This window comes from Lethenteron reissneri, chromosome 26 (assembly GCF_015708825.2).
Source record: "Lethenteron reissneri isolate LAM-NWPU_2019-01 chromosome 26, ASM1570882v1, whole genome shotgun sequence".
Taxonomy (NCBI): Eukaryota; Metazoa; Chordata; class Hyperoartia; order Petromyzontiformes; family Petromyzontidae; genus Lethenteron; species Lethenteron reissneri.
The window spans coordinates 20,288,477-20,349,424 of NC_083804.1; the positions used below are offsets into that span (position 1 = coordinate 20,288,477).

Here is a 60,948-nt window from a genome sequence, read left to right on the forward strand (position 1 = left end):
AACACAACTCTGATCATGTATACACTGTCCTTGAAGTTGATTGGTCCACAGCCGAGACAGCTTTCCTTAGAGCCTAGTCTCACATTGTGTTGGACCAGATGACGCCAAAAGGCGCACAACTCAAAGACAATTTCACCATCAGAGTATGAGAGCTCAAAGTAAGCATTTACACCATTGGAACCTCATTTGCCAGTAAAAAATATTATAATTGGTTTTTTACCCTTCTATCTGGCAACAAAATTGACACTTTTTTTGCAAGGAATCATGTTTGCATTGACCACAATACCTGCAGTCGTAATGCAAACAAAAAACACAACTCTGATCATGTATACACTGTCCTTGAAGTTGATTGGTCCACAGCCGAGACAGCTTTCCTTAGAGCCTAGTCTCACATTGTGTTGGACCAGATGACGCCAAAAGGCGCACAACTCAAAGACAATGCACCATCAGAGTATGAGAGCTCAAAGTAAGCATTTACACCATTGGAACCTCATTTGCCAGTAAAAAATATTATAATTGGTTTTTTACCCTTCTATCTGGCAACAAAATTGACACTTTTTTTGCAAGGAATCATGTTTGCATTGACCACAATACCTGCAGTCGTAATGCAAACAAAAAACACAACTCTGATCATGTATACACTGTCCTTGAAGTTGATTGGTCCACAGCCGAGACAGCTTTCCTTAGAGCCTAGTCTCACATTGTGTTGGACCAGATGACGCCAAAAGGCGCACAACTCAAAGACAATGCACCATCAGAGTATGAGAGCTCAAAGTAAGCATTTACACCATTGGAACCTCATTTGCCAGTAAAAAATATTATAATTGGTTTTTTACCCTTCTATCTGGCAACAAAATTGACACTTTTTTTGCAAGGAATCATGTTTGCATTGACCACAATACCTGCAGTCGTAATGCAAACAAAAAACACAACTCTGATCATGTATACACTGTCCTTGAAGTTGATTGGTCCACAGCCGAGACAGCTTTCCTTAGAGCCTAGTCTCACATGGTGTTGGACCAGATGACGCCAAAAGGCGTATCGTTGGAGTTTGCGGTGTCTCTCTCTCTTTCCCCGTGGTGGTCGCGTGGATGTTTCTCCGGGTCCTCCGGTTTTTTTTCACCTCCACATTTAGAATCAACGTCAGGTTGGGTTTCAGGGCCTTTCGCTGCTGTACATTTCCACTTGGTGACGAGCCGCTTTCGTCGAGCTGTCATAGCTCAGTGGGCATTGCCTGGCAAAATAAAAGTTTAGTTTAGTTTCTAGTTTACATATCGGCTGACTCAGCCCATGACCATCATAATCATTATCACCATACGCGTCATCATCATTATCATGTCGTCATCATCATTAACGTCACCATGAACATAATGAGCATTATCGATTGTCACGGCCATCGTCATTAACGTCACCATAATTGTTATTATTATTAATTAAATCATCGATTTCATGGACATCATCATCCATCAGTGTCATCATTGTCAGTAATGCCATTAGAATCAATGTCATGGCCATTATCATCATCATCATCCGCTTCATCATCATCAATGCCATGAGCATCATGATGGTCTCAGATAATGATGAGACATAATCGACCATTAAACTAATGACGCTTATAACATCGATGGCTATGATAGCGTTGATGATGATCACCATCATCATCACATTGTGTGTCGTCAGACAGAATCGGGACCAGGAGACTTCCCCGGATTTTTTTTACTTCTCCGACTTAGAGCGACACAACGCAGAGATTGCAGCCTTCCACCTGGACAGGTGAGGGGGTGGGGGTGGGGTTATATGCACACACAAACAAATACAAACATCCCCCGTGCAGCCTTTAACAGACTGTTGGGGCAAGTGCTGTTACCGAGCACCTACGAAGCACGCAACGGCACACGAGAGGGTGGGTGGCCAACACCACGCCCGGCCGCCTTTGTCTCCCGAGTGGCGGTGATTACTACACACCGCACCAGGTACTAATTTGAGGCTGAGTCCACCTAGGGGAGGCCCGGGACCGATTCAGATAATCGTCACTTGGTGGTGGCCGTGAGCGGGAATCGAATTCGAGTCGCCAGGTTCATGGCGCAGCGCTAACCACTACACCACCGCTCTCCCGTGACACACACACACGCACATGCACACGTGTGTACACATATACAAAGACAAAGATCCCCCGTATAGCCTTAACAGACTGTAGGGGCAAGTGCTGTTCGCGAGCACCTATGAAGGCGGAGCAGTACACGAGGGGCGGATGGCCAGCACCACGCCCAACCGCCTTTGTCTCGCCAGTGGCGATGCTTACACACCCCACCAGGTACTCATTTGAGGCTAAGTCAACCTAGGGGAGGTCCAGGACCGGTTCAGATCATCGTCACTGATGTTGGCCGTGAGCGGGAAGCGAACCCGGATCGCCGGGTTCGTAGCGCAGCACGCTAACCGCGACACCACCGCCTCCCAGACACACACACACGCACACAGTTCACACGGCGAGCAGCACACGTGATGGATGATGAGGATGCAAGGTTCACGGACTGGCACAGGCTCTGCCAATTTCCTCTAATCTCCTGCCAAGACAACGGTCACATTCCACCCACACACGGAGCCCAATCACGGCCATTATTATTCCACCATCGAGAGAGAAGGGATAGAGGGCTTGGGGTGGTCTCAGACGAGGTGTGTGTGCGTGTTGCAACAATGTTAGATATCTGCTGCCGCTGCGATCCGAGTTCGATTCTCGCTCACGGCCACCAACACCGAGTGACGATTATCTGAACCAGATCCTGGGCCTTCCTTAGGTCGACTCGGCCTCAAAATGCGTACCTGGGCCGGCGAGCAGCACTTGCCCCAACAGTCTGTTAAGGCTACACGGGGGATCTTTGTCTTTGATGTCTGCTGCTGCTGCCTGAGCTGAGCTTAGACAATGAATACCAGCTTCGCTGAAGATGAGGCTGATTGGTCCTTTGAAGTTTACGGAGAAGACGGGAAGGACTGAATTATTTCGACCGGCTGGAGTTAGTCACAAAGCAGTAGACACGTGACTTTAATTTGTATAATAAAAAAAGAGAGTTCATTTTTACCGCTGTACAATGGCAATCAGCATGCACACAGACACATGTATACAACAAAGATCCCCCGTATAGCCTTTAAACAGACTGTTGGGGCAAGTGCTGTGAGCGAGTAGTACCTATGAAGGGCGGCATAGCACACCACGGGGTGTCGAGATCAAAACCACACCCGGCCGCCTTTGTCTCCCCAGTGGCGATGTTTACACACCGCACGGGTATTCATTTGAGGCTGAGTCGAGCTAGGGGAGGCCCGGGACCGGTTCAAATAATCGTCACTGGGTATTGGCCGTGAACGGGAATCGAACCCGGGGTGCCAGGTTCGTGGCGCAGCGCGCTAACCACTGCACCACCGCTCCCCACACACACGCGCGCAGACACACAGACACACACACACAGACACACACACACAGACACACACAAAGAAGACACACACAGACACACACAGACACACACACAGACACACACAGACACACACACACAGACACACACACAGACACACACACACAGACACACGCGCAGACACACACAGACACACACACACAGACACACGCACAGACACACGCACAGACACACAGACACATACAGACACACACACACACGCGCAGAGACACACAGACACACGCAGACACACACAGACACGCAGACACACACAGACACACACACAGACACACAGACACACACACGCGCACAGACACACACAGACACACACACGCGCAGACACACACAGACACACACGCGCGCAGACACACACAGACACACACGGACACGCAGACACACACAGACACACACACAGACCCACACACACAGACACACACACACGGACACACGCCCAGAGTAAAGAGACGCGGCTCTGTTTGACCACGTTGACAATGAATAACAATTTTAATCTCTCGCCCGTCGTCCCCAATGTTTCGCCACGGCATTTTGTCGAAGCGGCAAAACCCCCCGGGTGGTCCAGCGTGACCCCATCTCCAGCCTCTCCGTTCAAACACTGACGCCGCTGCTGCTGCTGAGAGAAACTGCTGGGGGGGGGGGGGTAACAGCAACAGTAAATTACAATCACAGAGTGAAAGACAAAGATCACAGCCCACACTCCCCTTCTCTCTCTACCCCCCCCTCACCTCATTACACATAAGGTCTCAAACCCACCCCCACCCCCCCTTTTTGACGCAATCCTCTTTCCGTCAGTGACGAGGAGTCGCCTCTCAGCTGCTTCGCACCGCACTGACGACAGCACAACAACAACAACAAAAACAACAACAAAAACAACAACAACAAAAAAACCAACAACAACAAAAACAACAACAACAATGCAACTGGCCGCGGGCGTCGTTGGAAACCAGAAAATCGCGGGCGACCGGAGGGATCTCCTCCTCGAATCCGACGGAGCTAAGAGGGCAACGTTCCAGTTTGCCGGCGTCACGGTCACCGAGCACAGAAGGGGGGGGGGGGGGGGAGGGGCACAATGGTTCACAGAATGCCGGGCGGTCAGCAACAAACGGCACTTTTCAAGCGGCGAGTGACGCGCTCGCCCCGTGTGCCTCCACCCACCCCCCCCCCCCCCCCCCCCCCAGGATCCTGGACTTCCGCCGCGTTCCGCCCGTCTCTGGGAGGCTCCTCAACCTCACAAGGGAAATCCGCGACATCAGCAAGGACAAGAAGCTCCTCAAGACATTCTTCATCTCGCCAGGTGCTCGGAGGTGACCCCCCCCCCCCCCGGCTTCCGATTCCCGCTCACGGCCACCACCGGAGATTTTTGTCTGAACCGGTTCTGGGCCGACTCCCCGAGGCTCGAATGTAGTAATCATCGCCACTGGGGAGACAAAGGCGGCCCTGGCGGGGTGCTGGCCACCCACTTCCCTCGTGTGCCGCACCGGCCTTCATAGGTGCTACTCGCGAACAGCACTTGCCCCGACAGTCGGTGAAAGGCTACACGGGAGATCTTTGTCTCTTGTCAGCGCTGGGTTGGTAGCGCAGCGCGCTGACTGCTGCACCACCGCTTCCCACGCGCGCACGCAAATACAAAGACCCCCCATATAGCCTTGACATACTTTCGGGGCAAGTGCTGTTGGTTGAGCACCTGTGAAGGCCAACACGGACACACGAGGGGGTAGGTGGCCAGCACCACGCCCGTCTGCCTTTGTCTCCCCACTGGCGATGATTACACACAGCACCAGACATTCATTTGAGGCTGAGTCGACCTAGGGGATGCCCAGGACTGGTTTAATCGTTACTGGTGGTGGCCGTGAGCGGGAATCGAACTCGGATCACCAGGGTTCGTAGTGCAGCGCAGCGCTAACCGTTACACGACCACTACATACTCTCACACACGCACACACGCACGTACGTCTAACCACGGTGTCGAACCCTCGGCCCGTGTCCTTCTCTCCACAGCCAACAACGTGTGCTTCTACGGCGAGTGCTCCTACTACTGCTCCACGGAGCACGCGCTGTGCGGGCGGCCTGACCAGCTGGAGGCCTCGCTGGCCGCCTTCCTGCCCGACACGGCCGAGGCGCCACGCAAGTCGTGGCGAAACCCGTGGCGCCGGTCGTACAACAAGCGGCGCAAGGCCGAGTGAGTGCGGTGAGAGAGAGAGAGGGGGCTGAGTGAGTGTGGTGAGAGAGAGAGAGGGGGCTGAGTGAGTGTGGTGAGAGAGAGGGGAGAGTGAGCGTGGTGCGAGAGAGAGAGGGGGGAGTGAGTGTGGTGAGAGAGAGGGGAGAGTGAGTGTGGTGAGAGGGGCTGAGTGAGTGGGGTGAGAGAGAGGCGAGTGAGTGCGGTGAGTGAGAGGCGAGTGAGTGTGGTGAGTGAGAGGGGGCTGAGTGAGTGTGGTGAGAGAGAGGGGGATGAGTGAGTGTGGTGAGTGAGAGGGGGCTGAGTGAGTGTGGTGAGAGAGAGGGGGCAGAGTGAGTGTGGTGAGAGAGAGGGGGCAGAGTGAGTGTGGTGAGAGAGGGGGGGCTGAGTGAGTGTGGTGAGTGACAGGGGGCAGAGTGAGTGTGGTGAGAGAGAGAGGGGCGAGTGAGTGTGGTGAGAGAGAGGGGGGTGAGTGAGTGTGGTGAGTGAGAGAGAGGGGCGAGTGAGTGTGGTGAGAGAGAGGGGGGAGTGAGTGTGGTGAGTGAGAGGGGGTGAGTGAGTGCGGTGAGAGAGAGGGGTCGAGTGAGTTGTCACTTTTCTCAATGAATGGGGCCGAATATTTTAAAGCTTTAAAAAAAATTAGTTATGTGAATATATATTTTTTTAACATATATCTGTTTTAAATATATACAAGGCCTTACAATTATACCCAGTTTTGGCTAGCTGGCTGGATTCCTGGCTGCGGATTATCTGAACCAGTCCTGCCCGCCGGTCGACTCAGCCTCAAACGAGTACCTGGTGCAATGTGTAAACATCGCCACTGGGGAGACAAAGGGGGCCGGGGCGTGTAGGGCTGGCCACCCACCCCCTCGTGCGCCGTGCCGGCCTTCATAGGCGCTACTCGCGAACAGCACTTGCCCCAACACTCTGTACAAGGCTCCGCGGGTGATCTTTGCCTTTGCGTGGTGTGGTCGTGTCCGGGCGGTGGCGGATCAGCTGGGAGGTTGACCCCGGCTACTGCGACGAGGTGAAGCGGACGCCGCCGTACAACTCCGGCAAGCGGCTCCTGGACGTCGTCGACATGAGCATCTTCGACTTCCTCACAGGCACGGCCTGCCTCGGCCTCCCCCAGTGACCGATTATCCCAATAGCAAAAGTAGCTACATAATGATACGGGGCCCCGCAACTTTCAAGGGCCCCCCGCGCTAAATGCTTTCAAGCTGTCAATTCCGGTTCAGTGATTCTGCACTTGCTCTATTACTATAGTACTACACCGCCTTCAACTTTTATGAACGACCGGGTGTTTAAGGTTAGCGATTTGTCGTATTATCTGGCTGCGAAGCGAATGAGAAAATACAATTACTTTATTATGCAAGTAAAAAAATTTGCGTATTAATATTTATTAGTTTTTCTTAAAATTAGGCCCCCCTTTATAACATTTGCTACAGGCCCCGCACTAGCTTAATCCGGCCCTGGGCCTCCCCTCTAAGCCCAGTGTGGTGGCCCCTGGTGGCCTTTAGTGCGGCCTTGACGCATCCCATCGTGCTGCTGTCAAACGCTGATGGTTTCAAATGCGTGATGGCCCTCACGCTGATATCTTATCGGCGAAGGTGCCCGCCCCCCCGCCCCCCCTCTGAAAATGAGTGAAGAACGCTGCTCTAGCCCTAGCACTGTCACTCGCCCCGACATCCACCCGAACACCATAGCGATAATAACCCGAGCCATGACCATAACCATAAGAGGCCTAACTCTAGACCGGTTGATAATGGGTTGTTTACCCTTTTATCTGGCAAAAAAAATGACATGTTTGCAATGACCACAATACCTGCAGTCGGAATGCAAACAAAACACATAACTCTGATAATGTATGCACTGTCCTTGAAATTGATTGGTCCACACCCGAGACCGCTTTCTTTAGAGCCTAGTCTCACATGATGTTGGACCAGATGCCAGATAAAAGAGTAAAAAACCAATTATCATATTTTGTTACTGGAAAATGAGGTTTCAATGGTCTAGACCGGTTGTTCTCAATCTTTTTGGATGGGGGGGAAACCCCCCCCCCCCCCCATTAAGACCACTTCTGCCCCCCCCCTCCTCCACCTCCTCCACCTCTTCCACCTCCCCTGTGCCATAAACACAACGATGGCTGCTCCGGCCACAGCACCAGGAATTGACCTGTCGATGTCTGCACGCAATGGGGTGTTTGGCCAGGCATTCGTTGCGTGTTGTCTATTCGTGTTTGTCACCGCAACGCGGCTGGCACCGATGGTTCCGTGCACATACACAATCGCAGTTTCTCCTGCACGGTGTCCATGCCCACAGCCTGCCCCCCCATTAAAGAGGCTTCGTCTCGCCCAAATGGGGATGCCTCCGCGGATAAGAGACCTGTGGCTCTCGACCGAGCGCTGGAGCACGAGGTTTCGTTCTTGAACTCTAGCCCGACCACGAGCCTTGAACCCCAACACGACATACCTCTAAACCCCCGCCATCACCCTGTGCGCGACCCTAACTGATGCAACCACGGGCCTACGCCTTCAGCTCGCCCGAATCGTCATCACAATGACACCCATAGCTCAAGCTCGAGCCGTACATAAACCCTAAATTCAATAAATCGAGGAGCGAACCTGGAAAAGCAGTTGCGAGTAGCAGCAACATGATCAATACCAGTTAACATCACACGCCTCGCCAAAGAGAAGCAGTTCCAGCCATCGCATTAGGGGTGAGTTAATTACATGTTTGACAAAATATAGCGGGCTCATTTTTAAGTTGATAATTTTGTATGGCCCGCGAATGATGTTACAAATATCCAAATGGCCCTTGGCAGAAAAAAAGGTTCCCCACCCCTGCAACCACCCGGCCTCTCCCGTGCACGGAGCTCATTCAGGCGAGGCGGTGTGGCCGACTCGTTCGGTGATCGGGGGCGTAAACTGCCGCCGGGCAACACTCGGCTCTGTCCGCGGCGTGCAGGGAACATGGACAGACACCACTACGAGACGTTCGAGAAGTTCGGCAACAACACCTTCCTCCTGCACCTGGACAACGGACGTGGGTAGGCGGGGGGTTAGAGGGACAGAGGATGAGCAGGTCGATAGACGGATGGACGGTAGGACAGAGAGACGGATGGACAGATGAATGGACGGACAGGTGAATGGATAGAGAGACGTGTCGACGGAAGATTGGATGGACGGACATACGGATGGAGAGGGGGGCAAACATATGGATAGAGAAATGGACAGGCTGTGTGGGTGGATGGGTGAGTAGTTGAGTTGGTGGGTGGGTGAGTTTATGGGTGGGTGAGTTTGCGCGACACTGCCTGCATGATACCCCGCCCGTGTGTGTCTGTGCCCCAGGTTCGGGAAGCACTCGCATGATGAAATATCCATCCTGGCACCACTCATCCAGTGCTGCGTGTAAGTGAACGTCATCTTCATCACCACCACTGTTATCATCATCATCATATGTGACGTCATCATCCTCGCCAGTGTTGTAATCATCATCAGTGTCATCGTTATGACCGCCTCTGCCACATTCAACATCACCACTCGTGACGATCATTGTCATCTCACCTGCGCTCGATGTGAGCACCTCCATCTCCATCACGTGGAATACATCGATACATCGAGCGAGCGGTGGGGCAGTGGTTAACGAAAGGCGCTGTGAACCCGGACGCGCGAGTTCGATTCCGGACTGTGGTTAACATCGATGGCGATTATTATCTGGGCCTTCCCCCACATTCACCAACCCACACTGACCATCGTGGTGAAGTATGGTCAAGAAACCCACATGACAGACACGACTTGAGGGTGGGGGGAGGGAGGCCTTCATCGAGCAGTGGGTCACCGTCAGTATCTTATCACATCAATTCATTTCTCAGTGAACGTATAATTCGCATGGGTTTGGCTCGCTCGTATAGAAGTGAAAAAGGTGCCACGTGACACGCATCACGCAATGCCAGAGGCGTCCCTAGGGTATGGCGAATCGGGGGGGGGGGTTGCGCCCGCCCCAGGCCGCGCACTTTGGGGGGCGTGGGGCACGCTTCGACATCACGGTGTCGGTTTTAATGCTCCCGGTTTATTCTGAAGGCGTCTGGGGGGGAGCAGACGGTGTGGGGTTCGCCCCGGGCCCCGCACCTCCCCCCCCCCCCCCCATGGACAGCCCTGACCACACCCACAACTCTAAAGCATTCCGCCGGCAGTGGCGTGAAGCGAGCAGTTGCAAGGCTGCGCCTTTACTTTTTTGTTATCATCACCATCTCACCGTCATCATCTTCTATGGTGGTTCTTTAGGTGAATTTTTTTTATTTTTTTATCGACAGAACCATAGAAAATGAATTCCTGCACAGTCACGAAAGTTTTCAGTCAAAATGTTACCTCCATCATCATCGTCATCGTCACCCCCCTCTCTTGGTGACTGGGTAGAGCGCCCCCAGGGGCTGCCAGTCACCATTGCTGCAGAGGCACGGACGCTGCAACAGTAGTTCCAGTAGAAACACGGATCACCGCAAACTTAATAACACATTAGGGGCCGTCCATAAATGACGTCACGCACCTAGGGGTGGGGGGGGGGGGTCAGACATTTGTGACGATGTGTGACGAGGGGGGGGTGAGGAATGTGACGTCACGTCAAAATGCGCAACTTTAAATAAATATAGACAACACGTTCTACTTAATTAAATAGACTTTTTAATAAATGTTTTCTCCTACAACATCAGAGTGCAGCGCCACATTAAATACGCACTACAATGACAATAGTTTACAGCGATTTGAAGCATGTTTTATTTTCAAAATGGAAATATGGTTTTGGGGGGGGGGGCAGAGGTTTGTGACGTCATATTTGAGGGGGGGGGTCTGACTTTTTGTGACTGCGTGTAACGAGGGGGGTGGTGGGGGGGGTAAAAAATCATCCAAAATCGCGTGACGTCATTTATGGACGGCGCCCCCTGAGTCAAAAACGCGAATACTAATAAAGTTTTTTTTTCGGAAGGTGGCAAGTGATAACTTGATGGCGGATAATGAAGGTGGTGTGGTTTTGAAATCAATCTCGGACTTGTAGCCAATCAGTGGCGTCGCTGTCGAGTGCCAAGGCGTTGCAACTTCACCAGATGCCCCGGATCGGAGGAGCTTCGAAGGCGCTTCGAAGGCCACTGGGATTGGAAAGAGAGGGCCCAGTGTCACCCCTTGCATCATGGCCCAGAAGCATCACGCTTCTACGCCACTTGCAAGTCAATGGAGGGAATTGAGTATTTTGGCTGAGATCCATATTTTACAAGCTACGACTTAAAGGTGTTTTTTTTTACCTCGTCCAGATTTAGGAGGGTTCTGCCACGTTGGTTAGGAGATGTTAACTATGTTCGCTTGGTTATATTATTATTTAATTAATTTTCTTTCTACATGGCTTTCCTGAAAGAACCAAAGAGTAATTCCTGCAGTCACGAAAGCTTCGAATCTAATAAGTATTACTAAATAATGATAAAACAAAGTTAAGTGTTACTAAATAATGTTAAAACAAAGTTAACACAAAGTTGTACCATTATTTAGGTATTAGATGTTAAATAGCTCGCCAGCTATACAGGAGGTCGTGGGTTCGCTCCCGACCCTGACGCCTGCTGTGTATTTGTAGTTTGCGCGTCTTTCTCCCCGTTGTCGCGTGTATTTATCTCCAATTCTTCCGGTTTTCCCCTCCACGTTTAGAAACGTGGCGTTGTATTTGGCTGCTATAAATTTCCACGCGATAAGCCAATTCGTTGAGCTATCATTTGTGGACAGGTTGTTTCTGAAAAAGAGCTACATCGCTCAGTGGCCCGTACCTGGTGCCTGTTTACTCGGAGTTTGCGTGTTTCTCTCCCCGCGGTCGAGTGGATTTTTCTCCAGCTCCGATGTTCCCCTCCACATTTATGAACGTCCATTTAGAGAGTATACGTTTTCATGTTTAGATGTTGATCAGCATATTGGTAATGAGCGATTATTACAAAGTGGGAGGGGAAAAAAGCGGACACAACTCGCACGTGCGAGGGAGCAACGCTCGATCTCCGTGCTGATAGAAGCAGATGGCGATTAGTCAGTCCGTCTTGTTGGGCCGCCTTTTCCTGGCAAGCCAGGGTATGGCACCATCTCGACGCCCGTGAGAAGGGAGTTTTCACAACATCCGTGTGTGGTCCACCAACCCCTGCTGCTGCCTCCACAGTGCTGGATAACAGGCGTTGAGTTGCTTCGTCCATTGTCCAGTACTTGTGCACTTCTGCCAAACGGAGCAGTATCATCAACAGATAATGTTTAGTCGTAATAATAGTAGCAGTCATTAATATAATCATCATCACTGCCACCCTCCCCCGCTCCCCCACCCTCTCTCCCCCGCTCCCCCACCCTCTCTCCCCCCCCCCCACTCCACCCCGCACTTCCACCCTCTGATCCACCATCTCACCTCACCCGCTCCACCCTCCCGGTCCCCCCTCCACCTTCCCGCGCCCGCTCCACTCACTCCTCCACCCTCCTGGCTCCATCCTCCCGCCAACTCCCCCCCCCCCCCCGCTCCACCCCTCTCCCCCACCGTCCCATTCCTCCTCCACCCACCCGTGCCCCCATACCCCCCCCCCCCCCCACGAACAGCGTGCGTCGCTCCACGCTGTCGCGCCTGTCGCTGTTGTCGCGCGCCCCGCTGCTGCTCAGCTCGCTGATGCGCGAGAGCGGCGCCGCGGACCCCGTGGCCCCGCTGCTGCCCGAGGGGCACCTCGCGGCCCTGGACCGCCGCGTCGCGCGCGTCCTCTCCGCCGCGAGCGACTGCCTCGAGAAGCACGGCCGAGCGAGCGTCTTCCGCTACGGCGCCGCCGCCGCCGCTACCTCTGCTGTGGCCGTCACGGAGGAGATGAAGAGGGGACGGCGGCACAAGCATCATCAGCAGAAGCAGCAGCAGCAGCGAATTCACGAGTGGGACAAGGCGCCCAGGAACGTCGCGCGAAGGTAGCGCTGGTGGCGGTGGAGCAGCGTCGACCAGGGGCAGCAGCAGCAGGAACAAACTGTTGCACCGGCAGCAGAAGTGGTAACAGCAGCAGCAACAATGGAGAGTAACTGCTGCATCCTGAAAAGCAGCACAACCAGCAGCAGCAGCGAGGGTAATAACAGCTGCGACTGCAGCAGAAGCAACAGCAGCAGCAACTGCTGCTTTTGCAACAGCAGCAGCAGGAACAGCAGCTATGGCCCGACAACTCTTTGACTAAATCGAATCTCGTCAGCTGCTCCGGCGACACGGTAGCAACAGTCACGCACGCGTGCAGCATCATCCACAGCATTGTCAACACAAGCAGCAGCAGCAGTAACGGCAGCAGCGACAGCCACATTGCTCAACAGTGACCACAGCCACAACATTCTCAAGCAGCAGGAGCAACAAAATCAGCAGCAGCAGCATCAGCCACATTCCTCACACTCACAGTAGCAACAGCAGCGCCAGCAAATCTAAGGGTGTCAAAAAGAAGTCACGATTGTGTCACTCGATTCTCGGTTTTGTTTTGATGGTTTTTTGTCCTCTCCTGCGACGTTGTTCCGATCGTGCCACCACCGGTGTCGCGTCACGAGCCTTAGAATCCAATCGCAGAGCGGCCCGTGGAAGCGGCTATCACGGAGTTACTTCTGAGACTCTGTCGCGGGAGTAACGCTCGCCACACGACGGCCAGACCGACAGTCTCACTCCAGTGACGTGCAACATCAAAAGGCATTGTGGGTGCGTGCGTGTGTTATGAGACCTAGATTTGAAGCTTTCGTGACTGCAAGGATTCATATTCTTAGGTTTTTTTGGGTAAAGTCACGTAGGTAAAAATGTTTAATTAATAAAAGTAAAATACAAATAAATAAATAAATCGCGACGTTTCGGAGGCGACGGAAGCTTGTGTTGCCTCCGAAACGTCGTGATTATTATATTATTTTTATTTTACTTTTATTAATTTCAATTTTTTACCTACGTGACTTTACTGAAAAAACCTAAGAATATGTTATGAGACCACCAATTCACTACACTTGAGAACTCGCCTTATTCACAGAAAGCGAACTCAGGTCTTTTAGCGTTGACGGTTTAGCGTCTCCGACCTCAGCGTCTCCCGGCCACGTGAGTTTCGTGTTTCAAATTACGTGGCCGTCTTTTTTACTCTATTTAATCTTAGGGCAGGTCTCGGGGGGTCGAGTGTCCACTGTGTCGCAGATTCATAATCTGGCAGAGGGTTGGAGGCGTTGGTGAGGTGCGGTGGTGATGACTTCTCGATGTTTAAAATAAAATCTCTGTAGAGCTGTCTGGGTCTATACTGTGTCTGCATTAGGGGGGTGTAACGATGCACTTTGCGTATCGTTTAATAGCTTGGGCTTGATTCATAATTTTAGTTTTGGGGATTCGGATCGCCGAGTGTACTAACAATGACAAATGTTGTGTCGTACACCCTCCTCCACCCGGCATAGCCAAATCAATAAAGTGGTCACGTGAACAAACGTAGCCACTTTTACAATTGCTTTCCGCTTGAGCACCTCGGCGTGGTGGAGAGCAACATCCACACGCGTGTGAACGCTTTGATTCGACGTATCGCTGGTAGAGTTCAATCTTGTCTGCTGGGTTTGCTCATGCCTCGTGACATCCACTGCACGTGACTCATGCAACCACGAGTGGCCGATACATTCGCCACGGTCTTTTGTTTCAAAACAATGTTTAATACATCGATTCTGGATTCGAATTTCGACAGTTCGCTGAGAGTGAATCGTTACACCCTGGTTTGTGAGGTTGCAACTCTTTCTATCATTAAAAACGAAAGTGGCAATCCCATCTCATCTTCACCAAGCCATTGCTTGTCAATGTGGCGTGTACTGCTGTACCTGGGACCTTGGCTTTAATCGCAGATGGAACAGTCCGGAACGTTGTTCCAGGAATGAACGAACTACACGAGCGACGTCTTTACTCGTAAACTAAATAACACATTCCTCCTGCGGAGGGAGCTGGTAGGAACGTTGGGTTGCTCGGTCAATGGCCAGGGTCAACGGCGGCGTGGTGTATTCCGCAAATATGGCCGACTATGAGGGCGGGCACAAGCCGACGTGAGTAAGTTAGGCACCACGGGGTGACCAGCCCCACCCCTCCCCTCCCCACCCAGCCCCACCCCTCCCCTCCCCACCCAGCCCCACCCCTCCCCTCCCCACCCAGCCCCACCCCACCCATTTTTGGATGCACGACGGACGGACAGAATAATTTCCTGGGGGCTGGTGTAACCAGGGGGTTCTTACCAGTATAAAATAATTTCTTACACGACCCATCAGCCGGACGGACATCTTTCTCGGGAGTGCACGATTTCAGCAGCATTGTTTCAAGACAAGCAAATTCTGAACCGGTTTTGACATGCAGTGTCTCATCAGCAGACTTGCTTGAATCAATGCTGGTGACCTGCCGATGTTAGACAGGGCGAGCATACGGAATTAGTTTGGCTTCATTGGTAACGTCTTGTTTATCCGCTCTTTAAGTTGCATTATTGTGCGTGGCGCGAGCCACGTTTGCTAAATCATACAAATGACAGGTGAGTTCCGTTGGGCAGGTAGGGATGGAGGGAGGGGTACGTGCAGAAGGGGGGGGCACGCGGGGGGTGGAGGAGTTCAATGCCGCCTTTGTCTCCCCAGTGGCGATGTTTACACACAGCACCAGGTACTCATTTGAGGCTGAGTCGACCTAGGGGAGGCCCTACACCCACACACACACGTCCATTACAAAAGTATCCGATTACTCACTCCCCTGTGTTACAGGTGGGTGGAGTGGGAGGGGAGGATTCCTTCTTGGAGAACACTTCGAGCCCGCCCCCCGCTCGCGGGAAGGAGCGAGTCACGGTTGATGAGGCATCGTGAATTAATTAGTCAATCAACCCCATTGCGACAAATTGTCCCCTGGGACCTGTGCGCGTGATCCACCGATTTGTGCTGTTAGCGAGCACCTATGAAAGCTGGAACGGCACACGAGGGGGTGGGTGACCAGCACCACGCCCGGCTGCCTTTGTCTCTCTAGTGGCAATGTTTTTACACATCGCACCAGATACTCATTTGAGCCTGAGTCGACCTAGGGGAGGCCCAGGACCGGTTCAGATAATCGTCACTGGTGTTGACTATGAACGGGAATTGAACTCGGGTCACGGGGTTTGTAGCGCAGCACACTAACCGCTACACTACCGCTACACTACCGCTCCCCATTACACAATAACAACCGCCATTCGCCACTATGTGGCGGTGGCGTGAGCACGACACTTGTGCCAGGCTATGTGCACCTTGAGACCACGTAAAGTGTCGAACGACCACTGACAGGAGGTCACGGGGCAGACCCAGATGCCACGGGTCGACTAACTGAGATGACTGGCTGATGCACCATCTGTGCCCCCTACAGTGCCAACTTGCTGTGCTTTAGCCACCCGGCGCTCTGCTCGTTGTTGTGAGCGTCGCTCCTCCCCCTCCGTTGTTGTTGGATGGAAACTGCCTCCAACTACCCCGTAGCGTCCTTCACAAGCCTCCTCCACAGAGGCTGATCTTGACACCGCTGGTACCAGTCATCGGCAAGTCCAATGCCACTCGACTGATTCGGAGTGAGACCTCTGCTGTCAAACCGGAGCCGGTCATGAGCACACTGCTCAGGTATGGGGAACTCTTCACTCCCTCCACAACTGCCCTATCACCAATTGGGAGTTATGGGGGTGGAGTGTCCGATGTAACAAAATACCCAGGCAGGTGCTTAGTTTTGGTGGAGCTGATGGTAAGTCTTGCTGGAATTCCCTACACCTCTGCTGTAGCAGACGGACAGAAAATATGGCATCTGTGCAAGACCGCCCTTTCCTGAAACCGCATTGGTGCTCCGCAAACGTGCCTGGCATGGCAATGTTGAATAATCCATTGCCAGGACCTTTCCTGAGGAGTGAGATGCCCCGGTAGTTGTTACATTCTGTGCGGTCCCCCTTCTTAAAGAGGTCGGACCACCAGGGCATCCTTCCAATCCTGCGGAACCCGTCCGTGGTCCAGAATGTTATTATGATGTCATGTAGGGCAGTCTGTGCACAAACGCCACCCTCCCTCAGTATTTCGCTTGGGAGATCATCTCTGTCCGGTGCCTTTCCTGGTCTCAGGCGCATCTTACAGATGACAAGTCGATGGACAGTGGGCAGATCAGCTCCACGGTAGCCCCTGGTGTCAAGGACATGGGCCCGAATCCGCTGTTCCGTCATTCTGTAGTCCAGCAGATGTTCTTGCTTGGACCTGGCATGCATCCATCATGTTGTGTGGATGTGCCGATGCCGGAACAGAGTGTTGGTAATTACAAGCCCATGGGCTGCACAAAATTATAGCAGCCTCCTACCGTTGTTATTGAGCTGATCTATGTCTTCCAATCACTCCAGACCAAGTGCTAGTATCATGACCAACTCGGGCATTAAAGTCACTCAACAAGATTACTCTATCCCGAGGGGGCACTTTAGCCAGCACCATTGACAGGAGGTCGTAGAAGACATCTGACTCATTGGCCTTGCCTGCATCCCTCCACGGATGTTCATCTTCGGTGGGGGCATAAGTAACCACGACCACCACTCCTCGCCTCTGGTTGATGGAAAGGCGAGCCCAAAGTAGATTGGGGCTTACAGCTTCACACACCTCACTGCCACTCTCCCATGCCCCCTTCATTCTTTTGGTCAGAAGAAGAGCCACTCCCTGTTGTTTGGCAGTCTCCTGCCTCGAGTAGAGGACTGTCCACCTCTCATGGTGGCAGGAGCCAGAGCCGGACCACCTGACCTCCTGAATACCACAGATATCCAGGCGGTATCGGTCCAGCTCCCGACAGAGGAGTGGCAGCCTATCCTCAGCAGTGAGCTTTCGAACATTCCACGTGCCCACACGTCGTGGCTTTTTGTTGTTTCTGGAAGAGCCCCGAAGGTAAAAATTTAGTCTCCTGGCTCCCCTAAATGGGGTTTGGCCAGGAGACGTCATAGACGCCTGTCCCCCCGCGGCCTCCGGCACAAGCTTAATACGTTTTTTGCATCGTAGTTTAGTGGTAGTGAATTGAAGGTGGAGGGGTTACCAGCCCCTTGCACCCTTCCAGAGCCGCCATTTGGCCGCTGTGGTGGTTACAAACGCCATGAAGGGAAAGGCCAATCTAAATTGGCCCTCCCACCCACGGCGCTGCCCACCACAACGTTGCCGTCCGGCACCACGAGGAGGTACGGGGTTGTTTTTGCCATTACACACACACACACGCGCGCACACACGCAGGCACCCACGTGCATTCTTGTGTAAATGCGCCCGCATGCACACGCCCGCATCCCATTACGGACCTGGTCTCTGCACGAACCCGCAAGCGGCCGTCAGTGAAACAGACTCTAAGTCCGTGAAATGCCACGGTTTGGTTCCCATCCAAATGCACGCGTCTTCCTATGACCTTAATGAAGATTAAGCGGATAGTTTCTCGGTTGGTTATTTTTTTATATTATTATTAAATACACGGCAATTCGATACCTCCACCGGCTCCAAATCCAAACTCGGGTCACGCAACATCCATGGTTGTACCGTACTTCTACGCTTTCACATATATGATGCCAGGCTTCTGCCTTCTACACTGACCGACGTGGTTAAATCGGTCAACCGCCAAGGACCTCATGGGTCGCGAGGCGGGTGTCTCATCCAGCAGTGGAATAACGAAAGGGCCGTACGGGTATCCCTCGATACACGGAACAAATACGTTCGTGAATCGTTGTTTTCCGTATAGCGAACCCTATTTTCCCATTGACTTCTGTTATATAATTGGAGATGCATTCCGACAGAAAATATTTTGGCATGGCATGCACTCTAGGACAACGGGCATACCGTGCATTGATTAATTTCCCCTCGCCCCACCCCCTCCCCTTAAAAATAGCATTCAGATAATTAAAATTCGTAAATGCGAACTTAATGCAACATATGTGGAATTCGTCCCATCATTCATAAGTCACGCTAAACGTATCGCGAGGGATGACTGTACACATAGGCACGCTTCGTGCTCTCTCTACCTCATCAGCAACAGATCGTGGCCAACGTTCCATCCGCCCCAAAATAAGTCACGCACGTGCCCGAATCCCACGTGGCGTAAGTAAATACATCGCAGAAGACACGTGTGCCCGTATCACAAATCTATAAACGTGCCCATTAAACCTGAAGCACGCGTGTTCCCCTGTGCAGGAATTGCATGCGCGAGGCGCGCACGGCTCGTGATAGATGAATTCTACAAATGTGCGTCGTGTGAGTCACTGGTGCGCGTTGCGGCCAATCAGCCACGGGCAATCCACTGATGGATGTGGGCCCTGCCCCAAAGACGCAGCCTGCCACCTCTCGCGATCCCGAGGTGTCAGAATCCACCGTCGCAAAGCGGCACACGAGGCGATTTCGTCACCCCCCCACCCCCCATGTCTCCTGGGGTCGACGCTCCGTCTCTCTCGGACAGCCACCACGTGCCCTTATCCACGCGCGCGTGTCTACGTGCGAATATGTGCGCTGAACTCCTCTTTGGCACCGTGCGTAGCCAAGCGTGCTCATCGGAGGTGTGGCGGAAGGACAACAAACTAAACACACGGACGCAAAACGCGCAATAAATCAGTACAAGCTTAGAGACAAAAAGTGTGAAATGTAGGATGCGGATGGACTGACGCCGTCGAAGGAATGTGGAATTGCCCGCGCGCACTATTACATCCTCGAACATCTTGCGGCCATGCTCAAGATTCAGTAGCATTTTCCTGGACACATAACATTTATATAATAATTATTACATAATCCATTCATTCTAGATTTGAAGATTTCGTGACTGCAAGGATTCATACTCTTAGGCTTTTTCGGTAAAGTCACGTAGGTAAAAAATAAAATTAAAATTCATAAAAGTAATAATAGAAATAAAATAAAATATTTTATTTTTATTTTATTTCTATTATTAATTTTATGTTTTACCTACGTGACTTTACCGAAAAAACCTAAGAATATAATTATTCATGCTTATTTACTTTTTTGGGTCTTGTCTTACGCATAAAATGAACGCTGTTGCTGAGCACAGATCCAGAGGCCCAAAACGTCCAACTGCCAGCGACAAACAGCACGAGCAGGAGCTGTAAGAGACGAGAGTGTAACGCGTTTGTTGCATTAAGCCATGGTGAAACGAGACGCCTCGTTTTAGGAAAAAATAACTCCTTAGCTAAAATGGGCTTTACTCGGGAAAAACAACAGCCTTCACCACCACCACCTATTTACTACTGCTACCCTGTACATCGCTCCGATTGACGGTTTCGATATTCGCTGTCGCACCTTTCAAGGAACGCATCCCCGACGTAAACCGGGGTCTTGCTTGTATATTTCGCGAAATAGACGTTCAAAGGCGCGTGGCTTCATCTTCCTGTGTTTTTCTTCGTTTTTGTTTGTCACCAAAAGTGGCGAAACCAGCTGGCAGGTAGGGAACACGTGGCGCGCGTTCGATGCCCTTTGTGTGTCACCCCGCGCCACCCCCACCCAACGCCCCCGCATCACTCCGGATCGTGCGACCCCCTACGGGGGAGGGGGTGGCGATGAACATTCAGTTGAGACGTCCAAGATCAACTCTGAGCACGCACAGCCATCAATCCGAACCGAAGCCATCGCTGCGTCACTCTCACACTTCGACGCCAACAGCCCGCGGGGATCAAGGCGCGTCGGGCTCAAGGCGCGACCTGCAGAGCAGTCAGGAGCTGCTGCAACTGCTGCTGCTGCATCTGTTGTAACTGCTGTTGCTGTTATTGCTGCTACTGCTGTTGTAACTGATGTTGCTGCTGCTGTTGCTGCAGCTGCTGCATCTGTTGTAACTGCTGTTGCTGCTGCTGCTGCTACTGCAGCTGCTGCATCTGTTGTAACTGCTGTTGCTGCTGCTGCTACTGCTGCAGCTGCTGCATCTGTTGTAACTGCTATTGCTGCTGCTACTGCTGTTGCTGTTGTTGCTGCTACTGCAGCTGCTGCATCTGTTGTAACTGCTGTTGCTGCTGCTGTTGCTGCTGCTACTACTGCAGCTGCTGCAGCTGCTGCTACTGCTGTTGTAACTGCTGCTGCAGCTGCTGTTGCTGCTGTTGCTGCTGCTGCTACTGCTGCTGCTACAGCAGCTGCTGTATCTGTTGTAACTGCTGCTTGCTGCTGCAGCTGCTGCATCTGTTGTAAATGCTGTGGCTTTTGCAGCTGTTGCTGCTGCTACTGCAGCTGCTACTGCTATTGTAACTGCTGTTGCTGCTGCTGCTGCTACTGCTGTTGCTGCTGTTGCTGCTACTGCAGCTGCTGCATTTGTTGTAACTGCTGTTGCTGCTGCTGCTGTTGCTGCTACTGCATCTGTTGTAACTGCTGTTGCTGCTGCTGCTGTTGCTACTGCTGTTGTTCCTGCTGCAGCTGTTACTGCTACAGCTGTTGCTGCTGCTAGAGCTGCTGTTGCTACTGCTGCTGCTACTGCTGCAGCTGCTACCTCTGTTGTAACTACTACTGCTGTTGCAATAACTGCAGCTGCTGCTACTGCAGCAGCTACTAGCGCTGTTATAGCTGCAACTGCTGCGGCTACAGCTGCATCCTACAGCGCCTGCAACTACTGCTGCTGCTACTGCTGTTGAAACTGCTACTGCTGTTGCTACTGCTGCAGCTTCTACTGCTACAGCTGCTACTGCTACAGCGCCAGCAACTGCTGCTGCTGCTACAGCTGCTACTGTTACTACTGTTGCTACTGCTGCAGCTTCTACTGCTACAGCTGCGTGGAGAATTGAGGCCAAGCTATCATGTGCGGCAGATGGCTTTGTTCCTGTGCCGCGATGAACATAAATCGAATCCATTTTTGTTGGCGTCTCAAACAACCCGAGGTCCGAAGTGATTTACTGTCTACGCGTATGCACCCACACACAAGGCAAAGGACCCCCGTGTAGCCTTCGCACAGACTGTTGGGGCAAGTGCTGTTAGCGAGCAGCACCTACGAAGGCCGGCGCTGTGGCACACGAGGGGGTGGGGGGGGTGTGTTGGCCAGACACCACGCCCAGCCGCCTTTGTCTCCCAGCGACTCAGTTGAGGCCGAGTCGACCTTGGGGGCCGTCCATAAATGACGTCACGCGATTTTGGACGATTTTTGACCTCCGCCTTCTCGTCACACGGCGTCACAAAAAGTCAGACCCCCCCCTCAAATATGAGGTCACAAAGCTCTGCCCCCCCAAATAAAACATGCTTAAAATCGCTTTAAACTATTGTCATTGTAGTGAGTATTTAATGTACCGCTGCACTCTGATGTTGTATGAGAAAACATTTATTAAAAAAGTATTTTAATTAAGTAGAACGTGTTGTCTATATTGATTTAAAGTTGCGCATTTTGATGTAACGTCACATTTCTCAACCCCCCCCCACCTCGTCACACATCGTCACAAATGTCTGACCCCCCCCTCCCAGGTGCGTGACGTCATTTATGGACGGCCCCTTGAGACAACCACAATCGCCATTCGCCACTTAGTTGGCGGTGACGTCAACACGGCGCTTGTGCCAGGCAAGGTGCACTTTAAGACCACGTGAAGTGCAGTGCCGGATTAAGCTAGTGGGGGGCCTGTAGCATGTGTTGTTATAAAGGGGCCCTAAATAAGAAAAAAAAAGATATATATTAAAACACATACATTTTTAACTTGCATAGTAAAGTAATCGTATTTTGCATTTGCTATACAGCCAGATAATACGACAAATCGCTAGCCTTAAACACCCAGTCGTTCATAAAAGTTGAAGGCGGTATAGTACTATAGTAATAGAGCGAGTGCAGAATCACTGAACCGGAATTGATTGCTTGAAAGCAGGGGTCCGTAGCTTCTGCTACTTTTTGCTACGAGGATAATCCGGCACTGGTGAATTGCCGGAACCCTCCCTGGACAGGTCTCGGGACAGACCCGGGTGCCATGTGTTGAACGAACGAGACGACTGGCAGATGCGTCACCTGTGTCACCTACTGCTGCAGTATACTACTGATGTCATGGCTGCAATTGCTGCTGCGACAGCTGCATCTGCTACTGCGACTGCAGCTACAGCTGCTGCTACAGCTGTTGTAACTGCTATTGCTGTTCCTACTGCTGCAGCTTCTACTGCTAGATCCCCGTATCACCTAAACAGACTGTTGGGGCAAGTGCTGTTGGCGAGCGCCTATGAAGGCCCGCACGGCACACGAGGGGGTGGGTGGCCAGCACCACGCCCGGGCCCGCCTTTGTCTCCCCAGTGGCGACGTTAACACACCGCACCAGGTAGTCATTTGAGGCCGAGTAGACCTAGGGGAGACCCAGCACCGATTCAGGTACTCGTCACCGGTGTTGGCCGTGAGAGGGATTTGAATTCTGGTCATCGGGTTCGTAGCGCAGCGCGCTAATTGCTTCACCACACACACACGCGTACGTACACACACACACACGTGTACGTACAGACACACACACACGCGTGTACGTACATACACACACACACACGCACGTGTACACCCACACGTGTACGTGTGTACACACACACGTGTACATACACACACGCGTGTACACACACACACGTGTACACACACACACAGGTGTACATACACACACACGTGTACGTACACACACACACGAGAGAGACACGCGACCCAACGACGAGTCGCTGCGAATCTTACGAAACAAACCCTTGAGGCATCAACACAACAATGACGAAGGTCATTGTGTCACGGTCGAACTTGAAGCGACAACATTTACACTCCTCAACGTCTGTCTCTGCTTTGTTACATCCAGCGGACGTCCGCGCCTGGGAGGAGACGGAGCCCCGGAATCAAATTCGTGCTTGTGTGGAGTTTTTTTGGATCTCGTGGGATGTGGTTGGTGATGGTGGTGGCTTGGAGAGGCGTTCATTCAACAGTGGATAGACCACGGCTGCTGCTTCTGATGATTATGATGACGGTTGTTAGCGAGCACCTATCAGACGGCACCAGCTACGACTTTTGTTTTACGTCCGAGTCTACCTAAAGGTGGCCCAAAACAATGAAGGTCTGCACGGTACACGAGGGTGGTGGCCAGCACCACGCTCGGCCGCCTTTGTCTCCTTAGTCACGATGTTTACACAATGCAACAGCTACTCTCATTTGAGGCCGAGGCTACCTAGGGGGGGGAGGCCCAGGACCGGTTCAGATCATCGTTATTGGTGTTGGTGGCCGTGGGCGAGGAATCGAACTCGGGTCACCGGGTTCGTAGCGCAACGCACTAACCGCTACGCCACCGCTCCCCACACAGTACAAAGACAAATATCAGCCGTATAGCCTTAACATACTTTCGGGGCAAGTGCTGTTTGCGAGCGCCTATAACCAGCACCACGCCCGGTCGCCTTTGTCTCCCTCGTGGCGATGTTTATACACCGCACCAGGTACTCATTTGAAGTCGAGTCCACGCAGTGCAAAGACAAAGATTCCCGTGTAGCCTTAACAGATTGTTGGGACAAGTGCCGTTAGCGAGTACCTATTAAGGCCGCGGCGGCATACGAGGGGGTGGGTGGCCAGCGCCACGCCCGGCCGCCTTTGTCTCCCTAGTGGCGATGTGTACGCACCATGGACCAGGTGCTCATTTGAGTCCTACACTCGCACACACGTCCATTGCGAATGTTCCCCGATAATTACACGATTTGTGTTCCTGGGTCGTAAGTGTTATTTCCTATTTTCTTATGCCTCACAAGTATAGACAATGGGTATTATTCCGCACAAACGTTGCTTTTGTGACCAGGACTTTACGTGAAGGAATGACACAAATGCACACCACGTTTTGTCACTAAAAAAATAGGTACATTTCAAAATATCACTATCCTGGTCACAAAAGCAAAGTTTGTGGGGAATAATAGCCATTTTCTGTACTCTTGAGGCATAAGCAATTAGGAAATAACACTTACTACCCAGGAACAAAAAATAAATGTTTGTTACGCAGCGTTATAATGACTTACTCGCCTGTGTCACAGGTGGGTGCAGGATGGAGGGGCGGGGAGAATTCCTCCTCGGAGAACACTCAGAGCCACCCCCCCTCCGCCCGCCCGCGGGAAGGAGCGAGTCACGGTCGATGATGCATCGTGAATTAATTAGTCAATCAACCCCATTGTGACTAATTGTCCCCTGGGACTTGCGCGCGTGATCCACCGATTTTTTTTCTCGTGAAGCAGCTTCGTCATTAAGCAGCTTCGCCCCCCCCCCCCAGAGCCCCGCCCCCCAGAGCCCCCCCCCCCCGCCCCCAGAACCCCACCCCAGAGATTTATTGATGTCAATTTCGCACTCCCACCACGTGCCTGGAGGTGGAACGATGTCAATCGGTGGCGCAGCCTTGAGCGCTCGCATAATTCCGCGCTGCCGGGGACGACGAACGTTTTCCGCCCCGACGCTGCACGGGGAATGCAGGAAGCGGTGTTTGTCCTCTTGTCTCGTGCAAGATGTTAACGACCTCGCCGGGTATACAACGGGGAGGTCGTGGGTTCGACCACCCACACGGGGATTTCCCTCCCAATTGTCTATACTTTTAAGAAGAAGAAAACTAAGATTTGTATCCAGAGCAGTGAAATAAAACCTTACACAAGTGCAAGAAACGCTGTTGTTCGCTCTTCTTGCAAGATGTTAGCCACCTGGTATATTCAGGAAGGCCGTGGGTTCGATTCCGACCCCGGACGCCTGTTGTATATTTGGAGTGTGCACATTCTCCTCCCGTGGTCGCGTGGATTTTTCTCCGTGTTTTCCCTCCACATGTATGTAATCGATAGCACGCGTTTAGAGCATTCGGCTCCTGCTACAAATTTCCACGCGACGACGATAAGCCACTTCTCGTTGGTGTTATCATTTGTGGGCAGTTTCGCTTCTGGCAAAGAGCTATTCAGCTCAGTGGCTCTTACCTGGTTTAAAAAAAACGATTAAAATCGTTATTTTTAAAACGTGCTGCTAGTTGCTGACCGCTGCTCGTTATTTTCAGCCCCCCACGCCCTCCCTCCCCATGCCCTGCAAACCTTTGATGATGAAGCTTTTTCTATCGGTCTTTGCCGAGACGCCCGGTTCAGAAACTCGGCCAGTGACGAGGCAATTTGGGGGACGGAATAAACGCTCAAAAGGTGCACGTGCTGTGATTTGTCTTTCACACAGAGACACAGAGTTTAAAGGGGAAGGGGGGGGGGTGGATACGTAAATTCGATGACAGACGCAGGTGGAAAAACAACGCGTTCCGTTTTGGCCGTTCGTTCAGGCAAAGTAAATGTGATGTGTGCAGGACGCAACAACAGTGAATGTGATGTGTGCAGGACGCAACAACAGTGAATGTGGATGAGTGCAGGACGCAACAACAGTGAATGGGATGTGTGCAGGACGCAACAACAGCACCACCACAGCATGGTACGTATGGCCGACGGATGTCACTGGATGAATTTGCAGTCTAGCAAAGGGGACATTCTCCAACGAGACGGAGCGATGGAATACGTTCATGCGTAGCTGCTATTTGACATCGAAACAAAAGACGGTCACTGGCATCGGGCGCTTTCAGACGCGCTGCTTCTGCGGGCGTCTGGAACGTGCTCCTCCTTCCGATATTAGGAAGCCACTTTTAAATCATCGCGATTAAAAACTCATTTCTTTAGAAATGCTTTGTGTGTTTCGTTGATTGTCCTTCCCCCGCACCTCCGTTTTCCACGGTTGGCTACGTACGGTGCGAAAGAAATTGAACATTACATACGTATCTACAATCACGTGAAAAAAAGACAGGAACAAAATGCGAGATGTAAAATACACTACCTTTTATAAACGGTCTTTGATATAAAAAAAAATTGTACATTTGGCAAACTTTTTGCAGGCAGGCAACGAACGAACAACCACGTTTACAACACTTGAAACAACAAAAATACGATGTTTACACGCATTTAAATAGAGCACTTGTGAGTAATACATTTCAGATAATTTGCAACTTAGAGCAGTCTGTCCTCCGATCTCAAGGATAAGAGTTCAAATCTCAGCCAGGGTCGACTCAGAAGCAGCACCATCATCATCCTCATCGCCGCCATCGTCATCAATCAACACCGTCCATCTGGGGTGGTTAAAATAACTACCAGCTTGTGAGGCTGCATCACTGATAGTAGTTGAACGCTGCGATCACGATGCTATATACGCCACGGATACACGCGGTGCGGCGACGTGGAGATTTCCCGCAATCCCGACAGATACGTGCATCATCCCAATGTCCGTTCGAGTGACGCGAGAGAGACGTTTAAACAAGGAAGCAAAATTACGTATTACGGGGTTCTTAATGTTGTTTGTTAAATCTATTAACGTATGACCCGCGATGACGTACGGACATCGGAAAGGTGGACATCCAGAAGGAACATTCAAAGTGTGCTAAATGGGACGAGCCGTACACGACGAAGCCTTGTGCGAGACAGAAATAGGAACACGTGGATCAGAGAAATCCGCGGTGGGGGGGGGGGGGGGGGAGAGATGGCGTTCCAAGCTCTCATGCAGCAGTAGATAGAGCACGATTAAGAGGATTAAGAAGCAGGGTAATCCCCGCTTGGACAGCAGCAGAAAGGGCAAACGCATGGAGCAGGCAACACAACACGAACCAGAGACATCGGTAGGGAATTCGTCTCCAAGCCAGCAGCGGATCGATCATGGCTCATTATTCCTCCGCTCACCGCGGCCCGGGAAGGACATGGCGTGTGACGTCATCACACAGTGGAGCCCCCCCCCCCAGCCCCCGCCCCCCCCCACCGGTAATTAACTAGAAGCAATTTTTGACGAATTATGGATAATGCCTCGATTAAATTGTCCGGTACAACCCAGGGTTCATGCTGAATAGCAACACGACAACTGTGTACCGCCAACGACTCTTCACTACGAGAGTTCGCGTGACCCCCCCTACCCCCCACAGGCAGACAGAGCTAACACATCAATGCTTTCAACTTCAATTGTTGAGCGATCCAACGTTTGCCCATAGTTTGTCACAAGTGTAGTTAATCGAGTGGATATTGGCGGTGGGTGTCAAATGGGCTCACCACAACAAAGCCAAAGACCCCCCGTATAGCCTGAACAGACTGTAAGGACAAGTGCTATTAGCGAGTAGCACCTACGAAGGCCGGCATGGAACACGAGTGGGTGGGTGGCCAACACCACGCCCGGCCGCCTTTGTCTCCCTCAGTGGTGAATGTTTACACACCGCACCAGGTAATTCCTTTGAGGCTGGGTCGTCCTAGGTGAGGCCCATGACCGGTTCAAATAATCGTCACCTGGTGTTGGTGGCTGTAAGCGAGAATTGAACTCGGGACGCTGAGGTTCGGCGTGCAGCGCGCGAACCGCTCTACTACCACACACACACGTACACTCACTCGGCCGCCTTTGTCTCACGTATCAAGCTCTTGACCCACACCACCACGGCACTCGCTCAATGCACACGCCAGCCTGCGGTGTTAATCGGCCACCGGTTTTGGCCTCGTGAGCAGAGTCCAGGGCTAAAACGTGGGTAGGTGGAGGTCGCCGGTAGACAACCAGCACGAGACGAACCACCACCATTATCATCATCGTTTTGTTTTTGCCAATTATATTGTCCGAGTGGGCAATGCAGAGGCTCTGCTGTGCGTTAAGAACAAGGCAGCAATTGTTGAGATTTTCATTTAATCTTAATAAAAAAAATTTAAAGCAAGGTCATTTTTGTAAAAAAAAAAATTTAATACAAAATTGCCTCTCCAGTTATGACATTAGAACACAATGGCCTCACTGTTGCGTGCGATTACGCTCCCGGGCTGGCTCTCCGGCTTAAATAAAGGACACTTTGGGGGATGGCTCTCAATACGGCTTAGCGAGAACTCACCTGAGTCAACAAAGGGCAATTCACCGGATTATACAAACTCGCAACGGCGCTCTCACGCGGGTAAATAAAGGATAATCGACCGGCTTAATCTACCAATCAGTGGGCCCTCACCTGGTTCAATAAGTGACAACAATAGACAGCACTTGTACGAAATCGCAAGTTGGCTCTCACCACCTCGTCATAACGGACATCGCATCGAGCTGCAGCGTTAAATAGATGATATTTATGCGTAGTAAAAAAACTAACTTTTTGTTCCACAAAGGTCCTGGCCTCCCCTTCGGACGTTCTGCTGTAGGGGCATCGACCATCTCTCGAACGCGAAGTCGGGGCGACTACGAGGTATGGCGTTTGCGTTGCGCACGACAACAACAACAACAACTTCGCGACGCCATAAATAAGAAACCGCGAAGCCCGTCGCTTGTACATCGCGAGTACCGGACAGCGAAGGAGAGACACGCACGGCGTCCACACCACGGCAAGCGACACGGGCCCGCACCGCGCATGGGAGGTTTATAATAATACAAAACGCACGTGGCCTACGCACGTGGCCTACGCGCGTGACGTGCCGTGACGTCACTGACGGGCTACGTGACGTTGACAGGGCCGAGCGAACGAGCCGAGAGAACGGGGTGCGAGGTGGCGCTGGACTTGAGGGGTAGGGTGGGTGGGGGGGTTAAATGTTCGGGCGAAGGGATAATGTTCGATTGGCTCGCGTGGTTACGGTGAGATTCTGATTGGCTCGTGTGATTAGGATCGATTTGGCTAGTGTGGCACGGGCTCGGGTTGTATGCATGTTGAACTTTTTTCGCACCGTAAGTATCCAACCCGTGCGAATAAAAAATGTGGGGAAGAACAACAAACTAGTGCACAAAAAGCGGTTCAGTGTGTTGTCCTTTCTCGCACTTCGTGTCTGCTTGGCGAGTGTGGTTCGAGTTAGGGTCCAATTGGTTCGTGTGGTTATGGTCTGGTGGGAGAGTGCGGTTAGGGGAACGGCTACTGCAAGCCTCCGTTAGGCTCCTGTACCCCAGACCCTCTCTCACGCACGCGTCGATGATGCCTACCAACATCGCGCAAAAAGGTGTCAGTCAGTTTTGCAATGTCCATTGGGCCTTTCACTTGTGGCGTTCGCAGGGTACGGACGAGCAAGGATTCGCGCGCACACACTCGAGACGCGGCGGAACTTAAGTTAACACGCGGTACACAAACAGCCCAACATGTGATACACATAAAACGGACTGGACCATTTCACACACTTGCATGGCGGGGGGGGGGGGGGCTGGAGGTTCAATCCAGTGGTTTCAATCTCTCCCGACACTGGGAGGAGGTGGTAGGCAAAGCCGCCCGTACAGAACGGCAAATCAGGGCGACTGCCCCGGGCCCCGCGCTTTGGGGAGGGGGGGTTAAATTCAGTGGTTTCAATCTCTCCCGACACTGGGAGGAGGAGGTGGTAGGCAAAGCCGCCCGTACGGGACGGCAAATCAGGGCGATTGCCCCGGGCCCCGCGCTTTGAGGGGCGCCCTTTGACGTCACGGTGTGAGATGTAATACTCCCGGTTTCGTCCCCCCCCCAACACCCCTATGGACGGCCATACCACCACCGATGAATTGTAGCTGCTACTCAACTCCTGCCCCATACGAAAGACGTCACTCGAGACTAAATCACAGTTCATTTAAATGTGTACCGCCACCACCGCCAACCCCTCCGCTCTGCACAGCGATTCCATAAATCGTCACGATTCGGGGTTATTATTTGATTCAAGTAATTCTTATTTCTGTCACTCCCCCACCCACCCACCCACACCCCCATCTCGTTTCATTGTCTGCATCGAGCTGTAGAGTCGATCCAGTTGCTCCCTGAACCCAAGTGTAATTTCAGTACGGTAGACGATTTGCATTTCTACAATAAATCGCAAGACACGTCAACGAATCGGTTGCCGCGTGTGCGCGCTCGCAACCCCGGGATGCGCGGATCGTGACAAAGCAATCGTGATTACACCGCTGCCAATTGGTAAGCGTGGTGAGAAATGTCTCACGAGAGACAGCTCAAGCCCAGCAGATAAAACAGGCGCGCAGTGTCAACGTCTCGGTTCAATTGTAGGTCAGGGTCAACATTCGCATAATCATCATCATCATCACGACCACTATACTACTACCACCACAATCACCAACGGTCGGTTAAAAAGGTACCACCTGCTCGGCTACGTTGTTTTTCACAGGGAGTCAAACCTGCGTGTGTTTTTTGTAAGGTCATCTATGGCCCCGTCATAATAATGTGGAATTTCCACTGGCTCAACCCCCCCCCCCCCCCCCCACCGTTGGCACGAGCAACTGACCAATTCTCTGGCACAGCAAACAATAATAAAAATAAAACATAATAAAATAATACATTATTTTATATAATGATGTTTTATTTTTTTATTTTATTATCTCCCTTCTACGTGACTTTACCGAAAGAACCAAGAAGATGAATCCCTGCAGTCCCGAGAGCTTTAAATCGAAATTTAAGGATCACTTGATTTGCGATGTATAACATTTGGGGTTCAATAGGGGGGGTGGGGGTTGTGGGTAACTAGTGATAACCCGCAGAATGTCATTGTCAATAACGCTGGCTTTTGTTGGATTTAGCAGATTTAAAGTGGATGCCGGAGCGAGTGAACGACCCGAGTTCATTTGCGTGGCCATGTGGGGAGATGATAACAGAAATGGAATTGATTGGTGAAGAGTGCCAATGAAGGATGCACGCGCCGGTTAGCAATAAAGAGGTCTACACGTGGCGTGTGCACGTGCGTGCGTGTGTTATCAAGTTGTGGTTAGCGCGTAGTAGTGCAGCGGTTAGCGCTACGAAGAACCCGGCGGCCCCGAGTTCGATTCCCGCTCACGGCCACAAACATCGGTGACGATTATCTGATCCGGTCCTGGGCCTCCCACCGGTTCGACTCGGCCTCAAATGAGTACCTGGGTGCGGTGTGTCGTAAACATCGTGTGCCGTGCCGGCCTTCATAAGTTGCTACTCGCCACCAGCACTTGCCTGCAACCAACAGTCTGCAGATTGAGAGGCGAGCTTTGAGTAACCGGCACCGATACAATTTAACCGAGCGACAAGCTCGAATATTAGCAACGCTCGTAAAAAAAAAAAACGAAATACAACGAGCGACGGCTTAACTGGTATTTCTGTAAATACACTTTTTTGTTTTTTTTAAAGGAAAATAACGCGGTACAACAACAACGAGCACGCGCCACGCTTTATGGCAGAACAAAAAGTTGAAACGCCTCGCCCGGGGATAGAGTGATGTGGGGCCATCATCGTGGCCACGAAGGGCTGGGACACAGCGGTGTGGAGCGTTCATTCATTCGTCATCATTACCAGCAGCAGCAACATCACCAGCCGTGGTCAATCCACCATTCACTACCAACATCCTCACCCTAGCACTCACCCTAACCACAAACCCTCACCCTAACCACAAACCCTCACCCTAACCACAACCCTCACCATAACCTCAACCCTCACCACCACCACTCACCACACCCATCACCATTCATCACCTCCACCAGCAGTAGCAGCGATTCACAGTCACGACTCAATACGATAATCGAACCAACAACAACAACAATCGGTTCCTCTCTCTTTCCCTGCCCCAAGCCGCGAGCCATCATCCACGACAATCGAATTCCGTGCACCGACAGCTGAAATAATCGATTATAATCGACGGCTCATTCCCGTCGATAAATGCAGAACCATAGACGGACTTTAGAGCCCGTGGAGTAAAAGAACATCTTAGGTTTTTAAAAAAATAATAAAATAAAAAAACGTTCACCGTAGCGACCATGAAATCACAAACCCCCCCATCCCCACCTAAGCGATGACGAGAGCCCCCCCCCCCCCCTGTATCGCCCCCCCCCCCCACCACCTGCTGCATCGCCCAATACGAGCAGTTTCCAGGGGGGGGGATCTGCGGATGCCGCGTTCGTGAACCCCAACGGCACGAAGAGGGCTCTCACCTCTCCCTCCTCCACCCCACACCACACAAACCCTTCCAAGTCTCTCCCAAGCCTCAGCGTTTCTCTCCAGTGTTGTGATTCCGCAAACTGCCCAGAGTCGTGCCAGGGAAGGTGGGGGAGGGCTAAGGTTCGGCTCCTCCAGTCCCCCCCCCATCCAGTCCAACGCCTCTCGCCCCAGAGTACTCGAGACTCACCCCGGGAGCACTCGGGACTCGCTGCTCACCGCTCAAGTGTCCCGTCTCGCGCTTCGTCCGCTCCGTCTCCTCTCTTCTTCCCACCCTCGGTAGCGCTTCACGCCCCAGCACTCTCATGCCCCCACTCCCCGATCCCCCCCACCCCCCACCTCCCCACCACCCCTTGTCGTTGCCGCCATCCCATGCTTCGTTCCGCTCTCTCGCGGCCATTCTCCCCACTTCCCGTTCCTGTTCTTACAGCGGCAAACGTCCTCGCAACGTCTCCTCCCTCTCGCATTGTGCCTTCTCTCCCGGCGTCGTCTTCTGCAATCACTTCCCTCTCCCGCACCGGCACATCACCGTCGCATCACCGTCGCTCCCCCCACCCCTACCCCCACCCCCGCCCCGGGGCCTCCCCCTCTCGCTCGCCAGGGTCCGTGATCAGGGGTTCCAGGGTTCGGGGGTTCCAGGGTTCGGGGGTTCGGCAGCAGCGGCGATTTCTTCGCGAGTCCCTCTCCGTCTCTCTCTCTTTCTCCGCGTGCGTCCCTCGGACCCCGTCGCTCGTCACCGTCCGAGCCGCAGTTCGTGCCACGTGCGTGAGCTGTCGGGTTCGGGGGCTGGTGGCGTCACAATGGAGGACACGTGGGCGGGGCGGAGAGGACGGAGGAAGGAGTGGTGGGGGGGAGGCGAGGCAGGCAGCTGCCTCTCTCGCTGTAGTGCGCGCGGTCCGCTGGCTGTAACGAACATCATCTGACACCTGGAAACAAACGGAGTGGTGGAGGGGGAATTAGGGGGGAGGGGGATACATTCGTAAATGAAAAAATATTCATCTTCTTGGTTCTTTCGGTAAAGTCACGTAGAAGGGAAGTAATAAAATAATAAAAATAAAACATAATAAAACAATTCTCACGACGTTTCGGCCACAACGCAAGCAGCCGTCCTCAGGTGAAAACCAGGTCCGTCGAGGCGACAGAGTCTGAATGAAACAGCACACGGGCTTAGAGCATATATATAAGCTGGGCGCATTGACAAAGGAATTTGCATATCAACAGGAATTTAGCAATTTCAACCGAGAAGATGGATTCTGGCTTAGCAATCATTGGAAGGACGTAATAAACCATTTCGGATCTTAACTGATTGTGTTCACGTTAACGGTGACTTTCAGACCGCGTTCCACTCACTGGCATGGTGCAGTGTGCAGAGTAATGTATGGTGTCGTAATTGTACAGTAAACATATAGCAGTATGATACACATTAGGGTGGGTAGAATAATACATAGTGTTATATTAAAATGGATAAGGCAGCAACTGCAGCAGCAGCAGCAAGTGCAGCAGCAGCAGCAAGTGCAGCAGCAGCAGCAAGTGCAGCAGCAGCAGCAAGTGCAGCAGCAGCAGCAACTGCAGCAGCAGCAGTAACTGCAGCAGCAGCAGAAACTGCAGCAGCAGCAGCAACTTCTACAGCAGCAGTAACTGCAGCTCCCTTTGATGCTGTTAATCCTGCATAATGCACATGCATATGCAGTACTAATTACATTCCTGCATTTCCCATAAATATGCTAAATTCCTGTTGATATGCAAATTCCTTTGTCAATGCGCCCAGCTTATATATATGCTCTAAGCCGTGTGCTGTTTCATTCAGACTCTGTCGCCTCGACGGACCTGGTTTTCACCTGAGGACGGCTGCTTGCGTTGTGGCCGAAACGTCGTGAGAATTGTTTTATTATGTTTTATTTTTATTATTTTATTACTTCCCTTCTACGTGACTTTACCGAAAGAACCAAGAAGATGAATCCCTGCAGTCACGAAAGCTTTAAATCGAAAAAATATTCGTGTATATTTCTATCGAGCTCATCGCCGCCCTGACTCGCAAACGATTTTTGCACGAAACAATCTGAAAGCATCTTCCCAGTCGGCACGGTTAGCTGCAAACGGTGCGAAAGAAGTTCAACATTACATACATCAGCCATGGGGGGGGGTGGGGGGGGTTGGGGTGGCGACTCTTCCCATGCCGACATCGCTGAGCCAGCTGTACGAATTACCCATTTCGATGGCAAGAGCGAGTGTACCCCCCCCCCCCACCCCCACCATGATTCGACCACATTACCAACAGAGCCCCTGAGCCACGGAACAAACTCGGGGCACAATGCAGAGACTGATCGGTGTTGGGGGGGGGCAGGGGGGGGTGGCAGATCTGAGACCGATCGCGCACTCCCATCCACCCTCCATGACGATGAACACCACAATCCCTGCAGGGGGGGATGGGGGGGGGCCCTTCCCACGGTGTGCGAGCATCTCACCTTTCCCGCAGAGGCCGTCTTGGCAGTGCTGAGATTCATTGGGACCTTGAGGATTGAAGGGGGGGCAGGGAAGGGAGAGAAGGAAGGGGAAGTGGAGAAGATATGAGCACGAGTTGGTCACTCGGAGCCGTCAGCACCTTCTCCACGGGTCAACATTCCAGCCGGGGTCTCGCCGTCCCGAGTCGGCGACACGGAAGATTTACCCGCAACCCAGGGGGCCACGCCGACATCCAAGACACTGGTCACGTGCCGTATGCCCCGGTCTACCCAGTCTCACCAGCGACACGGAAACAAATCGAGCGAGAAATTAAAACCTCGACTGCCATTGATCAGCAGCAGCAAATACTCTGGCTGTCCGCCTGATGATGCTGGTTGTATGATAATTGTTTTTTTACCCTTTTATCTGGCAAGAAAACTGACACCTTTTGCGCCTTTTGGCGTCATCTGGTCCAACACCATGTGAGACTAGGCTCTAAAGAAAGCTGTCTCGGGTGTGGACCAATCAACTTCAAGGACAGTGCATACATTATCAGAGTTGTGTTTTTTTTGCATTATGACTGCAGGTATTGTGGTCTATGCAAACATGACTCCTTGTAAAAAAGGTGTCAGTTTTGTTGCCAGATAAAATGGTAAAAAAACTATTATCATATTTTGCTGCTGGCAAAGGAGGTTCCAATTATGCTGGTTGTAATTAGTGGTGAAACGGCGCACGCGAATTGTTCAAATGTTGTGGGTTTACTCTCCAACGCACCGGTGTGCTCAACTAGTAACGAGTTGGCATGTTTTGTTTACGTGACAAACCTGTGTTGAGTGGTGGCGGGTTTAACGACACAACATTTACATTCGCGTGATTTAACCCACAAAAAAAACCTCAATTGTGAAAGAAAAAAAAGGTTCGCAGAGGACAAAGTCGGGCCGGCCTTTGTAAAAGAAGTCGATCGGGTTCATCTCAAAACCACGCATCACACGAGCAGCGAAGACATTCCTTGGAATCACACCTCGTCCACAGACTGCGGCGGAACAAAGCGTGCAGCTCCGCAGCTTCGGGCAATATTATCGTCCCCGTTTGGCCACTGACCATCGGTCTTGTGCGGCGTTGTTGTTGTTATATCATCATCGTTATCATCATTATTCCCTGCACCTCGGCTCCGAGGAGTGTTTTTTTTATCTTCTCCCCAGCACTAGAAAACTTGTCCCGAACAAACTTCTTTCACACCATACACGCGAAAGGGCGCGAGGCACCGCTCCCCCCCCCCCCCCCCCCCGCGGGAGGCGGCTGCTCGCGGTCGCCGCCGCCGGAGCCGTCACGTGACGACGCAACTCAAAACCCGGCCGAGATCGCGCGGCGATTGGGAGCGCTTCAGCTGGCCGACAATCCCGAAAGACGTCGCGCGCATCGCATCGGTGTGGTTTGAGAAGACATCTTGGTCCGAAAGGCGGCTTCGTCTCATTTACAAAACAACGAACCCCCCCCCCCCACCGTCCCTCCGTCAGTGACATCCGCAATATCCGCCCCCCCCCCGCCCACAATTCCCACTCCAGCCCCCCCATGCCCCCCAGTCAAAGGAGAGCAATCAACGGACCGCAACGCGGTACCGAGGTCCTGAGAACCAGGGAGATGGAGAGACGCTGGGAGAGGCGCTGCTATCATGCTGGGGGGGAGACGGGGGGAGGATGTACAACACCAACCTCCGTTCGCCCTGCACCCCCCCCCCTCTCGCCCCCCCCCCCCTCTCCTCCCTTCCATGTACGCATCTCCCCAGGCTGTGTTTGGCCGAGCTCCGTGCCCCCCCCCCCACCCCCCCGTGGACTCGCTACAGGTTTTTCGCGTTCCCCCCTCGCAAGGTGCGCGGATAATTAACGAGCACGCCGTGACTGGCACCTCGCCAACAACATTCTCTCTCTCTCGCTCGCTCGCTCTCTCTCGCTCTCTCTCTCTCTTTTATTTACGATCAGTGGAAACAAGAAGATGCTCGATGTAGTCGGCACTTTGCTTCGTTCATCATTTAGTTTTTTTGTGCGTGTTTTTTAATGCTTTGCTTTACGTAACCCCCCCCCCCCCCCCCCCTTTTAAATGAAAAATTTCACAAAAGATGTTCCGCTCTGCTCTCTTTACCCCTTCCTTCTCTCCCCCTCTCTGCCCCCCCCCTCTCTCTGCCCCCCCTCTCTCTGCACCCCCTCTCTCTGCACCCCCTCTCTCTGCACCCCCTCTCTCTGCACCCCCTCTCTCTGCACCCCCTCTCTCTGCACCCCCTCTCTCTCTGCACCCCCTCTCTCTCTGCACCCCCTCTCTCTCTGCACCCCCTCTCTCTGCACCCCCTCTCTCTGTACCCCCTCTCTCTGCCCCCCCCCCCTCTCTCTTGCTGTCTCTCTCTCTCTCGCTGTTTCACTCTCGCTCCGTTTCCATTGCCCGTCTGTCTGCTCGCCCGAGCGCGACGCGCAGGCGTCATCGTCATCACCACCGCAGCGTTCCACGACTGGCGGGGAAGGAGAGGGGGGGTGATGAGGATGATGATGATGAGTGCAAGTCAAACGATTCGCTCGATTATTTTAAATGGGGGGGTGGTGGGGGGCGGACGACACAGCCACTCCATGGAGCGTCACCGCGACCAGGCTGTCTACCTCCCCAGGAGAGTCGCTCCCTCAATTCCCGGCACTTAAACCTCCAAGAGAGACGCCAACGCTGTCACAGAGATCCCCTCCCTCCCGCCCTCTCAACACCCTCACCTCCACCCTCCCCCAATCCCTGCGGCTTTCTGGATTTAAACAACTGCCCCGTCAACTTCACAAAGTGACATCCCCCCCCCTCCCCCACAGTCCCCCCCCACCTCCTCCTCCACACCCCTCGCCTCCCCTCAGGCAACGTCACAATGACCCCCCCCCCCCCGTATCTCCCTCCGCCTTCCACCTCCACCACTCGGGCTGCGTGCGTGACCCCCCCACACCCCCCCACCACCATCTCCACCCACCTCAAGGCCACGGTCCCACCGAGGGCTGCGCCAAATTCTCTGGGGATTCAGCTGCTACATCTGCTGTAGCTGCTGCTGTAGCTGCTGTAGCTGCTGCAGTTGCAGCTGTAGCTGCTGCTGTAGCTGCTGCTGTAGCGGTGTTCAATGAACGAATCAAACTGCCTGTGAGTCAATGAACGAATCAGATTGACATTCAATGAACGAAGCAAACTGCCTGTGAGTCATTGAACGAATCAGATTGACAGTCAATGAACGAATCAAACTGCCTGTGAGTCATGCACGAGTCATACTGACAGTCAATGAACGAAGCAAACTGCGAGTCAAACAAAGAATTAAACTGACAGTCAATGAACAAAGCCAACTGTCTGTGAGTCAATGAACGAATGGAACTGCCTGTAAATCAATGAATGACGAGTCGGTCTCCATCAACGAACACCTCGCTATCGATGACCGTCGCGGTGGCTGCGGTTGTGGTGGTGGTGATGGTGGTGGTAATTGTGGTGGCGGTTGTGGTGGCACAGTAGGGGGCACAGCTGGAGCATCTGCCAGTCATCTCAGCCAGTCAACCCATGGCACCTGCGTCTGTCCCGTGACCTCCTGCCAGCAGCGAGCCTTCGACAACTTCACGTGGCCTCAAAGTGCACCCGGCCTGCTACAGGCGCCGCGGTGACGTCACCGTGTGGCGGGGGGTATTGGCATTGGTGGCGGCGTTGGTGGTGAGTCTAGCGCCCAGGCGGGGCGGGCGAGCGAGCGAGCGGGGCGAGGAGAGGCGAGCGGTGGGAGGCCGCTGGTGTTACCGTCGCTGTCGCGGCAGTCCCCGTGTCCGGCAAGGCAGCCGCACGTGCAGTCGAGGTGCTCCTCCAGCTTGACGAGGGCCTCCTTGAGGAGAGTGCGTCGCTTCACGTACTCGATCTTGGCCACCTGGCGGAGACGAAGGGAGTCAGAGTTCGAATGTTGGAAACGCACCGTTGGGACGAGAGCCGTTTTAGCGAGCGAGTGAGCGATGGAGCACCTCTGTCGTGTTCCTCTCGTTATTGTTTGTTTCTGTAGCTTTCTGGACCCCCTCCCCTCACCCCCCCCCCCCCTTTTGGACATTTGTGGGAAAAATAACTTCATAGCTCATCGGATTCCTTTAGTGTCATTAAATATTTTGATTCTGTGTGCGGGTGGGTGGGAAACACCACGCTTAAGGCTGAGTCGACCTAGGGGAAGCCTGGTGCGCTAACCGCTACACTCCCCCCTCCATGCCCCCCATAACCACAACCACACCATGCAATGGCATGCGTCGCGTGGTATCATGTTATATAATGTAAATATCGAACACATTTGCCGTGCGTTGTATTAAAATGTAATGAACTGTGATTCAGTACAACACAACGTAATGCTATGCAACACGATGTAACATGATGGTAACACAACGCGATGCAATGCAGTACGCATGATGCAATGTCACGTGATGCACTGAAATATACATCGCAGTGCATTAAATACAATTCAACATGACATCACGCAATGTTAGCGGTTGGTATGGTGGCTTGCGGTTGGGCAGTGCGGTGGGCATGGTGATTTGCGGCTGGTGCGGTGTTCTGTGATTGGTCAGGGCGGCTGGTGCGGTGTTCTGTGATTGGTCAGGGCGGTTGGAGCGGTGTTCTGTGATTGGTCAGGGCGGCTGGAGCGGTGGGCTGCGATTGGTCAGGGCGGCTGGTGCGGTGTTCTGTGATTGGTCAGGGCGGCTGGTGCGGTGTTCTGTGATTGGTCAGGGCGGTTGGAGCGGTGTTCTGTGATTGGTCAGGGCGGTTGGTGCGGTGTTCTGTGGTTGGTCAGGGCAGTTGGTGCGGTGTTCTGTGATTGGTCAGGGCGGCTGGTGCGGTGTTCTGTGATTGGTCAGGGCAGTTGGTGCGGTGTTGTGTGGTTGGTCAGGGCGGCTGGTGCGGTGTTCTGTGATTGGTCAGGGCAGTTGGTGCGGTGTTGTGTGGTTGGCGCGATGCGGCTGCTCAGGTCGGCGTGGTGTGCTGCGTGGGCCACCTTCACGTATTTGTGGCGCGTGCGCGACGGCTGGCACCGCACGCTGTGCGTGTTGCAGCAGCCCGAGCAGCGAGGCAGCTCAACGCAGGGCGGCCACACCAGGAAGTTGGCCGACGTCGAGTCGATCTGGGACCTGGGGATCTCCAGGGAGACGGGCCGCACGCGGCACACGGCCGCCGTCGCCTCCTCGGCTGCCGCGACGATCAGCACGTGCGAGGGGCGGGGTAGACGTGGGGGGGGAGAGGTGTGGGAGAGGTGGCAGGGGTGGGGGAGGTGGGAGAGGGGCAAGGGGTGGAGAGGTGGGAGAGGTGGATGAGGTGGGAGAGGTGGGAGGGGTGGGAGGGGTGGGAGAGGTGGGAGAGGTGGAGGAGGTGGGAGAGGTGGGAGGGGTGGGAAGTTGTGGGGGAGGTGAGAGCGTTGGGGGAGGTGGGAGGGGTGGGATGGGTGGGGAGGTGGAAGGGGTGGGGGCGGTGGAAGGGGTGAGGGAGGTGGGAGAGGTGGGGGTGGGAAGTTGCGGGAGAGGCGGGGCGAATGGGAGAGGTGGGAGGGGTGGAGGAGGTGGGAGACGAGAGACCCGGTTAACAGTGCTGGTGGCGCGAGGCCAATTGGGGCCCACATGCCGCAGTTGATCCCTACCACTCAGGAGACGAAGTCGACATCATATTACATTATTAGACATTAACAGGGTCACGTGAGCCCTGCAGCCACTCGAAGCGCTGTATTCACCACAATTCTTTCCAAACAAAAGGCAAAAGAGGTCCCCCCCCTGCTCCTCCTCCCCCGTGTAGCCTCAACAGACTGTTGGGGCAAGTGCTGTTCTTGAGCAGCACCTATGAAAGGCCGGCACGGCACACGAGGGGGTGGGGTGGCCAGCACCACCCCCGGCCACCTTTGTCTCCCCAGTGGAGATGCTTGCACCCCGCACCAGGTTTCTCATTTGAGGCCGAGTCGACCTAGGGGAGGACCAGGACCGGATCACATCGTCGTCACCGCTGTTGGTGGCCGTGAGCGGGAATCGAGCTCGGGTCGCCGGGGTTCGCAGCGCTAAACCCGCTACACTCCCGCTCCCAATATAAAGATAAAGATCCCCCGTATAGCCTTAACAGACTGTAGGGACAAGTGCTGTGAGCGAGCACCTATGAAGGCCGGAACGGTACACGAGGGGGTGGGTGGCCAGCACCACGCCCGACCGCCTTTGTCTCCCTAGCGGCGATGTTTACACACCGCACCAGGTACTCATTTGAGGTTGAGTCGACCTAGGGGAGGCCCAGGACAGGTTCAGATAATCGTCACTGGTGTTTGCCGTGAGCGGGAATCGAACCTGGGTCGCCAGGTTCGTAGTGCAGCGCGCTAACCGCTACACTCCCGCTCCCAATATAAACACATGCGCGCAAACACACAGCCACACATACACAGAGGCGCACACACACACACACAGCCACACAGACTCGTCCACTCACGCGCACACACACAGACAGATGCACACACACAGAGGCACACACACACACACAGCCACACACACACACAGAGGCGCACACACACACACAGCCACACACAGACTCGTCCACTCACGCGCACACACACAGACAGATGCACACACAGAGGCGCGCACACACGCACACGCGAGTGTGGAAACTCGTACCGTACTCAATGGATCATTGTCCGCGCCGCTGATAAAAATCTGAGGACATCAATCATGCGACGGGCGGCACGCCACGGTCACAGCATCCCAGTCGTCCCCACTCGTCGCGCGTGCGTGCAAGCACGTGTGAGTACGTGTGAGCATGTATGTGTGCGCGTGTGAGAACGTGTGCGTGAGTATCTGTCTTTCACCACACTTGCCCCAACAGTCTGCTAACGCTATACGGGGGATCTTTGTCTTTATCTTAAGGAGGGTGGTGTGGCTATGCACACAAAACCATCACCGTTATCACCATCACATCATCATGACCCATTAGCAGCAACATCCCCATCAGCAACAACACTATCACCCACCACCACTACCAGCAGCAAAGACAAAGATCCCCCTACAGCCTGAACGGACTGTTGGGGCAAGTGCTGTTAGCGAGCATCTATGAAGGCCAGCACGGCACACGAGGGGGTGGGTGGTGGCCAGCACCACGCCTGACCGCCTTTGTCTCCCCAATGGCGATGTTTACACACCACACCAGGTACTTATTTGAGGCTGAGTCGACCTAGGGGAGCCCCAGGATCGGTTCAAATAATCGTCGCTGGGTTTGTAGCGCAGCGCGCTAACCGTTACACCACCGCCCCCCACTAACAGCAACCCCCCCCCCATCAACTCCAACTTTCACATTCATCAATCAGCAACAACACGACTTTCACCACCCCATCATCACCGCCCCTACTTGCTAACCATCATTCACCACCAACTACCTCTACTACCACCATCAACAACAACAGCCGCCATTCGTCACCAAGTGGCGGTGACGTCGCCACGGCACCTGTGCCAGGCCAGGTGCACTTTGAGGCCACGTGAAGTGTCGAAGGCTCGCTGCTGACAGGATGTCACGGAACAGACCCAGGTGCCATGGGTTGGACGACTAAGATGACTGCCAGATGCAACCAGCTGTACCCCCCCCCCCTACTGTGCCAAGCTCGCTCTATTTTATCCTCCCGGCGCTCCGCTAGTTGTTGTGAGCGTCGCTCCTCTGCCCTCCGTTGTTGTTGCAGGGTGACTGCCTCCAGCTGGCCAGTAGCAGCGTCCCTTCACGCGCGTCCTCCATATTTCGAGGCCGATCTTGACACCGCTGGTACCACCGTCACCACCGTCACCACCGTCACCACCGTCACCACCGTCACCACCGTCACCACCGTCACAATCATCGCCACCATTAGCCCCATCTCACCGATGCTCCGTACGGAGCGTGCAGCCCGTGTCCGGTTCCCCGCCGCTCCGGGCTCCACGCCGCGCGCCCGCACCAACGCCGGCATTGAACCCGGCCGCTCTGGACAACAAAAAACACAAAGACAAAGGTTCCCCGTGTAGCCTTAACAGACCGTTGGGGCAAGTGCGCACGCACACACACACACGTCTTGCTTAGCCCTGTGGGCAGACTGCAGGGATACGTGCTGTCAATCCATACGAATCGACAGCCCTTCCTCTATCCACTGCTGGATGAAGGCTGCCCAGTGCCGTGTACGCCACGAGGGGGTGTTGTTTGACCATACTTCACCACGCTGGGCAGTACAGGTTTGGTATAGGGGTGAGGGGAGGCCAAGACCGCTTGAGACACAGATATTGCTCGCCACTAATGTGGCCCTGGATTCGAATTTACTTTCATAGCGCGCAGCGCGCGCTCACCACTGCGCCAACGCTCCATGCACGCGCGTGTTGTTATCAAGCGACTATTAAGGCTGGCACACGCAGACTTTAGATTGTGTGTGGAGGGAGGGGAGGGGCAAAATATGGCAGTCGAGCAACGTGAATCCATCTGTGCGGAGTGATGAGTACGGGTTCCGGTAGGTTTGCTCCGGGTTCTCTGTTCTCTTCACACGTCAAGGAAACGTATTTAAAAAAAAAAAGCCCCGGCCAAATCCATGCTCCACTTTAAAAGGGATTCTTGAGACTCTTGCGAGACTTGACTGGGTAAATAACAATGGGCATTGTGCTAATAAAGATAAATAGTAATTATCATAATCGGTGTTCAATAATGAGGATGGATATGGAAGATCAGAGTCAGTGTAATGCACCTCGCACCAATTTCCTAAGTCGCTGACCCATCGCGACCCCGTGGTGACCTCACCACGGCCCAACGAGCTGCCCATTTAACTCTCTGGGCGCTCTCTTCCGACACTCTCTCCCACCCTCTCTCTCCCTCTCTCTCTCCCTCTCTCCGGTTGGAACACGCGTACCACACACATGTTGGTGATGTGCACGTCTTCTTCGAACACTGGGGAGCCGGAAAAGCCCCTCTCTGTACCAGCGTGGACGGCACCCTCGTGTTCACCTTCTGAAGCGCTCGCTCGTCACCGTGGCGTGCGCGATGAACACCACAACCACATTACTTTTCTTTTGTATTGTGCGTGGTGCTTTTAGCGCCACAGCGCGTCGATTTGTAGCGTTTATTTTCATTTGTTTGCTGGTGACTGTATTTCATATTGAAATCGCCTCCAGTGCATTTGCTTCGGCGGCAATAAAAGTTGTTTAAAAGTCAAAGTCTCTCCCTCTCTCCTCGCTCTCTTACTTTCACAATCTCTGTGCCTTTCCCTCTCTCTCGTATATCACTCTCGATGCTTCTCCCCTCTCACTTTGATGAATCTCTTTGAGATCTCCCTTCTTCGCATGCTCCGTTTCTCTCATACCCTCCCCCTCTTCCCCACCCTCCCCTCTCTACGATAACTCCACCAAAGACAAAGATCCCCGTATAGCCTTAACAGACTGTTGGGACGAGTGCTGTGAGAGAGTAGCACCTACATTTCGATTTAAAGCTTTCGTGACTGCAGGGATTCATCTTCTTGGTTCTTTCGGTAAAGTCACGTAGAAGGGAAATAATAAAATAATACTTTTTATTATTTTTTCATTTTTGTATTTTTTTTTATTTCCCTTCTACGTGACTTTACCGAAAGAACCAAGAAGAGTAGCACCTATGAAGGTCGGATACGGCACACGAGGGTGTGGGTGGCCAGCACCACGCGCGGCCGCCTTTGTCTCCCTAGTGGCGATGTTTACACACTGCACCAGGTACTCATTTCAGGCTTAGTCGAACTAGGGGAGGCCCAGGACCTGGTTCAGGTAATCATCACTGGTGTTGGTGGCCGTGAGTGGGAATCGAACTCGGGCCGCTGGATTCATGGTAGCGCAGCGCGCTAACCGCTACACCACCGCTCACTCCCCCACCTCCCCGGGTCTCCCCCCTCAGACTCTCCTCAAACTCTCACACTCCCCCATGTCACTCTCTCCCCCCCCCCCCCCCTTTATTACTCTGCCCTCACTTCCCCCACAACTCTCTCACCCCTCTTCACACACTCCCCTCTCCCCGCTCCGTTGGTTACTCTCCTCACTCTCGCTCTTCCTTCGCTCTTCCTTCGCTCTCTCTCTCACACTCTCCCGTCTCGGACGCGTGGTGATGGTGGTGGTGGCGGATGAGACGAAACGGTCAGTCCCGTATGGACCGAGTCCTCAACACAGGAGGAGAGTCTCCATCCTAGCGGCAGCGGTAGAAGAGCGATGGGGGGGGGGGGGGGGAGGCGATGGACGGAGCGGTCGGCGAGGAACCGGAGTGACTCGCAGAGTCTTGGGAATCGTCGAAGAGCTTCTTAGCCCCAATGGGCTTCATAGTCAGGGAAATGAATCAATAAAAACTTCTAATTCTTCTGAACTCCTTCAATCACCCCGACTGCGTCTGTGCATCTATACCAGATGGTGCCAAACTTTTGTAAACTAAAATGCGCTGTGGGGGGAAAAAAGGGGGTAGTGTGCCCGAAACGTCAGCACTCGTACACTCGTTCCGTTTTGGGCCACAAAGTGTTGCTGACCAATGTGTTGGGTGTCTGTGTCTGTAGACAATGGAGAGCACTGCATTGCGCTGCGAATCTACTAAATTATAAGAGCACAAAGCACGTCGTAAAATGGGGAACGTCCGGCCCGCGGGCCGTATAAGGCCCCGCGAAATCATTTGGTCTGTTTACAGCCATCACATTAGGGGCGAGTTAATTAAATGTTTGACCAAATACAACGGGCTGATTTTTAGGTTGATGATTTTGCATGGCCCGAGAATGTGGTTATAAATATTCAAATGGCCCTTGGCAGGAAAAAGGTTCCCCACCCCTGTGACGTAAATAATCGATTCCGCAACTTGACGCTTGGAACCATCATATTCGACCCGTCGATTAATCGTTTCTCCAGGGGGCGGGGTTGGGGGTAAATGAAGGGGGGGTGGCTGGGGGATGGAGGGGAAGGGTGGGGGGTGAGGGGAGGGTGTAGGAGAAGGAGGATGGGGGGGAGGGGGACATTCCCAAGAATTGACTCCACCACTGGCGCCTCTGTGTTGTAGAAGGGCCATTGCCCGAAACGTTGCAGATCGCATCGTTTTTTTTTATTTCGAAGGCAAATGTTTAACTTTTATTGTCGATTTAACACGTAGGCTTTCACGACCAATATTATTAATCTGAAAGTTGTTTCGGTTAGATAGCGTAACTTAAAATGACGGGCGGGGGGTGGGTGTGGGGGGGGTGAGGGGCGGGGGTGTGGGGGATGAGGGGCGGGGGTGTGTGGGGGTGAGGGGCGGGGTGGTGTGGGGCATGAGGGGCGGGGTGGTGTGGGGGGTGAGGGGCGGGGGTGTGGAGGGGGCGAGGGGCGGGGTGGTGTGGGGGATGAGGGGCGGGGGTGTGGGGGACGGGGCACGCAGTGTCCCTCGGCGCCTTTACCTACGGAGTCAATCTCCAGGAGGCGCTGCAGGTCACCGATGCTCCGGATGTCCGCGTGAGCCAACATGTCCAGCAGCTCGCGGGGCAAACTCGTGTCCTGCGCCTGCCGCACAGAGACATGGGTGAGACATGGGTGAGACATAGGGTGAGACACGGGTGAGACATGGGTGAGACACGGGTGAGACATGGGTGAGCCATGAGTGACACATGTGTAAGACATGGGTGAGACATGTGTGAGACATGGGTGACACATGTGTGAGACGCAGAGAGTCGGTCAATTGGGTACGTGGTGAGGTGTGCAAACATGGTCCTGGCCACCCACCACCGGCCTTCATTAAGCACTTGCTAACAACATTGTGTTCAGGTTACAGTCAGTCTCTCGCAAGGGAGTGGGATGAGCTCCCGCACACGAGCTCATCTCAGCGATCCATCTCGGCGGCGATGGGATTCTTGCCTCCTCTCCTTTGTGCTACCACTCCGTCGTCAGTCTCGACCACGGTCCGTCATCGCTTCCAGCGGCGCTGCCCACCGAATCCCCACTTCTACAGCTGCCTCGCCTGCAGGGAGCGGTGGTGGTGTCGCGGCCAACACCAGCGACGAGTATTTGAACCTGCCCTGGGCCTCTCCTAAGTCGACTCGGCCTCAAATTAGTTTTTTGGTGCCGTGTGAAAGCATCGCCACTCGGGAGACAAAAGCGGGTTGGCCGTGGTGCTGGCCACCCACACCCTCGTGTGCCATGCCGGCCTTCATAGGTGTTACTCGCTAACAGCACTTGCCCTAGCAGTCTGTTAGAAACGTGGGGGGGGATCTTTGTCTTTGTCTATAATCCACGCGTTTCTCTCCGGCTCTCGATTTTGTCCAAACATGAACCTATACGTGCGTCTTTGCGCACTTCTCAGCTCATGTTCCAATGTCGTTTGTCCACGGCCGCGTTTCTGATCCACCCGACCCATGCACCAGAGAGCGATAGCGCGCGGATCGGAGTCGGTCTAACCGCTGGCTCTCTGTCACCACCCATCCACTGCACGCGTGTTTTCATGGCTGCGCGATGAACGTTATGAATGTGTAAGTACAAGTGCTAATTATTATTCCGATGAAGGGACAGCTGCAAACGTGGCTACAAGTGCAATCGAGTCCACGCTTCGAACTTAACACCGTGCCACACGGGGATTGATTGGGGTCGCTCCAAGGGCAGGCTCCAAGGATCGTGATCATCTGTTCATCCTCGCAGCGGATGTTGGCTTGGCCATCGAACAAATACGGTGGTCACCGCATCGCGCGGTGCTTTCAGATGCGCTTCCGCGGCCGTCTGGAACGCTTCTTGCTTCCGATACTAGGAAGGCACTGGGGAGCTATTGCACGTTTAAATCATCTTTAGAACTGCTTTTTGTGTTTATTCATAATGAATAGTTTTTTTGGGGTTAGATCGCGTAAGTATAAATGGGTCGTGTACCTCCACCACCCGACACGGCCAGTAAGTTTCGTCACGTAAACAACGCGCCAATTAGTTGCTACTTCAGCCCGCCGGTGTGTTGGAGAGATTGTAGATGTTGTGGACTTTGCTCTCCAACACACCGGCGGGGGTTGGCGCGTAGTTTACGTGACAGACCTTCACTGACTGTGTCGGGTGGTGGAGGGTCACGACACATTGACACGCACGCCATCTAACCACGAAAACCTTTATTACGAATAACATTGGTCGCGAAAGCCTCCGACGCGTTTTTTTATTTCGCGTTCAGTTTCTTGCCCTTCCTCCGCATCTCCGACTAGCCACGGTTGGCTGCGTACGGCGCAAAAGAGGTGCAACGCACACACGGCACACCACGCGCCGTAGCCCACTGCCATCGGTGAACCGAGTAATTCGCCTCCCTCGGTCGTGATGCCGCTGACGCCGATGGGGCAGCGCAAGACGCCTGCCTACTGCACCTGGGGGGACTTCACCAGCTCACGGCCGTCCCCGCGATTGTCTTCGACAAACATAAATAATTAGTCTTTTTGGTTCTTTCGGTAAAGTCACGTAGAAGGGAAATAATAAAATAAACCAATTAAATACAATTCTACGTGACTTTACCGAAATAACCAAGAAGATGAATCCCTGCAGTCACGAAAGCTTTAAATCGAAAAATCAATAATTCACTGCATTTCTCCAAGGCATTTGTGTTTGCAGTCTCTCTATATTCCACTGCTGGACGAAGTGCTCCTCCTCCTCATCCTCTCGTCGATTGCCACTAGAGCGGTGGCTTTTGGTTTTTGACCATACTTCACCGCGCTGGTCGATGCGGGTTTGGCAACGGGTGGTGGGGACAAGGTTCGTGGAGAATCGCTCGCCACTGACGTTAGCCGTAGTCGTGGGGGAATCGAACTCAGGTTTGTCGGGGTTCGTGGCCCAGTGTGCTTCACCACATGCACCACCGCCATCCCTTACAAACACCGTCGTCATGATGATGGTGATTATTATTATTTCCTGCACGCTTACATTCCCGTCACGTCATTCTCAACGTGCGTTATGCAATCCGTGGTGTGACATTTGTAGAAATATTTGTCAAAAAATAATAATGTCGCGGACACTGATCATCAACATCATCGTCCTCGTTATAAGTATCATCATCATCAGCAACACGTGTTTAACGTTAAACATTATCACGAGCGTGCTTTCCGCGTCACGCCACGCGCCGTAGGACGTTCCAAGCGCAAGTCTCCGAGCGAGAGAAGCCTCACCACGTCGTGGTTCGAGGGCGCTGCGGAGACGCGAGCTCCCTGCCGCTGGCGAGCGCCTAGGTTCGCCCACGGCTCCGACGGTGCCTCTTGTAGTGCACGCGGAGTGCCACGTGTTCTCTCTCCCCCCCCTCTCCCCGTGGTGGTCGCGTGGATTTTTAACCGGCTTCCTTCTGGCTTTGCCCCCCCCCGACCCACGCTGCGCCGCGGTGGCTAGGAGATGTTAACTACCTCGCCTAGTACACAGGTGATCGTGGGTTCGATCCCGACCCTGACGCCTGCTGCTGTATGTTTGGAGTTTGCGTGTCTCTCTCAAATCATCATCACGGTGGCTAGGAGATGTTAACTACCTCGCCTGGTACACAGGTGTTCGTGGGTTCGATCCAGACCCTGACGCCTGCTGCTGTATATGTGGAGTTGGCACGTTCTCCCCACGGTCGCGTGGATTTTTCTCCCGCGTCCTCCCGTTCCGCCCCCCCCCCCCCCCCCCGCACATTTAGAATCATGCGTTTAGAGTATCTGGCTGCTCAGACTTTCCCCCACGATGAGCCACTTCCGCTGAGCAATCATTTGTGGCGAGGTCGCTTCTTAAAAAAGAGCTACATACCTCGGTGGGGGGCCTTACCTGGTTGAAATAAAAAAAGTTTAGGCTATAAAATCCCACCTTCTCGTTTTGTGTTTACTCGTGCAATACAGATACCACAGGTGGCGCGCGGAATTGTTCCAAGTGAAATTGCCTGCGAAGATTTAGCACGCACGCGGGCCCCCCACGGCTGCCCGCTGAATGCTCAAGTCTCGCGATGACCCCCTCCCCCTCCTCCTCCTCCCCCCCCTGAATTCGCTCCTGTGCATCTTGACTTCGTACGCGCACTTATTACGGTCGACTTCGTTTTTTTCATAATAATATACTTTTTTGGGGGTCTATAACGAGTCGATTGCGAGGTCCATTTAAAACGGGAAATAAAAGCACGCCGATGCCAGTCGCTCTCGGGGAAAATGTCGCGGCTAAGCGCTCCCCCAGAGCGCTAAAAATGAGAACAAAACGACGCGGCTTTGTTATCAAACACCCCGCATCCCGCCGAGGAGTCAACCTCCTGAGCTACTCGTAATCACCACCACCTCACCCCATCGTCAAATCATCATCAACATCATCATCCTCACCAAAGGTAATAAAGCAAATATTATTTAGAATGTATTATTTGTTGATTGTAGTTATCGTTAGTAAACATTTACCCCCCCCCCCACCCCCATGTTGACTGGTAATAGGAACGTAACCCAATTTTTTTCCCCCATCGGAACTAAAGTTTTCTGCATTCGCGAATGCGTTTTGCAAGAACGTAACATTCGCGTCGACAGAGAGAGAGAGAGCAGGGTTGTTCCCCCTATTCATTAAGGGCCCTGTGTGTTCGTTCCCTGCAATGTTGACGTTGATTTCAGTTGTCTCTTTGTTTCGTTGCCAAGCGCTCACGCAGCACCACGGATCTCCCGTGTTAAAATATCCGGGAAACTTGCTAAACGGGACCGTCGTGATAATCATCATCATCATCATGTGTGACAAATTGAATAAAGGTATGATAATTGGTTTTTTACTCTTTTATCTGGCAACAAAATTGACACCTTACCCCGAGCTCTCATACTCTGATGGTGCATTGTCTTTGAGTTGTGCGCCTTTTGGCGTCATCTGGTCCAACACCATGTGAGACTAGGCTCTAAGAAAATTTGTCTCGGGTGTGGACCAATCAACTTCAAGGACAGTGCATACATTATCAGAGTTATGTGTTTTGTTTGCATTACGACTGCAGGTATTGTGGGCTATGCAAACATGACTCCTTGTAAAAAGAAGGTGTCAGTTTTGTTGCCAGATAAAAGGGTAAAAAAACAATTCTCATATTTTTTCTTCTGGCAAATGAGGTTCCAATGGTGAATAAAGGTAAACAAGTGTGATGAGCCACTTTAATGGTGCTATCATCGTGTGCGGGGCAGGTCGCCTCTGGAAGAAATAAATAAGTGCTAAGTAGCTCGGTAAGGGCTTCATCTGGTAAAATAAAATGGTTTGGTTTCGTCTTTAGAGAACGGGGGCAGAGTAAAGAGGTGAAATCGCAGGGAAGCTCCGAGGCTATCCCCCCACCCACCCCCTGCTTCAATCGCCTCCGATGCGCCTCGGGGCCCCATGCCTGTCACGTACCCTGCGCAACGTGCCAATGGTCTGAGCTGCAACGAAGCTGAATTTACAATGCGGATTTATCGTGCTTATTGTTTTTTGTGTGTGTCTGTGTGTGCACGCAGTCATTGGTGACAAATTATCATGGTTGGCTACGTACGGTGCGAAAGAAGTTCAACATACATACACCCGACTCAGACGACGGACTCACACTTCGAACCCTGGTTTCAGCACATTTCGTTCAACGTGCGAGTCTACGGGTCTCGATGCGAGTCCGTGTGGCTCTGTGATCGTCTATGGATCTGTCTGTGAGGCTACGGGGTCTTGGTAGCATGTCTGAGGCCAAACAAATCTCCACTACACTTGAATATCCTGGGTTGGTTTTTTTATCACCACGGATTCGAACCCAGACCCTCAGTGTCTCCGATACATTCATTATGAATCACCCCCCCTCCTCCTACATTCCTCCCCCCTCCCCCACCTGTAACTATTTCGCCTCCAACCGTGATTTGAAGCTTTCGTGACTACAGGAATCCATGCTCTTTGGTTCTTTCGATAAAGTCACGTAGGTAGAAAATAAAATAAAATCACGACGTTTCGGGCGCAACACAAGCGTCCGTCATCAGGTGGGGGAAGCATTTCGCCTCCCGTAACGCAGATCAGCAAAGGTCGACGATGAAGGAGGAAGCCCCTGCAACGGCTCTCGCGTTCCCCTGCTGAAGGAAAGTCCCTCCTTCGGGAGAGAGGAGGAGCCCCAGAGAGTCTTCTTACTATAGAAGGGGCATCAGGGACCCGCGGCTGCCAAGTTCACCAGACCGTCTTGAAAGACGACGGAGTGCCCACACTTTACTACCCCTACCACCACCACCACCACGCGTGTGCTCGACTACTGCCTTGCCCGTGACCCAAGTGTGCCTGCTCGCTTGGCGGGTGGGCGGATTTAAGAAACTCGCACCATTCATATTCTATGCTTCTTTCGGTGAAGTCACGTAGATAGAAAATACAATTTTTAAAAAATAATAAAAATATAAAAAAATATAAAAAATATTTTTAAAAAAGACGTTTCGGTCGCAACACAAAGCGCACAATTAATTTGACGTTTCAACCACCGCGCCGTGAGATGGAACAGGCGGCCTCTGGGATTGCCGGTCCAGCGCGCGGACCATTACACACCACGGCAGGGATTCCACGCGAGAGGGGTGGGGGGGTGCGAACCCATACGGGCCCCCCAGTTCGCGAGTCGGCGGGTCAACAGCGGCAGGGGCCGTGGCGACACGCGGGAGGGTGGGGGGGAGGGAGTAGAGCGGGGGAGGGTGGAGGGGAGGGAGGAGGGGAGGGAGTAGGGCGGGGGGAGGGTGGGGGGGAGGGGTGCGTGTGTAGGGGGGGGGGATGCCCCAGGCCACCAAAATAAATAAATGATTAAGCAATGAATCATGAAGAAGGCGGCGTCATAGACGAAGGCTCGCTTCAAGCAGGAGGAGGAGGGGGGGATCGGCGCGGTGGATCCGATTTGTACCACGCGGTGGGGGGTCTCTGGGTAATTAGTCAGCGGGAGTGGCCTCTGCGTAATTAGGTGGCAGTCGAGGGGGAGGAATGGGGGTGTGGGGTTAGGTGCTGAAGGGTTCCCAAGGGCGCCAACGACAAAGATCCCCCCCCGTGCAGCCTTTTAACAAACTCCGATGGGGGAGCCGACAACCGCCTCATTGCAACTCTTGCGGAGAGATTCTCGTCGGATCGCGCCTCGCCCCCACTGATCTCCTCTTCGCCCCCCCGCCCCCCAAATGTGTGCAGATCCTACCGACTCTATTGTATGTAGGGTGTGTAGGCATATATATCTACAGAATAAATGTTTAAAAAATTGGTTGGTGGTGGTGGGGTGGGGTGAAAAAAATTGGAGGGTGCGGGCTCGATAATTGTTGTGACCCTGATGGATCAACTTTTGACCCCCCACATCTGAGGAGGGGGGGAGGGGGGGTCCACTTTCTACAACTTTTTTGATTCAGGCCTTCTGAAAGGCTCTCATCATTTTAGTTGACGGAATAAACGGAAATCGCTGAGCTTTTAAACGATATAAAGACTGCTGCTGGGAGGGGCAAGTGCTGGTCGCGAGCAGCACCTATCAAGGCCGGCACGGCACATGAGGGGGTGGGGTGGCCAACCCCCCACGCGCGGCCGCCTTTGTCTCCCTACCAGTGGCGATGTTTACTACACACCGCACCAGGTGCTCGTTTGAGGCAAGAGTCGACCTAGGGGAGGCCCATGACCGGTCAGATTACCCTCACTGGTGTTGGCCCGTGAGCGGGAATCGAACTCAGGTCGCCAGGTTCGTAGCGTAGCGCCCTAACCGCTGCACTACCGCTCCCCCACTTTTGCGCATTACCACACGTGCACACACACGCGTGCACACGCACACACGCGTGCACACACACGCGCACACACACACACATGCGCGCACACGCACACACGCGTGCACACACACTCGCACACACACACACGCGCACACACACACACACGCGCGCACACACACACGCGTGCACACACACGCACACACACGCACACACACACGCGTGCACACACACGCACACACACGCACACACACACGCGCACACACACACGCGCGCACACACACACGCGCGCACACACACACGCGCGCACACACACACGCGCACACACACACGCGTGCACACACGCGCGCACACACACACGCGCACACACACACGCGCACACACATCCACACGTGCACACACACGTGCACACACACGTGCACACACACACACGCGCGTGCATAACAATAAAGATCCCCCGCGTAGCTTCAACAGACTGCTGAGTGCAAGTGCTGTTAGCTCAAGCGCATATTAAAGGGCCCGCCGCAGCCCCCGAAAGGGTGGTGTGTGCCAAACATCACCCCCCCGAGGCCGCCTTTGTCTCCCCATGCTAATGTTCAACATCGCTGGCCACACCACCCACTGCCTTCATAATGGGTGCTCGCTAACGACAATTGCCTCCCTCATTTGAAGACCGATTCAACCTCGAGGAGGCCCAGGACCGGTTCAAAAGTTCGCCACGGCGCTTGTGCCAGGCGAGGTGCACCTCGACGCCACGTAAAGTGTCGATGGCTCGCTGCTGGCAGGATGCCACTGGACAGACCCAGGTGCCATGGGTTGACCGATTGATATGACTGGCAGAGAAAGCGCCCCCAACTCGCTGCGTTTTATTCACCTGGCCCTCCACTCCTTGTTGGAGGGCGACTGCCTCCAAATGCCCAGAAGCGTCCTTCACGAGCCTCTCCTCCACAGGCCGGTCTTGACACCGGCTGATGCCATTCATCGGCAAGTCCACTCAGCTCCACATCCTCCCGTAACGCATCAGCTCCATCTCTTCTCAAGCGCGAAACGCGCCTGTTTAGCCCCCTCTATATCCCACCAAAAATAATCTGCTTGGGCTTGCGGTGGCTGGGCATGAGGGCTTCGTGCATGACACAGCCAACGCAGCCTCGCCTGCCTGAGGAGCTCACCGAAGGGAACGTGGTCAGATGCGTGTACATGCACGCACACGACACACGCGTGATGCGGTAAAGCGCACAACAAAGAAGATAGCCGGAAGGTATTGTAATTACTGTACTCTATTGTGTACTAAGTGGGGTGTGTGTGTGTATGTGTGAACGCGCGCGCGCGTGTGTGTGTGTGTGTGGAGCGGTGGTGCAATGGTTATCGCACTGCGCTACGAACCCGCCGACCCGAGTACGATTCCAGCTCACGGCCAACGCCAGTGATGATTATCCGAACCGATCCACGGCCCCCCCACCCCCCCACAGCCAGTTAAGGTTACACGGGGGGGGGTCCCCTTTGCCTTTGTGTTTGCACGTATACATCAAGTTGGTTGTGTGACCATGTGCGTTCAGTGTGATCGTGGCACTTGCCCGAATAGTATGCAATGGCTATACGGGGGATCTTTGTCATTGCGAGTCATCTGCAAGTCGGCTCAGTCAACCCATGGCACCTGGGTTTGTTGCGTGACCTCCCCCGCCAGCGGGCCCCAAAGTGCACCTAGCCTGGCACAAACGCCACCGCCACTTGATGGCGGTTGTTGTTGGACGCGTAAAACGACCCCAATCGCACACCGCAATTCACACTCGCACAAACACAAAGATCCCCCGTAAAGCCTTAACAGACTGTTAGGGCAAGTGCTGTGAGCGAGCAGCGCCTATTAAGGCCGACGAGGGGGTGGGTGGCCAGCACCACGCCCGGCCGCCTTTGTCTCCCTAGTGGCGAGCACAAAGACACACACACATATTGCCACACACATAACATACACTCGCACACCAACACACACATACGCACTATACAGCTCGTGTATTAACAAAGACAAAACAAAGGTCATCCGTATAGCCTTAACAGACTGAAGGGGCAAGTGCTGTTAGCGAGCACCTATGGAGGCCGGAACGGTACACGAGGGGGTAGGTGGCCAGCACCACGGCCGGCCGCCTTTGTCTTCCTAACGTCATTTGAGGCCGAGTCTACCCAGGGGAGGCCCAGGGCCGGTTCAGGTAATCGTCCCCAGTGATGGCCGTGAGCGGGAATCGAACTCGGGTCTCCGGGTTCGTAGCACTAACCGCTACACCACCGCTCCCCCACAAAGTAACACAAAGACAAAGACAAAGACAAAGATCCCCCGTATAGCCTTAACAGACTGTAGGGGCAAGTGCTGTTAGCGAGCACCTATGAAGGCCGGAACGGTACACGAGGGGGTGGGTGGCCAGCACCACGCCCGACCGCCTTTGTCTCCCTAGTGGCGATGTTTACACACCGCACCAGGTACTCATTTAAGGCTGAGTCGACCTAGGGGAGGCCCAGGACCGGTTCAGATAATCGTCACTGGTGTTAGCCGTGAGCGGGAATCGAACCCGGGTCGCCAGGTTCATAGCGCAGCGCGCTAACCGCTACACTACCGCTCCCCACAACACACACGCACTAACACACACAAACGTTCACACACACACCCCTTCTCACGCTCACTAGCGCACAAACTCTCTCTCTCTCACACATACACACACGCACCATCTCACAATACAACTCGTGCACACAGATTGTCTAACACAGACAGACACACACACACATTGCCACACACACACGCGCGCGGATGCTCAGTGTATGTGGGAGCTCACACAGACAAAGGTCTCCCAATAGCCTATACAAACCGTGGAGGCAAGTGCTCTTAAGCGAGCACAGAGACACTTTTAAAGACTTAAGACAACGATCTCCCCTATAGCCTTCAACAAACTCTGGGTGGGTGGCCGTCAGTACGCCAGGTCGCCTTTGTCTCCCTCGTGTCAATGTCTTCCACGTCGCACCGGCTACTCATTTGTGGCCGAGTCAATCTGGAGGAGGGCCCAGGATAAAATGATCGTCACCGGTGTTAAGCCGTGAGCGGGAATCGAACTCGGGTGGCCGGGTTCGTAGACGCAGCGCGCTAACCCCTACACCACCGATTGTCCAACACAGACACACACACACGTGCACGCGCACACACACACACGTGCACACACACACGTACACGCACACACACACACACGCACACACACACACACACGCACACACACACACACCACGCACACACACACGTGCACGCGCGCACACACACACGTGCACACACACACGTGCACGCACACACACACATGCACACACACACGTGCACGCACACACACACACACACGCACACACACAAGTGCACACACACACACACGTGCACACACACGTTCCCGCACACACACACGTGCCGGCACACACACACGTGCACGCACACACACACGTGCACGCACACACACACGTGCACGCACACACACACACACGTGCACGCACACACACACACGTGCCCGCACACACGCACACACGTGCCCGCACACACACGCACGCATACTTCACATGCTCACACGCACAGATGCACAGTATATGTAGGAGCTCACCCGTGCTGGGGAGATGTCTATCTCTGGGGGCCATTATCTGCTTAAATAAAGACACATTCATCTCTCCAGACACGCATTCACTGCGTTTCGCTCTCACAGAACACGCACTGGAACACACAGACGCGCGTCTAAACACAAAGACAAAGACGCTCCGTGTAGCCTACGTGAGTTACGGCGGCGAAAGTGCTGTCAGCGAGAAGCTATATCAAAGGCCGGAACGGTGCACGTGGTGGCATAGTGGTGGTGTGATCAGAACCACCCCCGGCCGCCTTTGTCTCCCCAATTCTTTTTTTTTGCACACGGCACCTCGTAATAATTTGAGGCCGAGTCAACGTAGAGGAGGCCCAGGACCGGGTTCGATGTTGTCCGTGGTGGAGAATGGAACTCGTTCTCAGAACACTGCGCTAACCACCGTGCGCCACCAACTCCACATTCATATCGCAAAGACAAAGATCCCCCGCATAGCCTTTCACAGGCTGTCGGGGCAAGTGCTGAAAGCGAGCAGCACCTATGATGGCCCGCGCGGCGCACGAGGGGGTGGGTGGCCAGCCACCACGCCCGGCCGCCTTTGTCTCCCTTCCCAGTGGCGACGTTTACACACCCGCACCGGGCACTCATTCGAGGCCGAGTCGACCTAGGGGAAGCCCAGAGACCGGCCTAAATTTGTCGCCGGTGTTGGATGGCCGTGAGCGGCAATCGAACTCGGCTCGCCGGGTTCACATCCACCACCACCACCACGCCGCCCCCCCCCCCCCACTCTCACACGGTCTCGTCGTGGTCCTTCAAGCGCGTGCACTGCCAATGCGCGCGTGCACACGAACTCCTCTCGCGTGCACGTGAACGAGACGGAAAACAAAGACAAAGCTACCCCCGGATAGCCTCGCACACTGCAGAGGCACAAGTCTCGTTAGAGAGCACCTCTTGGAGGCCGACGCGACACGCGTGGCTGGGGGCTGATGTTACTCACACGAACGTCACCCGGACGCCTTTGTCTCTCCCGTGCGGATGCTCTCACACACACCCGTGCCAGGTTCTGTACTCTATTTGAGAAAAGAGTAGATTTCGGCAAACCCAGGACCGACTCGCCAATGCTCATCCAGCTGTGACCGGGAATGGATCTCATGCGGCCCGGGTTCATTACAACAGTGCGCCAACCACTGCGCCACCGCTCTCCACAACACAAAGATCCCCCGTGTATCCTTAACGGACTGTTGGGGCAAGTGCTGTTAGCGAGCACCTATTAAGGCCGGAAAGGCACACGAGGACGTGGGGTGGCCAGCACCACGCCCGGCCACCTATGTCTCCCCCAGCGGCGATATTTTTACACATCGTACCAGGTACTCATTTGAGGCCGTGTCGACCTAGAGGAGGCCCAGGACCAATTCAGATAATCGTCACCGGTGCTGGCCGTGAGCGGGAATCGAACCCGGGGTCGCCGAGTTTGTAGCGCAGCGTAGCGCTAACCACTACACCACCGCTCCCCCACAACACACACACGCTCGCTCTCTCACGCACCTGGATTTTCATGATCCTTGAGGCGCATTTTATGCAACCTCGGCACTTTGGTCATCAACATCAACACAGCCTTACATTTATAACAAAGACAAAGATCCCCCGTATAGCCTTACCAGACTGTAGGGGGCAAGTACTGTTAGCGAGCACCTATGAAAGCCGGTACGGCACGAGGCGGTGGGTGGCCAGCACCACGCCCGTCCGCCTTTGTCTCCCCGAGTGGCGATGTTCACTACACATCGCAGCAGGTACTCGTTTGAGGCCGAGTCGACTTAGGGGAAGCCCAGGACCGGTTCAGATAATCGTCACCGATGTTGGCCGTGAGCGGGAATCGAACTCGGGTGGCCGGCTTCGTAGCGCAGCGTAGCGCTAACCGCAACATTACGACTACTACATCACACCCACACACGCACATGTTTTGTATGTGTAAACAAAATAAAAGCCCTCGCACTTGACGCTTCGGTTACGGACCCTCTCACCCAAACCCACAGCTGGCAGCTGAAGAGCGATGCCGATCCACTGCTGGCGTGTCGGCACGCGGCTCGCGCCAGGACGCGTGGCAGCATCGACTCCACTGGGCCCACCGATGTCGGTGGTGAACGATTGACACGGCTACAAAGCAAAATGAAATGACGCGAAACCGCATCGCGGTATAGGCAGCAGCAGCGCACGATTCAAGCACCGTGAATATAAAACTCGCGCGTTCAAAATCCCCGCTCGCGGCCATCCACCGACGACGATTTTCTGAACCTGGTTCCTGGGCCAACCCCTAGGTCGATTCGGCCTCAAAATGAGTACCTGGTGCGGTGTGCAGTGAACATCGCCATTGGGGGAGGCAAAGGTGGCCGGGCGTGGTGCTGGCCACCCGCCCCCTCCCGTGTGCCGTACCGGTAGCCTTCATAGGTGCTCGCTGACAGTCTGTCAAGGACATGCGGGTGATCTCTGTCTATGTCTCTGGGTGCTGGGGTTCTTGTGCGGTGGATCGCGCGCTGCGCTGCGGGCATGATCACAACTTATCGCGAGTCTCCGGGCGGGCAGGCAGCTATAGCTAGTTCGACTCCGCCTCAAATTAGCACACGCGTTGTCGGTGTGGGGAAGACAAAGGCGGCCGGGAAATACGTGGTGTTGTTGGCCACGTGATTCCGCCGTGCTCCGTGACGACTTGCAATAGGTGCTCGCTGACAGCCCAGTCCGGCTCGTGGCTACACCGGTGGATGATCATTTTTGTGCGCGCTTATTGCCCTCGCAAAATCGTACAACGCTCGGCGTTTCACTCCAAACCGATCAGTTAAGAGAACACCTGAAGACAACACGATCAACAGCAATCAACAACAACAATCAACAACAACAACAAGCTCACCTGTTCGGCGCGCACCAGACACTGGGAGCACAGAAGCCACACGAGGCCCGCTCTAAATTCCATCTTCACCTCGACTCGAAACTCGAAAGTCAGTCTCGGCAAAAGTTCGTTCCACAAAAACCACAATCCACGTGTCTTGCTCAGATGCCGAGTAACGCCAACAGGTAAAGGGAGCAAGTTTGCTGCTGCTGCTGCTGATGATGTTCTTGCCGACGATGGCTTTTATTCGTGCGACGCCGAGCACGATGGGACGAGGAGTGAGTCACAGAGGGGAGCACACACGGCAGACGCTCAGACAGACTTCAAACCACAATTCGTCCTTCCTCCTCCTCCGCCGCCTCCTCTTCCACCTCCTCCTACTCCTCCTCGCCTTCCAACTCCTCGCTGCATGGCGCACAGCAACCGGTGGCTTCTCCTCCTCCTCTGCCGCTGATGTTGCTGCTGCTGCTCCTAATGTGTTGGCGCGACTAGCTGGCAATCCGGACCATCGACATATTTCATTAAATCTAACCAAACAGCGGCGCGCGGTGTAAGGATGAGGGGGAGGGAGAGAGGGAGGAGGGGTGTGAGAGATCGTGAGCGAGCGAGCGAGTCCTGCAGGGCTCGGTGAGCAACGAGGGCTGGGGAGAGAGAATCTGTGCCGTGTCTGTGTGCGCGCACCGCTGCGGACGAGTGCACGAGGAAGCGTGCGTGGGGCCAGCCCCACCCCAATACTCCCCCCACCACCACCACGATCGCATTACCATACCGTGAATATACATCACCTACCGACAACCAGCCAGCCAACCATCCACTCGGCCGTCACTTCGCCCCCACCCCTGCCTCGTTCCTGCAACGGCAACTACCCACCCACTAGCTCGCACTCGCATCAGTCCCGCCCACACAATCATCCACCCACCCACTCAGC

General features: G+C 53.7%; 2 protein-coding genes across 2 annotated transcripts in view; one reads left to right on the forward strand and one right to left on the reverse strand.

Moving 5' to 3' along the window:
* LOC133347834 (extracellular serine/threonine protein kinase FAM20C-like) overlaps positions 1 to 13,429 on the forward strand; it is a 17,813-nt gene extending 4,384 nt beyond the window's left edge. Inside the window, exons 4-10 of the mRNA XM_061560491.1 lie at positions 1,681 to 1,773; positions 4,640 to 4,755; positions 5,460 to 5,640; positions 6,634 to 6,743; positions 8,605 to 8,686; positions 8,988 to 9,047; positions 12,243 to 13,429. Coding sequence (XP_061416475.1) covers positions 1,681 to 1,773; positions 4,640 to 4,755; positions 5,460 to 5,640; positions 6,634 to 6,743; positions 8,605 to 8,686; positions 8,988 to 9,047; positions 12,243 to 12,597 — 997 coding nt within the window. The 3' untranslated portion in view covers positions 12,598 to 13,429. The remainder of the gene's footprint in view (positions 1 to 1,680; positions 1,774 to 4,639; positions 4,756 to 5,459; positions 5,641 to 6,633; positions 6,744 to 8,604; positions 8,687 to 8,987; positions 9,048 to 12,242) is intronic.
* Positions 13,430 to 32,363: 18,934 nt separating this feature from the next.
* Positions 32,364 to 60,700, reverse strand: PDGFA (platelet derived growth factor subunit A). The gene is made up of 7 exons (XM_061559659.1): positions 60,042 to 60,700; positions 46,332 to 46,434; positions 42,812 to 42,910; positions 39,942 to 40,132; positions 38,714 to 38,837; positions 34,948 to 34,992; positions 32,364 to 33,408 (listed from the first exon to the last, which is right to left on the reverse strand). Exons 1-7 carry the CDS (start codon positions 60,102 to 60,104, stop codon positions 33,398 to 33,400), a joined length of 636 nt encoding a protein of 211 aa, XP_061415643.1. The 5' UTR covers positions 60,105 to 60,700; the 3' UTR covers positions 32,364 to 33,397.
* Positions 60,701 to 60,948: the final 248 nt, after the last annotated feature.

Bases quoted from the DNA above. Each gene is read 5' to 3' on its own strand.
- PDGFA (XM_061559659.1), bottom strand. From the start codon at position 60,104: ATGGAATTTAGAGCGGGCCTCGTGTGGCTTCTGTGCTCCCAGTGTCTG. The intron at 42,911-46,331 runs GTAAAGGCGCCG...TTTGTTGTCCAG, and splicing joins CCTGGAGATTGACTCCGTAG to AGCGGCCGGGTTCAATGCCG. The intron at 38,838-39,941 runs GTGGCCCACGCA...CGTCTCCGCCAG, and splicing joins CGCGCCACAAATACGTGAAG to GTGGCCAAGATCGAGTACGT.